A 72,089-nucleotide genomic window follows, 5' to 3' on the forward strand; every position below is an offset into this window, starting at 1 on the left:
AGTGCCTTAATCTTGTTCGGATTGGCTTCTATTCCCTGGGTACTCACTATGAACCCCAGGAACTTCCCGGATGCCACGCCGAATGTGCATTTTTTGGGATTCAGTTTCATCCTATACTTTCGAATGATCGCAAAGGCCTCAGCCAGGTCGTCAAAATGCTTCCCAGAGGTTTTGGACTTGACCAGCATGTCGTCAATATAGACCTCCATGTTCCGCCCCAGCTGGGCCCGGAACATTCGGTTGACGAGCCTCTGATAGGTGGTTCCGGCGTTTTTGAGCCTGAAGGGCATGACGATGTAGCAGTATACCCCCTTGTCGGTTTGGAAACTGGTATGCTCTTAGTCTGCTATATGCATAGAGATCTAATTGTAGCCAGAGTATGCGTCCATGAAACTTAAGATCTCGTACCCGGACGTCGCATCCACCATCTGATCGATCCGGGGAAGTGGGAAGCAATCTTTAGGACAAGCCTTGTTGAGATCCGTGAAATCGATGCATGTCCTCCAAGTCTCGTTCGGCTTTGGTACCAGAACTGGGTTGGACAGCCATACGGGATATATAGCTTCGCGGATGAAGTTGATCGAAGACAGCTTTTCGACTTCTAGCTAGAGGGCCTAAGCCCTTTTCGTTCCCAAGGGCCTTCATTTTTGCCAGACCAGGGTCGCATCTTTGTCGATGTTCAAGGCATGGTAGATGATGTTGCAGTCGATCCCCATCATATCCGAATGAGACCAAGCTAGGATATCCTGGTTCTCCTTTACTTGGGCGATGATGGAGGCCCGGACCTCTATTGTCAGATTTTTCCTGACTTGGATTACCCTAGTCGGGTCGGTGTCATTGATGCATACCTCCTCGATCTCGTCCGTGGGCTCCAGTACGTGTTCATCTCCTATCTGCGGGTCCATCTTGTCCTCCTCCCGAACAATTCTTCCAACTGGAGGAGGCGGAACTGGGCTGACGACTTCGTCATGGGGTTCCTCTCGGACCATGTAGATAGGCTGGGTGGACACGTGGTAGAATTTTCGGGCGCTCTTCTGATCTCCCCGGACTGTTTCCACCCCTCCGTTATCGCAAGGGAATTTCATGCATAGATGACGGATGGAGGTGATAACCCCGAACTCGACCAATGCGGGCCGAACGAAAATGATATTATAAGTAGTGGGGCGTCCATTACTACGACCGTGCAGAACTTGAACGAGCATTGCATCTCGTTCCCCAAAGTTACGGGCAACTGGATTTTTCCCATATGGAGTATTGTTTCCCCATTGAAGCCGTAGATCTGGGTTGGGCATGAGGCCAGATTTGTTTCGGCTAAGCCAATCGCGATGAAGGCAGGCTTGAACAGAATGTTGGCGGAGCTTCCTTCATCCATCAGCACCCAGGACACCAATTTATTGGCAATCTGGGTGTCTATGACCAGAGGGTCATGGTGCGGGAAATGGACGTTACGGGCATTGTCCTCCGTGAAGGTGATAGGGAGGTTCATCAGCTTCGGGCGCTGAGCAGGGGCCTGGACCAGAGCGCATAACTTTTGATCGTGGTCGAGCTCGCTAAGATAGCATTTTTTTATCATTCTGGGATGGCCCTCCTAGATGAGGCCCACTTGAGATGATGGACACATGGCCATCTACTCGGGGGGTGTGGTCCCGGACGGGTAGGGCATTCCAGGCCCAGGTGCTTGCACAACGGGGACCCCCTGAGGGGCCTACGCTGTCAGACCCTTTGCGTACCCTCCCTGAGGCAGATATGCTCCAGGTGCGCCAGGGGCCGTGGACTGTCCGGGGGCTACTGACAGGCCTAGGACTCCCGCGGGCATCCTAATCCACTTGTGGAAATGCCCCAACTTGATCAAATTATCGATCTCATCCTTGAGTTGTTGGCATTCTTCGGTCGTGTGGCCCACCTCCTTATGGTAGGCGCACCTCTTGCTAGTATCTCTCGGATTCCTTCCTCCTTTGAACATCGGGGTCGACTTCCGGTAATGCACTGCCCTTTCCGTGGCAAGGAAGATGTTCTCCTTGGTGTCCACCAAGTTGGTGTACTTCGAATACTGGGGCTTGTAGCCCCTCTTTCCTTTCTTAGCCAGTTCAGACCGGTTCTGGCCCTTGCCGGATCTCTTTCCCCGGGAGGGGTTTACACTTGCCTCAGTTCCCCCTGCCTGGGACGGCTGGGCTCCGGCGGGGGAAACGTTGTACCCGAACGGTGTGGCTCCGTAACCGGAAAAAGGGGTGGACTGGACCGGGGCATACCCCGAAGAGGCAGGACCATACACTATGGGCGTGGTGAAGGTCATCCCAGGCGCGGCTGCCGATCCTGGGGCAAGCGGGGGAGCGACGTATTGCTGTGCCAGAAACTGCACCCCGTATCCCGGAAAAGCTTGGGCATTGGGCTGAGGTGCCAGCTGCCATCTGAAAGCCTTGGGCCCTCCTTATGAACTCCTCCAGGGTAACCACCTTTCTACGCGGCATATCATCCCAGAGGGGGGACCCGGCCCGGATCCCAGATTGCAGCACCACCAAGCGTTGCCCATCGTCCACCTTGGTCTTGGAGGCTTCTTTGGTGAAACGCTGGATGTAGGCTTTCAATGTCTCCGCGGGGAGCTGTTTAATGTTGGCGAGGTCATTGATTTGCATATCCATTCTCATGGCAGCCACAAACTGTTTGCGAAATGCCGACTGTAGTCCTGACTAGGATTGGATGGAACCTGGCTTGAGTCTCTCCCACCATTCTTCTGCGGGCCCACCTAGGGTGATTTAAAAACAGAGGCATTTGCCGTCGTCACTGACATGGGCCACGGTCATTAATCGATTATACCGGGACAGATGATCCCGGGGGTCGGTGCTCCCAATATAGGCAGTTAGACTTGGCATCTTGAATCCTTTAGGGAACACGGTGCTCAGAATGTGCCTCGCACAGGGCTCCTTGTCCTCCTCGTCGGAATCGGTGTCCGCTCCTTCCTGTTTGCGGACCAAGCGGCCTGTGACCTTTTTCAGGGCAGGCAATTGCTCCATGAGTTTCCTGGCCATACCATCTTCTAAGGGAACCCTCTCGTTCCTCCTGTCGTTGGGTTGTTTCTAAGGTCACCATCGCGGGGGCGAATCCTTGCCTTGCGGGCCTGCTCCTTTTGGGCATTCAGCCCATCGGGCAGGTCTACCCAGGATGTATCGTCCCCAGAGCTGAGGGCATGATGCTCGTCATTACGCGGGCATTCCCAGCGGCTTTTGTTCACTGAAGCATTGGGATTTAAAGATCGCTTCCATCTGGCCTGCCCTGGGGCATACTGGGGCCTGGTACCCTGTGGCTGCGTCCCTTACAGATTGGTCTGGTGGCCCTGTCCTGGGACGGGGCGCACCTTCTCTTTCCTAGGGAGCGAACGGGGACGGGTCCCAGCTCTCTAGATGGGAGGGTTTTTCCTCTGGGAGTTTGCCCCGACATTCCTTTGCTCTCGGTCTAGGTTTCTTGGGCCTTGCTCGGGAGCTTGTCCCAGAGGAGGGATCGGCCCTGCATCCTCAGGGACGCCACTTCTGACCTACGAAGGCAGGACAGCTGGGGGATTGGCCGCCGGAGCTTGGGCGGCTATGAGAGCCTGCAAGGCTTGGAGGGATTCTTGCATCCGTCGAGTGGCCTCGGTCTATTCAGCAATCCTAGTTTCTTGGTCCAAGACTTGTTGCCTTAGTTTAGTCACCTCCAGATCCTCCTGGTTGGGGTCCACTCCTTCTGGGATCTCGGGATCCTTAGCCTCGTTGTGCTATTCCCCCTCATTCTCCTCCTCTTCCTCATAGTAATCCTCCTTATACTCCGCCCCACCTTCATAGTTCTGCGACTCGTCAGGCTGGGACACTTGCTGAGGAGTATCCTCAGGTGGACTCTAAGGAAGAGGTTGGTTGGGCAGTGGCTCTCCATTGCCCTGCTCTTGGTTAGTAGGGTCAAAAGTGGTGTGTCTTGTGTTCACCATTGTTGCAGATGTTCGAGATCAACTCTAGATTTCTCAGGCTCCCAATGAAAGCACCAAAATGTTTATCGAGTTTTTCGGAAACTACAATAATAAAAGATATGAGAGATTAAGGAAAAGGGTTTAGAATTTGTATGAACGATTTTTATGTGGTTGGGGCGTTAATGAGCCTTAGTCCATGAGACAGTTGTATTAGAGCTTAAATAATCTTACAACAATGGAGTTTTCTACAAGTTTCAGCAGAGTAACTGTATACATACTAAAGAGATCCTTTCCCCAGTGCCCTACTACATGTATTTATAGGTTTACAGGTGTACTGGGCTTGGGCAGGGCTGATCCAGGCCCAATAAAGATATAAATACAGCTGGCCTCTCTTCTAGAAGCCCAATACAAAGGGTTAAAACATAAAAATACACTAATCTGAGCCCATTGGGCCAGCCCAAACCAAATCTATCATGTTACAAAATGGAGCTTTGTGCTGGGCATTTCGAGTTACGAGGCAGATTCAAGGGACAATATTGGTTAGAGTAATGGTGGCGCAGGTCTGAACCAAAGGCGTACAATCTCGAGGTAGCCTTTTCAGCAGGTGAAGCGTGGGGACAACCCCCACGCTTCATGGGATGAAGTCAGGGTCACGGATGCTTTATCTTGCCAACCTCGGAGAACCAACCCGAGTTCGTTTACCCACGTCCCCCTCCATTTGTCAAGGTCCCGTACCGTTTACCATGGGCCCAAATCATTTACCAGGAGCCCGAACCGTTTACCAGGCTCCGGGATTATTCGCTTCGATCCCGACTGTTATCCGGAAGCCACTCATACTATCTCCTGCATGACCGTCCCGGACGATCCTCCCTGGATGCCCTTTGGGCCTCACCTAGACTTGGGCTGCTGACGTCTATTTTACTCTTTGCCAAACGGGCCCGGGCCAGACCCAAAACTCACTCGGGCGGCCCGAGGTCTCGAAGCGCGGACCCGGGCGCCTGGAAGGAAACGAAGATAACACTACTGATGGAGTAAACCCACATAGATCTCTGAGTAGTCAGCATAGTTTGTGGCCCTTCTTCTTTGTTATGTACAATCTTCCTCCGTGGTTAGTCATGAAAAGGACGTTTATGATGCTTTCGTTAATGATTTCAGGCCCAAAACAACCAAGAAACGATATTAATTTTTATTTGGCACCAAATGCATCTACCCATTAGCAAATGCGAACATGATGGAATGACTCTCACATGTCCCATCAGCATATCCAGAAATCGACCACGAGGACTAGCTACAGTTTGTCCAACAGCGTTTATCTCTAGAGTTTCAGGTACTTTTTTCTTTACAATCTCAGTTTTGATATATGAGTAATAAGTGTTTAGTAACTTAAATTTAAATATTTTTTGTAGGAATTCAGGAAAGCACAAACGGAACAAGCTCTACAAAATACGCCGAGGCATCTCAAATCTCGCAGAGGCATGGTGAATATTAGAGAGGATTTGGTAAGTAATTCACGTTAGTGGTTTAGCATATATTGAGTAGAATACAATGAAGAGGAGAATATGGACACTGAAGTAGAATACAATAATGAAGAATACATTGAAGAATAATTTCAACCTATTATATATCAGCTCCCTCCACAACATAACAATATTGTGAAACTATGTTCAGATAATATTCACAACATAGTGGCTGAGGGTGTCATATTTGATTCAGTGGGCCCTGTCACAATTCATACAATTCAACTAGATGATTCAGTCACGCAAGTTTTGGTCACCAATTTTATACAAGAGGATGCCGAAATCCCAATTGTAGTTGGTGAATTACGATATGTTCGTGATATAGCTGATACATTCCTTCCTTGGCCGAAACATTTAATTATGACTCATGGGGTATAAAACAATTCATCACTTTATTCATTTGTTATATATGTATATAATATTAATGATTTAAATGATATTATACAGGGTCCCCTACAAGAGAACCCTGCAATGTTAAGAAGTGCGTCCAAGGCAAAACAGAAATCCATGTCTAGCCCACATGTGTCATCAGCTGGATCTCACATCAATGTAGGAGAAGCTGAAATAGAACCCCAACTATTCAATGCTCACATAATGAATCGCATCCACATTAGTCTTAGATTTATTGTGAAGGAATACTGTTCAATTAAATGAACAATAGGAGTCGTATTAATTCCCGTTGACCAATCATTTATGAATCGCGAGTCCATCTTCATCACTTCAGAAGATGTAGAGCAAGTAGCATCTTTGGATAATATTGGAGGCTCATCCATACTTTTTGGCATGAGGTATCCCTTCAACTTCAACTTATTCTTTAATTTAAGATAAACATGACATGATTCTGTTTATCTCCTCTGCGAAGTTTGGAATATTTTTGCTGTAAATTGAATGTTAACATATTTGGGTAGTCCTATTTATAGGGGTTCCTCTGCTGAAATTTTTTATAAAAAATTAATACTTGATAAATTTTTACAGATGCATTTGGGAGAGCCTTTACGAAAATACACGTGTCTATTTCAAGTTTTTTGATACTGAGCTTCTTAGTACTAACAATGCACAAGATGTGGAGCGTGCAACTTCCATTATGGCCAATTAGTTGGTGACGATGGATAGACCAGGACAAATGTACTTTATTCCTTGGAACGTGAAGTAAGAACTACCTAAAACTACTTTAACTACTATTTTCATATAATCATTTAATTGATTTAACTTAATTATTATTTTAGTTAACATTGGATGCTAGTGATCGCTATGCCACAAGGAAATGTAGTATTTCTTGACCCATTAAAAGTACATGAACGACCTCCACAAATTGATGCATTGATGATGAGGTAAATTTTATTTTTAAAATTATGTTTCTTAAATTTTCAAGTTTAAATTATTAAATTTTTTACATCTTTAGTTTCTTAATGTAGTGCATACGAAAGGGCTTCTTCAAATTCCATGCTTGGGAAGTTTCTTAATGTAGTGCATACGAAAGAGTCATAAATGTGGTTTCTATTTATTAAAATACATACGGGATCTTGTAAGGGTAGCAAATGCGGTGGGAGTCCTAAAAAATAAAGTAGGTTTGTTTATATTTTTATAATTTATTTTAGCTTATGATAAACTATAAAATAATTAGTATGCTCATTAATTTTTAATTTTACAGTTTGATGGGGAAAATGTGTACAGTGAGATCGATGACCTCCTCCCAATACAACATGAATGGTTAGCAAGATTGACAGCTTTTATTTATTATTAGGTGAATTTAGTTTTATAGCTACTTATAATTATATCAATTAGGTTAGAAAAATATGAATACTATGTCTTTTGTTTTAGACAAAAGAATGAATGTTTTGTATATATGAATGTTCTTATAAGATTACAAACTTGTTGAATTTTATTTATTCAAATGATAAATTAAATCATAATAATGTTAGTAAGGGAAATACAACATTGTTTATATTAAACTAATTTAGATTTTTAAATATTAAATCTAAAATAAACATTTGGTTATATAATATGAAACAAATATATATCGGTTATTACAAAACAAATATATATATATACAATTCGATTATTACAAAATAAAAAAAAAATTAAATAACCCTTTAACTTCGATTATTACGTAAAAACCGAAATCTATTTATACATTTAACTTCGATTTTTATGTAATAACCGAAGTTAGAGGATTCCAGTGTGAATATTTAAACCTTTTAACTTCGGTTATTACATAAAAATCAAAGTTAAAGCTAAGAATAGACTTTGATTTTTATGTAATAACCGAAGTCTATTATTAATTTTTAACTTCGGTTATTGTAAGATTTTAACTTTGCATGGATAGACTTCAGTTTCTATTTTAGCGAGAACCGAAAACTATTAGCCTAAAAAATTGAAGTTAAACACTATTATTGTAGTAGTGAATTGAATATTGAGAATTCGCACATCGATCTTAATTATCAGTAGACAAAATTTAAGATTAAATTGAAAACAGTGAGAACATTAATACAGCCCTACCGATCGATTAGGGCTCAATATTAAATATTCCTCTCCGGGATACTTCATTATTTTTTTATGTAATACATGTGAGGAGATGCATGTATGTTACAAGTAAAAGACAAATTACCCACTTGTTTCTTCTTAAGAATCGAATATGTTCCAACAACATAATTAAGTTATATGCGCTACAAAGTCATAAACGTATTTTATCACTTTCATTAGGATAACAAAAAATTGTACATATATGAACAACTTTAATCTTTAGCTGTGGACTGTTGCTTACATTGACAACCATGGAATTTTCAGATTTAGTTTGGTAAAATATAACATGTTTGGAAAAAAATAATTAGGGGGCTAACTTTATTATTTATTTACATTAATTTGACTATTCAGTTGATATAGACTAGACAAGTGTCACTTTAACCTATTGTCAAATTAGAATGGGTTGAAATTAATATTCACAATGTTTATAAATTTTCAAGTAGGCTAATTATTGTTATTCATGTGATTATCTTTTATGTGAAAAAAAAAGAAGAAACTAGGGCCCAGAATCATATAATTGTATTTTTTTTTTTGGCTCAAATGTGAAAATTTGACTTTTAGATTACATTTCTGCTGCAAAAGTACAAGCATAACATATCAACTTTTTTTTGATAAATTCACTACTACAAAAAATGACTTTAAGGCGCTATTTGCACGCCCTTAAAAATTTTAAGGGTTTTAAGGGCGCCCCCATTCGAGTCCTTAAAGCCAGTGCCCTTAAAGCTCAGAGTTTAAGGAAGCGTGTTGCGCGTCCTTAAAACCTAGACTTTAAGGACACCCAATGCGCGTTCTTAAGCATGTCGCTTAACAAACATTTTTAAGGGCATGCATTGAGCGTCCTTAAAAGCTATATTTATAATTTTATAAAAAAATTAATTTATATTTAGGAGAATTAGCAACAAAAGTATCCAATATTTTGAAAAACTTGTGAATTAGAACCCAATCTTTTTTTGTGGGAAAAGTATCCTATGTCCACTTCCATCCGGTTCTGTTGGTACCCATTCTTTTAAAAGTTGACATTGTACACACGTGTCATCACCTTATTAGTCCATTTAATAATTTTTTTAAAATTAAATCAAAACTCACATCTAACGTGACATTGTACTTTAGACATATGACAATTATGCTTTGGACACGTAGCGTTAGGCCAGGCAGGCTGGTCGGCGTGTAAACACTAAATGTATAATAGTTACTATGTTAGGATTAATGCCATAAAAACATGAAAATACATTTTATTGGTTTTAAATAAAAGTACAATTTTATTATATTTGAATGTTATAGTTATTGTTTGAATTAATTATATATTAATATCAAGAAAATTCCAAATTCATTCATGAGAATATGATCTTGTATTAGTAACAGAGAATTAAGATCATATATAATGAATAAAATAGTGAGTAACATATTAAAGTAAGGAATCTTTAATAAATGATTACTAGTACAGTTTGCTAAGTGTTACACCCAAATTTCGACACAGTCATAAATGAGCCTCGAAATGTAGGCTCATAAAGCGTAAGCTCGAAAATGACAAGCAGTGGCTGGACACTTGTACAAATTTGCATGATTCATGACTTGTTCTTGTTGGCGATCGAGCACAAGTTTAAAAGGCTCGAGCTTAAGCATCAAGCTCGAAACCACAAATCGTCTCTAATGCATATGGGTGTTATTCGAGCCTTAGTTGCAAGCTCGAAGATGTTGGTCTCCAAAGATTGAGCCTGATCAAATCACTGCCTAAGGAGGAGTATGACTAGAATAATGAGCTTGAAGTGTTGGTCGATCTCGAAAGCACGTTAACCTTACGTTCGAGGTCAACAATGCGTTTTGCACACAACAACTGTTAGGAGATCCCTATTCCTTAGGGATTTGTTGTTATCTGGTATTAAATCCCAAATATCATGGGATATTATGCATTTAATGTATTTATTTACATTTTTATTTCAAATACATATAATTGATTGTAACTTCTTTGAATTAGTGGAAGATATTCTCCTAACTAGGTCTATAAATAGTCTGGTATTTTTCATTTGTAGAAAGCACAAATTTGTACGGAGAATACTCTGTTGAATTGCTCTGAGAAAGCTTTGAGAGAGTATTACAAATCAATAATATTGACTCATGGACTAGGCAGATTTTAACTACTGAACCACGTAAGAATCCTACTGTTCTTCTCTTATTTTCTGAATCTTTGTTTAGTGCTCTTCAGATTTAAGTTGACGAAAATGGTGCAACACTAAGCATATGAGATGCAAGTAATCTAGATTCGGATTACTGATGTGGATAAACATCTTAGTAAATGTGTTGTATATAATAGAGATTATATAAGACAGGACCGATGAGAATTAATTGTCTTTATAAACTTGTCATTTGATGTAAAGATTTAACTCTTATCATAATAGATGATTATTTGTACTTCAGTCTAAATCCTGAGTATTCATGAACTCTTGTTTATGTTTATTGGATCTTTTGATTCACTCGTTAAGGTCTCTTAGAATAATGAGGCTAATGACTTTTGTTTTGGAGATTCAATATCATGGATGGCTGGGAACATGAATGACAATAATGGAATCCATGCTTTCTTAACAGATTGAATATCGGTTCCCTTAAGGGTTGATTCTGGAACTGAATAGTTTTTGAGCTCAAATCCATAATTAGACTATAGATTAATTATTCGCTAGTGAATTAATGATACTTAAGGATAAAGAGGTAATTAGAATGTTAAAACACTAATTTTGACCAACTCTAATTAACAAACCAATAATGGAGGACAGAACTACATATATTGATTATATCAATTGACTACTAGAGAAAACTCTGTAAATATAATTCTATAAATACTTAGAGTGCAATTCCATATTTATAGTCGAGTAATCATCGAAGTAATAAATAAGATTGTTATATTAAAGAGTTTAATTAATAATCTGGTTTATTGGAGCTTCGTATTATAGGTCCATGGTCCCTAGATTACATCTGTCCTACACTGTCAAGGGTAAGGATGTCAAAAGAAAGATTTGTAAAGAAAAATGACTAAATTGCAAAGGAATTAATTTTCCAGGGCAAGAAAATAATTATGTGATAATTATGGGTAATTGATTAATTATGAATTAATTAATTATTTAACTATATAGTTTTTATTTTGAAAAAATATAGGTTAAAATTAATATTAATCTAGTTTGGATTAATGTAAAGAGAGAGAATAATAAATATCTTATTTTTAATATGATATTTATTTATTTTTAAATTGATATTTTAAGATAAAGTTAATTTTGAATTAACTGATATTTATGTTGGGATAAATATAATGTCTTAAAGATTGATTAAACAAACGAATGAGAAAATCGGGGAAACTTGATACAGGCTTGGGCGACACACACTGTATTGTATAGTGTGTGGTGCCTAGCATGAGGGACTTAATCCTTGTGATTTGAATTTTGAATTTCAAATAATTTTGTTTAATCAGTTATTCAATTATTCTTTTTAAATATGATTTAAATAAATAATTAAATGAAAATATCTAATCAATTTTAATTTGAATTATATTTTAATTAAATAAAGATTATTTAATTAGATTAAATATCTTTATAAGTCTGATAGTACGTGATTTTTATAAGAAGGCTTTTTTTTTTTTTAAAAAAAAAAAAGATAGACTCTCTCTCTAAAACGATAGTTTTCTCAAAACTTGAAAACTATTTTAAACCTTCTCTCTGTCAACACTCTCTAGATCTCATGTGTTGAGTACATCTAGGGAGACACATAAATCAACATTTTGAATCCTACGTGCCCACACACGTCCTTGTGTGTTTGAGGATTGGTCTGGAAGATCATGGTGTGAAATATCATAACACTGGATAGGAAGATCGTTGATTTATACAAAAAGACTCAAGGACACTTGATATGCTACAAGAGATAATCCCTGATCTATTTGTATGTGATTTAATATTTATAAATGTGTATGATCCTTGCTGGTATTAATATTTATCAAAATGGGTTCATATATTCCGCTGCGTACCTTTGATTTGATCATTTAATACCAACATACTTCTCGACAGGTATACCAGCAAAACCAGCTAGTCTGTGTAATGAACAGACAAACCTAGTCGGCAAGAAGAGGTCACACTCAGCGTTAGCACTCCACAAGAATCGCCCAACCACCCTGCCAGATTTTGCGGAGGAGGTTGGGTTGGTGCGGCATTAGAGGTTTGTCCAGTCTTTCTAGCCGTTTTCGCCATTTGATCTTTTTGAAAGTCTTGAGTTCAACTCTCAACGAAAGCACCAAAATGTTGACCCTCGAATCGGTCAACGACACGAAGTCAAGTAAAACGATAGAAAATGAGATGAAATCAAGACAAAAAGATAAACAACACAAAAGATTTATAGTGGTTCGGCCCTAATAAAATGGTAACAACCTACTTCCACTTAGTGTTCTTATTGATATATAATTCCAAGAACTATGATAAATGAACTAGGGTTCACGAGTTTCACAAGCTTTCAGATGAATACAATTATCGTGGATAAAAATACTATATTTCTCTCTTAGAGTTCTGAAGTTCCAAAAGTCCCCTCTCTTGAGCCCTTTGATTCTTATTTATAGGCTCAACGAGTTCTACATGGGTCAATGGGTCTTAATTACATTTAATACATGCGTATCTAATATAATAATGAATCTTACAATTAATACGTAATTATAAGATTACATATCTAAAGAAAATAAATGAAAATATACGACTAGACTGGTCGCCCATAATTATGATGTCTGATGAGCCAATTCTCTTCAGGTCGATGATCGAACAGACCATACTTACTTAAATTGCCACGTGTATCCCATATGTAAGCTAATTCTGCCACATCATCGGGTAGTCCTTTTTTTAGTAAACAATTTATTTACTATCTTTTATTTTATTTTCTTGACACAAAATCTCATCAATTTTTGGAGTTAGGTTAGAGTTTATTTAATTTTGGTTTAAAATATTTTCTTTTTTATTTTAGTCAATTCCCTTGGGTACGACATCCTTGCTTACATAATCACTATTCCATATGCACGATTCTTGCGCTTGAGATTTACATTTTAAAACATACCAATTTTTGGTCCAACAAGTTTTTGGCATCGTTGTCAGGGAATTGCAAGAAAAGAAACAAACTTTTTCTCAAGGTTATTGAATTCTTCTATAAGTTATTTTAATTTTTGGCACTATAAAAATATAAAAATTTAAAACTAAGAAAAAAGATAAGAAAATTTGGGACGGTTCTACCACCCATAAAAAAAATATTACAAATATATTTATTTATAATTATGCTTTCTATTATTTTTTTTAATTGACGTCATTTGTGCTCCTAAATTTTGTTGTAATTTTCTTTATTTATTTTGTTTTTGTATTTTTGCCTTATATTTACCAGTTGATGGAAATTTTGCCTCCTAGTTTTTGCCTTCTTTTTATAGTTGATGGCACTTGTGCCTCCTAATATTTTTTTTACCTTATTTACTAGTTGATGGCAATTTTGCCTCCTAGTTTTTGCTTTATTTTTGTTAAGATTGATGGCATGATATGCCTCCAAACTCTTGTTCAATTTTAGTTAACATTATTTATTTTTCCTTATTTTATTTTTCTTATCATATTATTTTGTAATTGTGGAAAAAATACTTGAAAATATAAAACCCCAAATCGTGTTCTTTCACCATAAGCTATCTTTGCTTAAAGGAAATTTGAACAAAATTCTCAATTCCCCTCTACTAATTAACCTCGGGGAGTTGTTAGTGGTGTGCGAGTTAGTGGAATCAAATAGGCCTGGGGACAATTAAACCATAAAAATTATATTTTTGTGAAATCTCTAAAAAAATTTAAGTATGCTCTGTGGTTGCAGTTTTAACTGATCTTTCACGTTAGAAAATTGTCTGCTTGAGATTATATTTATTGCATTGTTTGTGAAATTTGTATACATCATTGGGAACATAATTCTAAAAATCATTTGGTAAAAAGACGTTCATCTTTGTTTGAAATTGAAAGTGTTAGTAAAAATTTAGGCATGATGGAAGAAATTCCTCCTTTGAACCCAATCCCTAATGGTGTCCATGAAAATGTTGCGCAAGAAAAAACATTACTTGAATATTTTTCACCTATTTCATCTAATGCTCCATCTTGCATCATTTTACCTACTACTAATGCAACCCATTTTGAACTTAAACATTCAATCATTCAATTGTTGCCATCATTTTATGGGTTAGATAAAGAGGATCCTTACATGCATCTAAAAGAGTTATTTATAAATTTGCTCAACTTTTCGCTTTCAAAGTTTTTCTGATGAGTTCGTCAAGCTTGGGCTATTTCATTTTTTATTAAAAGATAAGTCCAAAGCTTGGTTAAATTCCCTTCCCACTGGAACTATAACTACTTGGGATCAACTTTTCATATTTTCTACACTTTCTCTCTTCCTTGTGGAAGAAAATTTTGTACCAAGTATGTATTTCTTTTGTAATTTGTTTTCTATTCTAGTTATGTTCTTCTAATATTTTTCATAAGGTTATTAAGATCATGATGAAGAAACTTGTAACTAGATAGTATTTATTTTTGTATGTTGATTGTAATGCAACAAAGTTTAGGGAATTTTTGTTCTTCATATATGTCTTTCATCTTTAATGTCTTGTATTTTGAATCGTTAGATAATATTACACTTTGTTCTTCATCTTGCAAAACATAATATTGTTTGATTAAGATGTGCCATTAAATTTTACACATCATGTTTCGAACAAAAATATTATGTTTTTCCTTATAAATGATATTATTTGGCTTCTTTTTTTTTTTCATTAAGTAGATTCTTATTAAATACTTTGAAATTATATTTTTGAAAAGTGAAGAAAAATCCGATCCTTTTTTAGAAGTAATTTGTGCTTAAATTATAAATATATTTTGAAAATGATAATTTGATTTATTTTAACTATCAATAAAACTTGGGAATCAATATACTAGCAAATATTATTAAACTTACATTTTGTGGATTCTAGTATCTTAATAATCTTTCTTTTAAAACTTGTTTGCCTCTCTCTTCAAATAAACTTGAAATTCTACAAATTTCTATAGCCTCTCTTCTCAATCATCTTTAGATCTCATGTGTTGAGTACATTTAGAGAATCTAAATAAACATTTGAATCCTACGTGCCCACACACATCCTTGTGTGTTTGAGGATTGGCTTGGAAGGCTAAGGTGTGAGCTTTCAGAAAGGATAGGAAGATTGGTGATTTACACGAAAAGATTCAAGAACATTTGATAGGCTACAAGAGGTCATCTCTATTCATTTTATGTGTTATTTAATATATTGTAACGACCCAAATTTACTATTAAGGCTTAAGGGCCTTGATTAGTGTGCCGGGAGGGCATAACTGGATTATATGTGATTTATTGATTAAAAACATGTTGTATGATTATTTGAATATCTGTGATACATGGCTATGTGTATTAGTATGCATGTAGGACCCAATTAGGTTAGAAGGACATATTCGTAATTTTAGACCGTTGAGGGCGTAAATGTAAATAATTGTGATAAATTATTGAGACCACATTATTACGTGGATATATTTGTAATCTGTGACTCGAGGCGATCCTAGTGAGCGGTGCAGTGAAAAAGTCATGGCGGGGATTTATACCCGGCTCGGGGCGAGTTTGGGGGTATTTCTAGGAAATTTAGAGAATATATTGGAGTCTATTTTGATATTGAGCAATATAATTGGTGATTAGCTAGGTGTCGGGAAGTAAGCGGTAAATATTAGAGGCATTTGAGGAATTAGCGGGAATTGGGTGTAATGACTAAAATGCCCTTAAGATGTTTAAAAGCTTAGTCATAAGTGGGAGGGAAATATGGTCTTTTGGTGTTTAGAATCAGATAAGTGTTGTTTTGGCTTTATTGCCTTCGTGGATTATGTAGAAAATTGTAGAAGTCTGAAGAAAATAAAGAAAAGGAAAGAAGGAAGAAGGAGATAGAAGTTTTCTCTCTCACGGATTGGGGTTCCCTCTTCAATTCTTGAGGTCTCTTGGAGCTAAAACTCAGAGAGAGTTTGGGTAGGAGCTTGAGGCTAGGATCCCTGGTTTGGTTTGAAGAGTTAGCAAGGGTTGTTCATCATTTGAGGTAAGGTCTTGAGGTTGATATTTAGTTCTTGGTTTGGTATTGAATTGGTTTTTCTAAGCAAAGTTTCTGTGGGAATTCATGGGAATTAAACCTAAGGGTTTGAGGAGGTGAAGGCTAAGCAAGTGTGGAAGATAACCTAGGCTGAGCTCATCCATCAAAGGTAAGAAACTCTGGTTTAAATTCTGTGATTTCAGTTGGTTTCTGTTGAGTTTTGAGCTCTAGGTTCAGTCATCGTGAATTTTGTGTTTTGGAGTGCATGTGGTTGAATTATTGGTGGTTAGGTTGTTTGGGATGAGTTGAGGATGTTGGGAGGCTTGTTTTGAAGTTTAGTTGAGGTTTGATTGAGTTTTGGAAAGGTTTGGCTCGAGGAAATTCGAAGAGGAGAAAATTGGGCAGTATCTGGCTGTGACTAGCGTTGTAGCGCTAGCCTTAGGGCGCTACAGCGCTAGGCTTGGGTGTCTGGGAGCCTGATGGCTCTGTTTGTAGCGCTGTAGCACCCACTTTAGGGCACTGTAGCGCTACCCTGTCCCCAGAATGGGGTTTCTCGGTTATTTCTTAGAGTTTTGGTCCGAGGGCTCGGGGTTTGATTCCACCACCCTGTTTAGTGGAATTAGGGCTTCTCGAGGGCTCGGGATTGGTCCCGAGGCTGGGTTTTGTAATTGAGGTTTAGAGTTGGTTCTAACTTGTGACCATGACTAGGTGTACGCTAGGGCTCAGACAAGATCGTGCTTGAGGATTGAATTGAACAAAACTATCGAAATCCAAAGGTAAGAAAACTGCACCCGGTTATGTGTTTATGATGGGACTAAGAGCTCCCTATATCTGTATGATGTCATAGATGGTATTATGCCATGGGACATGTGATAAACAACCTAAGGGTGTTGTAAATAATACTTATGCATAGGGTGCGGCTCGACCACTAGTAGCTGAGGACAGCTTAATAATCACTAAGCTCGGTTTAAGCGGACCAGAGTCAGTGGGATAAATAGAGGGTGCGGCCTAAGGGCGTTAACCCTGGTTATCATATGTGAATTGATTATTGATATGAAGTGATGTACTTGGCATGCTGAATACTTGAATAAGATGAATGTTTGGACTGTTGAGTACATGTTTATACTGTAGGAGTTATCTGGTTGTTTGCTGGATGATTATGTTCTGTTATTGTGTTTTCTTGTTGGGCCTTGGCTCACGGGTGATACGTGGTGCAGGTAAACGCATGGGAAAGTTGGACCAGTCCTAAGATGGAGAGCTTCGGGGTTGAATGTACATAATCAGCTGATCGGCCGCCACGGTTGAGGAGTGGAGCAGGATGAAAAAAAGCCTAATTTTCTATTTTTCCTTAGAGTGGCTAGTAACTGTATTTTAATCCCAAAATTTTGTAAACTGCCTTATAACTTTACTACTTTTGGGATCCCATGTAAAAGAAAATGTTCGATTATAAGAAATGTAACTTTTGAGACCAAAATCTTTTAACCCTAGTTCAACTGTAGTTTTAGTAACACGTTTCTAATTAAATGACTTGATTAGCAAGTCTTGCACCTTTATAAACACCAAGTGTAACAGTCTTGACTATCCAGGGTGTTACATATATAGTTATATATGTATGATCCTGACTTGTATTAATAAATTTTTAAAAGATCCTATTATGCTGCGTATTCTGATTTTCATATTTAATACCAACATATCTTTCATATCAGCATATCAATCAAAAGGGCCTTTCCCTAAACATACATCATGCTCCCTAATCTAGCATGCAAATAAGACAAATAGTTCAAATAAACAATTAAACATGCATTCAACTCATTATTACCAAATTCTGAGTCGATCTTATCTTTAGCAGGGAGCGTACATGTTCGGTTGGTCTTCATGAACCATAAAATATTGGAATTTGTAATTCCCTACTATTCCAGGATCGTTACAACGTGTGTTTAAAATAGTGCTCAACTCGTTAACTGAGCCATTTGGACTCAAAAGTGTAATTAAAGGTTCAAATGCTAAAAACTTGCTCAAAATATTTTAAACTTTTTCATTGAAACAATAAATATTTACAAGGGATCCCATAAAGAGTTTAAACAAAATATTGCTAAATCATTGTTCTCAAAATGTGTAACGTCCTGGATAACCAAGACTGTTACACTGTGTGTTTAAAATAGTGCAGGACTTGCTAATCAAGTCATTTAAATAAAAATGTGACCCTAAAGTCATAAACAAGTTAGGTTTAAAAGGTTTTGGTCATAAACGAATAATTTTTATTAAAATGAACGTTTAGTACATGGGATCCCAAAACAAGGTTTAAAGAACATATTTACAAAATTTCCAAAAGTTATAAACAATTGAGGCCACTCTAATGGAAAGATACACATTTCTGGTTTCCGTCCCTGTACACTCCCTCGACTGTGGCGGCCGAGCAGCTGACAATGTACACCTCACCCCCAGAGCTCTCCAACCCATGGTTGATCCATCTTACCTTTGCCTTTACTTGCACCACGTAGCACCCGTGAGCCAAGGCCCAGCAAGAAAACCATATAGCAAAGCATAATCAATAATCAATAGCCAAATAATTCACAAACCATCAATCAAATACTCAGCAGACCACATAGTTCACATAATCAGTGATATAAATCTAGAAACTAATAATCAATTATCCAGGTAATAAACATGCCATGATCATCAGATTAATAACAGTAAACACATCATTAACTATCCAGGGTCGACACCCTTAGGCCGCACCCTCTGTTTATTCCACTGACTCCGACTCGCTTAGGCCGAGCTCAATGATTATATAATTAACCTCTACTACCAGTGGCTGAACCGCGTCCTTGTGTGCCAATATTAATTCTGGCACTCTTAGGTTGTTTATCTCATGTCCACATGGCATAAACCATCATATGACATTGCATATAAATATAGGGAACTCTTAGTCCCAACATAACCACATAACCGGGTGCAGTTTTCTTACCTTTGATTCCGAGCAGAGAAGGTGAATTGATTCTGAGCACAGTCCTTAGCCTCGAGCCTCGATGATAAACCTAGTCACAAAGGCCATGGATATCTATCAACCTCCAATTAGAAACATAATACCTAGGGAACAAAACTAGCCTACAGGACCTCAATTTCTACTAAATCGGGTAGAAGAAATTGTCCCGAGCACATAGGATCGAACCCCCGAGACCTAACAACACTTGAAATACTTCCAAGACCAAAACTCCCAGGCGGGTTGCGACTTGCCCCAAGTCAGAGAGCAAGCTCTCTTGCCAAAGGGGAGGCGGGTCGCAACTTGGCCAGGCAAGTCGTGGCACGCCCCAAAATCAGAGAGCACCCCAGGCCAGAAGGCCACACGCGTTGTGGCGCCCTCTATCTAAGTCGCGGCATGCCTCTTCGCCCCAGTGAATACCTGGGTTTCTCTTCTTCTTGCTAGCCAAGAACACCAACCCATCAACCCAAAAATTTTCCCAATTTATCCTCTTAATTCAACCCCAAATCAACTACGAATTTTAGAGTAAATCACACTATTTAATCCCTAAAACCATAGAAATTTCACCAAGGTCACCATCCTAATTATCGGGCAGAACTCATCATCAAAGAATCAAAACCAATTTTTTAATTCACTCAAAGCTAACTACCAAACTCATACACAAGCCAACCAGAATTTCTAGCACAAGCCTAATAAGAAAATCAAAGATGAAAGTTTAGAATTTACTTCAATTGTATCTGAGTTCTACCTTGTTTACTAGCTCCAATTCCCAGCTTGCAACCCCTCTAGATTTCCTTCTAAGACTCCAATTCCATGCCCAAGCTTCAGCCCTTCCTTCACCCTTAGCTTTCAAGCCTTAAACTTCCTTCAACAGCCCCAAAAGTGTCAGTCATCAAGAGAAAAAGAGAGTGATACGTGAAGGTGGTATGAAGAGGCAGAGGAGGTTCTATTCTCTTCTGTTTTCTTCCTAAATAATCAGTGTATATCCCTTCTATGGAAAATACCACTTTGCCCCTCCACATACCCACTAATCCTTTATTTAATCTAAGGGTGAAAATAGTCATTTACCCTCAATTCCCGCTATTTCCTCGAGTGTTCCTAATATTTACCAATTAAATCCCGTCATCCAATTAATCACCAATTATTTACCCAATATCTAATAATCCCCAAAATAATTACTAAGTTCCCAAAAATACCCCCAGGCTCCCCCGAGTTGCATATAAATCCCCGCCGTGACTATTTCGCCCATCCATTCACTAGGACCGTCTCGAGCCATATGCTGCAAATATATCCACATAATAATGTGGTCTCAACAATTTATCACATATAATTACATTTATGCACTCAACGGGCCAAAATTACAAATACGCCCTTACAATCTAAACAGGGCCCACATGCATATTTAATACTCATAAACATGTATTTCACATATCCATATAATCATAGGATCATGCATATCACATAATCATGCATTTAATCATTTATTCACATAAATACCAATTATGCCCTCCCAGCACACTAATCAAGGCCCTTAAGCCTTATTAGTAATTTTGGGTCGTTACAAAATGAGTTGACCTAAGCGACAAAAATGGACTTTTTGTCCTTCAAATAACTCATGTCAATAAGCTGAGCAGGTTGAACATGCATACCCCACTGCCAAGCTCTCCAACTCATGGCTGGTCAACCTTCCCTTTGCCCTTACCTGCACCATAGAGCACTCGTAAGCCAATGTCCAGCAAGAAAACCCAACACAGCATGATAAATAAAAAAATTAGAAACCAACAATAATTAACATGCTTCACAGATTATAAACAAGCTCATTTCAATCATATAAACCATTAAACATGACCTATGCTAAGCAAGGTTCATCACTAGGGCACCGAGCTCATGACTTATGCCAGACGAGTGTGTACAACACTCCCATAATGACCTTGCCAATATGGCCTATATTCCGCATGATTTTAGCCGAATATAGCCCATGCTGATTAATCATAGACAAATGCAATCAAATCAGATGCAACAAACATAGATACACGAAAAAGGGTACATAACCTTAGCTAAGTTTCCAAATATGTAGTCATAATCGTTTTCATGTCAATATCGGGGCCAATGCCCTACTTCCTTAGTTTCAGTACTAGAAGTGAAACGACCTTGAGTGTAATCCTCTTCCAAGCCTCTCATAAACTCTAGTCACAACATTAATTAAGAAACCTAACTCTCGAGACCTCTAATTCCACTCAAAAGGCTAATGGAATCGTCCCCCGAGCCTATAAGCGAGTCCCCAAATTAGATCCTAGGTGTCTCAGACTAAACTCACAAAAATAAGAAAACTGGTGTTTCAGGGCACCTGGAGCGGTCGCACTTGCCCCTGGGCGCGGTCGCGCACTCAGAAAATTTTGGGTTTCTAGGGCACTAGCACGCTCGTGCTAGGGTCCCAGAAATATGAATTGCAGCTGAAAGATTCAAAACTCCCCTGTGATTTCAGATTTCTCAATTCGACCTAAACCACCCAAAATTTAAACCAAACTCAAAATTAATTCATCAAAACCAGTAGACAAGCTAACATATATCCTATAACCTCAATCCCCCATAAATTCTTAGGTCCTAAACATAACTTCCAAGTTTTAGGGTTCTAAAACCTTCATTTTTTCCCCATCCGAAAATTCAATCTCAATTCATTGATTCCAATATGAAATCAAGTTGCAAAGACAGTTCATGGCTAGTATCTAACATCAACAAACACATACAAATAATATTGGAACCTTAATTTTCAAAAATAAAGCCCACCCCCCAATTTACCTCAAGAACAAATGAAGAACACTATGATGAACAAAGAGAAGAAATCCTCATACCTCTTGTTACGATTTTGGGTTCCCTATGGAATGGATGAACTCCTAGCAGCTGCGATTCCCCACATAGAACTTGATTTCCTCCAAATTCTCAAAATTTTGAGCTTGGGCTCTAGCTTTACGACTTTTGGATAGGACTTAATGCTTCAAGAGGAAACCAAAAACAAAGAAGAAGAAGTCTGGAACATGCAACAGAGACCCATCAGACTTTACCCCTCTTTCATTAACCATATGGTCAAATGACCATTTCACCATTTCCTCTCATTTACCCCATTAAGCACCTACAAGGGTATTTTTGTCAATTCACTCAAAACTCAAATTACAACAGTAATCTCCAAATTATCACTAATATCCACCAAACATAACTATCCTATTCGTTAATTTTATTTCATCACTATCCTCAAAATATGAAAAATTATTAAAATACACCTAGGTTTGGCTCGAGCTGAGCATTTATTACAAGTCTCTTCGAGGGGTTCACTTCCATGGAGGATACTCAGAGCTAACTTCTGGCTTCTTTGGTGATCATCAATGCATCTAACACTCCAACTCCATGACGGTTACAGTTTCTCTCCATCTATTTTTATTTGCTTTCAATAAATGTAAAAGAACACTAAATGTGTCTTTGTTTGGGTTCTGGTTTCTTTTCTTTGGAATTTTCTTAGACAATAATGGGGAGAGAAAGTAACTCTTCTTTTTTGGTGCTTTGATTATTTTTTGACCTGCGTTTGTTCCTTGTTTTGGTTATTGTTTTAGTTATGTGCTTTGGTTATATTTGGTAGGGGGAATCATTTTGGGACTCTTTTCATTATTTGTGGATTTAAGCACTAACTTGTTTTTGTAGGATATTTTAAAAAAAATAGATACGTTTTGTCTATAAAATTTCCAAAGGGGGAGATTGTAAATTCTAAAATTGGCAAATGTTATAGAGATATCTTTTTATTTAAAAGAAGATTTTAAATTCCTTTTATTGTGATTTTAAGAATTAATATATTGAATTCATTTGTAAGGTTTGTTAATAATTCCTTATTTAGTTTGTTATTCTTACAATATGTTTATAAACGGAATTTGTATCTTGGTTTTATAAAGAAAATATTTTGTGCTTAGTCGAATTCATTTCTGGAATATTTGTCTTTTGATTTCCGTGCTGCTTAAGATAAAAAAACTTCAGGAAATACAATCTTTGAAGGAATTAATTTTTATTTCTATCTTTAAAAAATTGATCTGATGCAGATATTAGCTGTCCCCGCAAAATCCGTGTCTGTCGGATCAGAACAACTGAAAATGGCAAATCTTCATTAATCAAGAATGTCTTCAAATATTATTGCTTTTATTAGGAGATTCTTTCTCAGCCTTTTTGAGCACGAAATGGTCTCTATAAATAGGCTTCTAGGGCCTTGAGAAAAAGTGAACTTTTTGGTTCATAATTTTGTGAGTGAATTATAATATATGTGAGGGTTCATAGTTTGTATTAAAAAGCATTGCATTCATATGTTCTTGTAGTAAAATGAGTGTTTATTTTTGTGGTGAGTCTGAACCACATTCATGAGTGAATACATGTTGTAATTTGATCATAATTCTTATAGTCTTCAAGAGAAGATTTTTACAAGCCTTGCGTCAGGAGGAAGCAAGCACTCGCTGGCCATTGAAGGGAATTCAAGTGGTTGAGCATTTCAATCAGAATTAGATTAGCGAAGAGAAGTACAACAAAGTTGTCGTAAATCTCAAGAGGGAGTCTTGTTTTGTTTAAGTCAATATTTTGTACTTGTGATTTTTTATTAATTGATTTTATTCTCTGGGCGTGGCCCCAAGGAGTAGGTTATCCGAAAGGGTTTCTAAACCTTGTAAAAATTAATTGTGTTCTTTATTGTTTTTGCACTGTCTTTTTATTGTGTTCAGTTTCTGTCGTGACAAGTTCGTATTCTGTCCTGACAGATCTGAAATATATTTCAACATTTAATTACCATTTCACAACTTAATTAATTTACTTGGTTTAATTAATTTGGTAATTACTAAAAATAGAATTTCAATTGGTATCAGAGAGGGTTACTCATTTCTGAGCGTGATCTGGGTTTATTCCGTTTGTTGTTCTTGTTCTTGCAATGTCTTTTTTCATAGAAGGAGGTTCCATAACTCACTCCCCTTTACTCAATGATTCTAACTATCCATATTGGAAAGTTAGAATGAGAGCCTTCATCAAATCTCAAGATGAAAAGGCTTGGAGAGTAGTTTTAAGTTGTTGAACTCCTCTAGCAGAAAGCAATGACATAACTAAGGTAAAATCTGAACTTGATTGGACTGATGCTGAAGATAAACTGTCCAGTTACAATAATAAAGCTTTACATGCTATTTTTATTAATGTTCATGAAAGTTACATTAAATTGATTTCTTCATGTGTTTCTGCCAAAGATGCTTGGCAAATCCTTCAAACCCAATTTGAAGGAACTGATGATGTCAATCGTTTTGGGCTTGTTATGCTCACAAAAAAAATTGAAAATTTGCAAATGAATGAAAATGAAACCCTCACTGGATTTTATGAAAAATTATCAGATATTGCTAACGAATATTTTCTCTTGGTGAGAAACTTGAAGAGAATGTTTTGGTCCGGAAAATTGTTAGAGTTCTTCCTGATAGGTTTTAGACTATGCTAACTGCAATTCAGGAAGCAAAAGATCTGGACAAAATAAAAGTGGAAGAATTGATGGGTCACTCAAAATTTTGAACTGAATCAACAAATTAGACAAAAAGGTAAAATAAAAGAAATCAAGGAGAAATCTATTGCCTTGAAATCTTCCAAAAATGAGAGGGAAAGTTCATGTGATGAGATGGCCTTGTTAAAAAAATCAAAAGTACATAAGGAAATTGGGAAACAAAAAGGCCATATTCAAAAACCCAAAAGGTAGTTTTTCTAAACCCTTTGAAACTAACAAAATGGGTATTCATTGTAGGGAATGTGAAGGAATTGGACACATTCAATCCGAGTGTGCCAACACCTTAAAGAAGAAGAAAGTCATGGCAGCTACCTAGAGTGAGCAAGACTCTGAACAGAGTGATGAGAAAGACAATAGTGTTGCTATAACCTTTGTTCACAAAGGTATGTTTTTCTCTTCAGTTGATTCCATGGGTTTGGTATGTCTTAATAATTTTGTTAAGAATAATGAAGAATCTAACATTGACTCTGATGAATCCAAGTTAGATGAAGATTCATTGAAAGAATCTTACAAGATAATGTATGATCAATGGCTAAAAGTTTGCTCTGAGAATCGATTAATGACTAGCAATAACAAGAAATCAGTTGAAAAAAATTAAAGAACTTGAATTGATTATAGTTTCCCAAAATAATGAAATTAATTCTTTGAGTAAAGAAATTGATCTTATGCAAAAATGTGTCAAAATGCTTAATCCAAGATCTAAAATTTTGGATGATGTTCTCTCTGCAAGAAAAAGAGCTGGTGATTTCAGTGGATTAGGATCTAATGGATCTGAATCCTCTAAGAAAACAATTTTTGTAAAATATGTTAATTATCCTTCTCTTGTTACAACTAACCGTTTTTCAGGAATAAGTGGCTCTTCAGAGAACACACAGTTGTCATCTGTTTCAACAGATCTAGAACTAAAAAGAATTTCTTTGAAGACAAAACTCAGACAATTTGTACGAGTTTGTCATTTTAATGGTATGAAAGGACACATAAGACCTAAGTGTTTTTCTGTAACGCCCTACTACCAAGGGACCGTTACGTTGTGCATTTTAAACAGTGCTAAACTTGCTAGCCGAGTCATTTGGCCATAATCGTGTAACTAAATGTGATTAACAACTTAGGGTTAAAAATTTTGGTTAAAGACACAACGTTTCACTAAAATGTTTACTATATACATTGGGATCCCAAAATATATTTTAAAGGTTAATTACAATAAAATATTTACAACCAGCCAACCTAAGCGGCAAAATAGGGTCTAACCCTAGTTCCTCTTTAAACCTTCGGTCGTGGTGGTTGAGCAGCCGCATATGTACACATCGTCACCTAAGCTCTCCAACTCAAGGATGGTTGCCTTTACCTGCACCACATAGCACCCGTGAGCCGAGGCTCAGCAAGAAAACTCAATATGCTCATGAACAGGTAATTACATGTCACTAAATCACAATAAGCATGCCTAGCAGTAATAGCCCTATTCATGCATGCAATAAGTCCAAATAAATGATTACAGAGCACCGTGCCCAGTATAAATGACTATTGAGTCCATCTTTGAATAGGTGACTAAAGAGTCACACACTTGAGCTCTACACCCTAATTAGATAAGTGAATAATGAGTCATGCAATTGGGCTTCGCACCCTAATCAGATAAGTGACTAATGAGTCACACATTTGGGCTTCGCACCCTAATCAAATAAGTGACTAATGAGTCAGGCACTTGGGCTCTACACCCTAATCAAATAAGTGACAAATGAGTCACACTCTTGGGCTCCGCACCCTAATCAGATAAGTGACTAATGAGTCATGCACTTGGGCTCCAGACCCTAATCAGATAAGTGACTAATGAGTCACGCACTTGGGCTCCGCACCCTAAGCCACGTGACGTTACAGTCACCTGAGCCTTTTGGCCCTAGCTCTAAGTAACTAGCCTTTAGACTAGACAAGCGCTTTTAGTTTTCATCGAGCTTGGGGTTGGTCAAGAATTTAATGCTTATGTTGATTAGATCTAATCATTTCGGATCTGCGTTCAATACACTTATACCGCTCTTGACTCATAGGTCAATTCCATATGACTCGTACCACTCACAAGTAAGAAATGCAACTAGGCATATATCATATGTCAAATATCAAAATATAGGGCATTCAGCATGCTTACTCAACAATCACTAGCATAATTATGATCATGCACATTTACAGAGACTCATGTTCTGATCAATCTCATATTCAACATCCATGCTATGCCCTAATCACATGTATCTTATGCATCACATACTAGGTCCAAGCATAGGTTACCAATGAACGACCCTGAGCACGATTCTGTCCCGAGCCCTAACGGTAACCTAGTCACAACCATAAAATAATAACCTCATAAGATTTAATCCTTAAAAACAAACTCCAGGACTATTCCCATGCTCTCGGGACTTCCAATCCACCCAATGGGGTGGTGGAACCATCCCCCGAGCCCCCAAAATCCTCCCAAGCCCTAAAAATGGGTCTTGCTGAAGTAGACATAGCGCTGGGGCGCTCATGGTTAGAGCTGGGGCGTTGCCCCAAGTCAAAAAAACACCCATGCTCTCCCCTGCCTAGCGCTGGGGTGCCAGTTCCACAGACCAGAAATTTTTGGTTTTCTCCCCTGTGTTTTCCCCTTAATTCCAAGTTTCAAAACCAACCTAAACACCATCCAAACTTATAATTTAACCCCAAAACTTCATCTATACCTCAACCTCATCAAAACCCAAGTCCAAACACAATTAAAACACCATTAAAACTCCAAATCACCACTTGATTTTTGAGACTCAACATCAGCCCAAGAACACCACCAGAAAACTCAGAAAACCACGAATCAAAGTGGGGTTAAAGCTTACCTCATTGATGGATAACTTGCTCCTACTGAATTCCTTGCTTGAACCTTCAATTCTCCCAACAATCCAAGTCTTTAATCAAACTCTTCAAGAGACATAGAGAGAGTATAAACCGACAGAGAGAAAAGGAGTACTCTATTTTACCATGTTATTCCACAGCCTTCCCTTGGCTGAAGCATATCCCATGGTCAAAAGACTAAAATGCCCCTAGGGCCTTAACACTCTCCCAAAACCCTCCAAGGGTAATTTTGTCATTTTCCACTTACCCCACTATTCATAATTAACGTCTCACAATTCCAGTTAATTCCAATATCCTCAACTAATTACCAAATAATTTTCCCCATTACCCGAACACGGTAATGTACTCAATTACCAAATTACCCCTAGGCTCACCCCGAGCCCGGTATTTGACCCCGTTAAGACTAAACTGCTTCTTTGCTTGCTAGGATCGTCTCATGCCGTATATCTCAAATATAACCAAATAATAATGAAGCACCATACACATACCACATATATGCCAAATATACCCAAACAGACCAAATTATGAAAATTTCCCAATTAAACATAAATGGGTCCACATGCATATTTAATACACTTAAAAATGCATATCAAGTCATATTATGATATAACTCACATAATCACATAATGATACACATAAATATCATATAGTCACATAATTCCAAAATTCGCCATCCTGGCCCCATAATCAAGGCCCTAACCTTATTAGGAAATTTGGGACGTTACAACTATCCCCTCCTTACAGAAATTTGGTCCTTGAAATTTTATCTGAATAGCCCGGAATATCAATCTCGCATAACTGATTTCAGTTTCCAGGTCACTCCCTCGACCTTACTGCATCTGTATAATACCTTAACCCAATGTATCCCAAAACCTTGTTCTTTCCGTCTCATACCTGAGCTGGCTATTCCTCACAAGATAACATAGCCTCTAATTCCAGATTCTCATAACTCAACACATGAGTCTCATCTAACACATGTTTCCTCAACATGGAAATATGAAATACACTGTATACGGCCGATAGTGCCAACGCTAAGGCCAATCTATACGCAACCTAACCGATCCTTTCCAGGATTTCTCACGATCCTACTAATTTAGGGCTCAACTTGCTCTTACCTCCTCACCCCTTTCCCTTGGTGAGACTCTAAGGAAGATACAATCTTCCACTTAGAATTCCATGTTCCTGCATTTTAGATCCACATAACTTCCCCATTTACTTTGAAAAGTGAGCATCCAAGCTATAACATTTTCAATAGCCTCAATGATCCTCTAAACCACCTCTGAATCCAAATATAACATCTCACACATCTCATCCCAATGAGTGGGAAATAAACATTTCCTACCATACAACATCTTATAATGTGCCTTTCTAATAACCGGATAACTCCCTCTGATTCACCATCAATCCGAGGATAATAAACGGTATTAAACTCCAACTATATACTCATCGCCTTCTGCAATCTTCCTCAAGACTTGGAAGTAATAACAGAGTCCTCATCTGATAAGATAGACCTCGAATTCCATGAAGGCGTACTACCTCTCTCACATAAAGGTCTACATACTGATCAACTGTGTCACTTGTCCTTACCGATAGAAGTGAGCTGACTTTGTACACTGTCCATAATGACCCAAACCAAATCAGGCAGGCCCACTATCCTGGGCAGCCCCATTGCAAAATCCATCGCAATGCTTCTTTACTTCCACTATGAAATACATAAAGGCTGTAATGGCCCTATTGGTTCTTAATACTCTGTCTTGACCTGCTAACATGTTAAGAACTTTGTCACGTATTCAATTATGTCTGTCTCCAACCCAGGCCACCAATATAAAGCTTTCAGATCCTAATACATCTTTCATGATGCTTGGATGAAGAGAATAAGGGGTATTATGAGATTCATCCAGAATCTCCCATTTAATCTCAGTGTCCATCGAATCTTAAGTCCAATCCTTATACCTCAATAAACTCATACTTGACACTACATAGTTCTTAGCTAATCCAACTAAGACATTCCCCTCAATTCTTCCCATCTATGGGTTCACTTAACTATTTTTCCTTTGATCCTCTCTAAAAGAGCAAACTCAAATATAATGTTGGCCACCTGGCCCACCAGTAATTCTACTCTAGTTCTGGTCACACCCTTAAAATAACATGTTGCTTGGGCAATCACCATTTCCTGTCAATGAGATATCATAATAACCTAAAATTTGATTATGGTCTCTAAGAAGACTCAGAACTCTTCCGCAAAGCACATGTAATATTCTGCCTGTCCAAAGAAACTCCTAACCTCTAAGGCGTTCTTTGACCTCGGCAAATCTCCAACCGAGAATATACTACAATATCGTCAATCAAGACGATCGCAAATCTAATTCAGATAATATTTGAATACTCTATTCATCTAATCCATCAAAACAACTCAGCATTAATCAAATCCCTAAAACAGAACTCAGCACTTCCAATTCCCATATCTTATATAAAAATAGTCTTTTGCATATCCTTCTCCCTGATCTCCAGCTGGTAATAACCAAATAAAAAATCCACCTTGGAGAATACCATCTTACTCAATACTTGAGCCTTAGTTCTTACAGCTTTGTTGAAGCCGTTCAATATAGTGCCCTAAACCTGACTCTGTCCCTAGTACTAATCTAATCACCATTCTATCTCTTTGGGTAACTGACAAATCTCCTAGAAATACATCCAGAAACTCACAGACTAATCCAGTCTGTCCCGGTCCCACTAGCACGACCTAAGTGGTATCCACCACACTAGCTAAGATAACTATGCATCCTCCTGCAATAGATCTCTAGCTCTAAATACATATGTCAACAGCATAGTGCCAACTACCACAACAAGGGTTTCTCACTCTCAAACCCAAGAGTTACTATCATTTCCTTGAAATTTATCATTGTCCTACACTTGGTTAACAAATCCATATCCAGGATCATATCAAAGTCAGTCATAACCAACCCTATCAAATCAACTGATGAGTCACTTCCACAATAATATAACTCATCTCTTAAGATCACCAAGAAGGTATCACATTCTCATCACAACATAACCATGCAATCTGCATAACAAGTGGACGCCTCTCTCTAAATGCAACAAACAAAGAACAACATGGCACCAAAACCAATCAGCGCAATACAAAAATCAGAACTAGAAAGTTGACCTGCCACCACTGAGGAACCAGCCTCAGTCTCAGTCTCAATCTCAGTCTCTAATTGCATTGGAGCGAGTACTTGAGCTGGAGTCGAGTTGTCCGCCCCCTTTTGCTTATCCTTCCTTTGCCTTGGGCAATCCTTCTTACGATGCCCAACCATCCCACATAAGAAATATGCCTTTGCTCGGCATTCTCCCAGATGACGCCTCTTGCATTGAGTGCATTATGGGTAAACTTTCCAATCCTTGTCCTTGCTTGATCCAATAAACGGAGGTGTCACTGTCTGAGCTCCGCGCTCTTCAACACTCTCCTTCTCAATCTGATTTCATGTGCTCTCAATAGCAAGTGCCTTCCTTACCACCTGAGCATAGGTAGAGATTTCATACACTGGGGAAACTCTAATGCCCTGAGCTATTCCTTGATTCAATCCCTGGATAAACCTTTCCTTCCGAGCTACATCCGCGGGTACCATATCAAAAGAAAACTTGGCCAACCCATCAGATCTGTTAACATATTCTGTTACTGTTGCATTTCCCTGAACTAGGTTCAGAAACTCATTCATCTTAGCAATCTTGATGGTATCATAGTAAATATCTTTCATTAAACAGCTGTCTAAATTCTTTCCATTCCATCACAGTTGTGTCTCGTGTCTAGGATATTACTTCCCACCATGTCTAGGCATCATCCCACAATACAAATGTAGCACAGATCACCCTATCGTGACCTACCATCCCCATACTGTCGAGAATAGAACTGATCATTCCCATCCATTGCTCAGCTCTGAATGGATCTAGGCCTCCCTCAAAAACTGGAGGGTAATATTACTAGAATCTTCCATATAGAAATTCCCTCCTATTCTCAACCCTTGGCTGAGCCAATACTGGTGCCATTCCTGGCATAGCAAAGGAAGAGGTGTTCCCTGACAGAACCTCATGCTATTTCAAACACCTAATCTCTTCCTTTTTCCTCTGCAATCTTAATTGCATATCTGTAAACACCTGCTGGAAATTCTTAGGGGCAGGTGAAGAACTCAAACCCTGGCTGTAATTCCCAGCCTCAGTATAACAACCACCAGGTCTCATTAATTGCCTTGGGTACATACCCTCTGATTGAATCTACAGTCAATAACTTGACCCATTAAACGTGATGAGCATATTCAGTAGCCTTCCCTACGGGAACAATCTTACCACACTACATTCACAAACCACTGCAATGTCATTCATACATCAATTCATATTCCCTGCTCTTCCAACATTCATACCATGCTTCCAACTCCAGCATGCAACTAACACATTTATATATTCACTGAGCAGGTAAGCATATAATCATATCAATAATCAAGAGCTAGGCTCTATCAGAATCTTATGCTCCCTAATCAATAAGCAGGTAAAGCATTTACATTCTATTTAAGCAGTTAAGAACATAACCACATAAATAGTTACCATGCCCTGAGTGAAGCTTGTCTTTAGTGACGAGTGTACGTGCCCAGCTTGTCTACAGCAACCCATAACATTGGCTCGCTCTGATACCAAGTTGTAATGCCCTACTACTCAGGGACCGTTACGTTGTGCATTTTAAACAGTGCTAAACTCGCTAACCGATTCATTTGTCCATAATCATGTAACTAAATGTTATTAACGGTTTAGGGTTAAAAATTTTGGTTAAAGATACAATGTTTCACTAACTTTATTGTATACATTGGGATCCCAAAATATATTTAAAGGTTAATTACAATAAAATATTTACAACCAGCCAACCTAAGTGGCAAAATAGGGTCTAACCCTAGTTCCTCTTTAAACCTTCGGTCGTGGTGGTTGAGCAGCCGCATATGTACACATCGTCACCTAAGCTCTCCAACTCAAGGATGGTTTCCTTTACCTGCACCACATAGCACCCGTGAGCTGAGGCTGAGCAAGAAAACTCAATATGCTCATGAATAGGTAATAACATGTCACTAAATCACAATAAGCATGCCTAGCAGTAATAGCCCTATCCATGCATGCAGCAAGTCCAAATAAATGATTACAGAGCTCCGTGCCTGGTATAGATGACTATTGAGTCCATCTTTGAATAGGTGAATAATGAGTCACACACTTGGGCTCTAAACCCTAATCAGATAAGTGACTAATAAGTCATGCACTTGGGCTCCACACCCTAATCAAACAAGTGACTAATGAGTCACGCACTTGGGCTCCGCACCCTAATCAGATAAGTGACTAATTAGTCACGCACTTAGGCTCCGCACCTTAATCAGATAAGTGACTAATGAGTCACACACTTGGGCTCCGCACCCTAATCAGATAAGTGACTAATGAGTCATGCACTTGGGCTCTGCACCCTAATCAGATAAGTGACTAATGAGTCATGCACTTGGGCTCTGCACCCTAAGCCATGTGACATTAGTCACCGTAGCCTTTTGGCCCTAGCTCTAAGTAACTAGTCTTTAGACTAGACAAACACTTTTAGTTTTCATCAAACTTGGGGTCGGTCAAGCATTTAATGCTTATGTTGATTAGATCTAATCATTTTGGCTCTGTGTTCAACACGCTTATGCCGCTCTTGACTCATAGGTCAATTCCATACGACTCATGCCATTTCTGATTAATGAGTCACTACCACTTACAAGTAAGCAATGCAACCAGGCATATATCATATGTCAAATATCAAAATATAGGGCATTCAACATGCTTACTCAACAATCACTAGCATTATTATGATCATGCACATTTACAGAGACTCAAACTCTGATCAATCTCATATTCAACATCCATGCCATGCCCTAATCACATGTATCTTATGCATCACATGCATAACATATTGGGTGCAGTTTTCTTACCTTTAGTCCAAGCATAGGTTACCAATGAGCAACCCTCGAGCACGATCCTGTCCCGAGCCCTAACGGTAACCTAGTCACAACCAAAAATAATAACCTCATAAGATTCAATCCTTAAAAACAAACTCTGGAACCATTCCCGTGCTCTCGAGACTTCCAATCCACTCAACGAGGTGGTGGAACCTTCTCCCGAGCCCCCAAAATCCTCCCAAGCCCTAAAAATGGGTCTTGTTGAAATAGACATAGCGATGGGCGCTCATGGGTAGCGCTGGGGCGTTGTCCCAAGTGAGAGAGCACCCATGCTCTCCCCTGCCTAGCGTTGGGGCGCCAGTTCGACAGACCAGAAATTTCAGGTTTTCTCCCCTGCATTTTCCCCTGAATTCCAAACTTCAAAACCAACCTAAACACCATCCAAACTTATAATTTAACCCCAAAACTTCATCTATACCTCAACCTCATCAAAACCCAAGTCCAAACACAATCAAAAGACAATTAAAACTCAAAATCACTACTTGAGTTTTGAGACTCAACAACAGCCCAAGAACACCACCAGGAAACTCAGAAAACCATGAATCAATGTGGGGTTAAAGCTTACCTCAGTGATGGATAACTTGCTCTTACTGAATTCCTAGCTTGAACCATCAATTCCCTAGCTTCAATTCTCCCAACAATCCAAGCTTTTAATCAAAGTCTTCAAGAGATAGAAAAAAAATACTCTTTTTTACCATGTTATTCCACAGCCTTCCCTTGGCTGAAGCATATCCCATGGTCAAAAGACCAAAATGCCCCTAGGGCCTTAACAATCTCCCAATATCCTCCAAGGATAATTTCATCATTTCCCACTTGCCTCGTTATTCATAATTAATGTCTCACAATTCTCGTTAATTCCAATATCCTCAACTAATTACAAAATAATTTCCCCCATTACCCGAACCCGGTAATGTACTAAATTACCCCTAGGCTCGCCCCGAGCCCAGTATTTGACCCCGTTAAGACTAAACCACTACTTTGCTCGCTAGGATCGTCTCATGCCGAATATCTCAAATGTAACTAAATAATAATAAAGCATCACACACATACCACATGTATGCCAAATATACCCAAAATTGGCCAAATTATGAAAATTTCCCAATTAAACAGAAATGGGTCCACATGCATACTTATTATACCTAAACATACATATCAAGTCATATTATGATATAACTCACATAATCACATAATGAAACACATAAATATCATATAGTTACATAATTCCAAAATTCGTCATCACGACCCCCTAATCAATGCCCTAAGCCTTATTAGAAAATTTAGGACGTTACATTTTCTTTGTTAAATTTCTTTAAAAAGAATTCTGTTAAATACTTTGGTAGCATGAATCAATTCTTGACCAAAAGAAATTCAAAATAAAAAATAATATCGGTCAAGAAAAATAACTGAGTTTGTTTGGCTACTTTTACATGTCATAAAATTCATGCATCTAGTTCTTGGTACTTTGATAGTGGTTGTTCAAGACATATGACATGTAATGCCAACATACTCACCAACTTCAAATCTTTGAAATATGGAGTAGTAACTTTCGGGGATGGGATGACAGGAAACATTTTAAGAAAAGGTGCCCTAAATATTGAAGGGTTACCAAAATTGAAAAATGTTCTTCTTGTTGATGGACTGAAAGCTAACTTAATTAACATAAGCCAAATTTGTGACCAAGGTTTCTTTGTTAATTTTTGCATGACTAGTGTAATGTTTTAAATCAAAGTGGTGACATTGTTCTTAAAGGTTCTCGCTCTTTGGATAATTGTTACACACTCACACAAAAATTCACATGTCATGCATCATCATCTAGTTTTAATAATATTGATTTGTGGCATGAAAAACTTGGTCATATAAATTTCAAAATTTTGAAAAAGATTTCTAATACAGGTCTCATCCGTGGTATACCCAAGTTAGGTAAAGTGTCACCTGATAAGTGTGAATCATGTCAATTGGGAAAATAATTGAAAGCTTCCCATAAAGCTCTATCTGATATTAATACTTCAAATGTGTTGGAATTATTGCATATGGATCTCATGGGTCCTATACAGGTTGAAAGTATTAATGGTAAGAGAAACATTTTTGTCTGTGTGGATGATTTTTCTAGATTTACTTGGGTAGATTTCTTAAGAGAAAAATCAGACATATTTGAAGCTTTTAAAACTCTCTGTACAAGACTAAGAGTTGAACAAAATTACAACATTGGAAAAATCGTAAGAATACAAAGTGGTCATGTTAAGGAGTTTGAAATTTTCATTTATGATGAATAATGTAAATCTTTTAGAATTTTGCCTGAATTTTCTGCACCCAAAACCCCAGAACAAAATGGGGTAGTGGAACAGAAAAATCATACCTTGCAGAAAATTGCCAGAGTTATGCTAAATAGCAAAAAACTCACAAAGAAATTATGGGCTGGAGCAATTAACATTGCTTGCTACACAATTAATCGTGTTTTTCTGCGTCCAGGTATAAATAAAACTCCATATGAGATCTAGAAAGGAAGGAAACCCAATGTCAATTATTTTCATGTTTTTGGGTACCTTTGTTGTATTCTTAGAGATCGTGAGAATCATGGAAAATTTGATGCCGAAAGCAATCTAGGAGTTTTTCTTGGTTATTCCAATAATAGTAGGGCTTATTGTGTTTATAACATGAGAACCTAAACTGTTATGGAATCTGCTAACGTGGTTGTTGATGATCTGAAAGATTTTTCTAAGTACTCCCAAGAGGAAGAAATTGACAGGTTCATTGTTGTTCAACAACAGAAAGGGATACTAGATCTGATAGAAGATCGTTCAGTGGCGACAACTGCTGGTGATGATTTATCAAACACATATTCTATTGCGACAACAATTGAGCGTACAAAGAAGGAAACCCCAATTAATTCTTCTGACTCTATTAAAAAAGAACCCTCAACCAGAGTAAAAAAGAATCACCATTCTAAACTTATTTTGGGAAATCTTGAAGAAAGTATGGTCACTCGAAAAAGGTATGTAAATTTGGTTCAATTTGTTTGGTTTACTTCTACATTTGAACCAAAAAATGTGAAGGAAGCCTTAAATGATGAATGATGGATTAATGCTATGCAAGAAAAGCTAGATCAATTCACAAGGAATCAGGTATGGATTCTTGTCCCTAGATCGAGTCTTACTAATGTTATAGGTACAAAATGGATATTTAAAAACAAAACTGATGAATTTGACACCATAATAAGGAATAAAGCTTGGTTAGTTGTTGAGGGATACACTCAAGTTGAAGGAATTTATTTTGATGAGACATTTTCCCCTATTACAAGGCTTGAATCCATAAGATTATTGCTAGTTATTTCATGTGGTCTTGGTTTTAAATTATTTCAAATATATGTCAAATCCGCCTTTTTAAATGGGCTCTTGAATGAAGAGGCTTATGTTGAGCAACCCAAAGGGTTTGAGGACCCTCACTTTCCAACACTACTACAAAAACGGGCTTTCCCGACAGTTTTTAACTGTCGTTATTGAGCAACGACGACAGTCGATTAACTGTCGTATTTGCCTATGCCGGAGTAGGGGTAACTACGTCGACAGTTAAAAACTGTTGTTGTTACGGACAACGCCGACAGTTAAAAATTGTCGCTGTTGCAAGCAACGCTGACAGTTATTAGGTGTCGCTGTTATGGGCAACGTCGACAATTATTAGGTGTCGCTCTTGCTGGCAACGCTGACAGTTAAAAATTGTCACTATTGCTAGCAACGCCGACAGTTAAAAACTGTCGCTGTTGTGGGGCAACGCCGATAGTTATTAGGTGTCATCGTTGCTTGCAAAAAAAATTATTTATTTTTATTTTAAATTAAAAATTATGATTTAAATGAAACATTTATATACTAATCTAAACAATTATAGATTAAAATAACAAAACTTATACAAAGTATTTACAAATCTAATCAAATAAAATTTGGAACAAATATAACACTACTACTTACTCAAAAATCATATAGCATTGTTTATAAACATAATCGTCTTGACCTTAAAAAATATATAACTAGATTTACAAAGTAAATAATTAACCACTCAAAAAACTAATCCTTTACTCTAATAAAAATTACAAATAAAACAAAACATTAAATTCATTGTCAAACTACATATTTTTCTTCTTCTTGTCCTTATATTCATCCGCGTCACCAATAAGTTTTCCAAAGTAAGAATTGACTGTCATAAATTTCTTTCTAAAATTATATTTGAAACATAAAAAATCACATTATAATACACCAATTATGATAGCAGCGGGTCTGTTTTTCATCACCAATTAAAATTCAGCTAATTTTTCAAAAAATTATTTTCATTTGAACCAATGAGCTCAAAGCTAAAAATCTCTTCCATAAAATATATTGGCAAAAAAAGAATCCCCGAAGGGCTTCTTTATGTAGAAAATTTTCAAACAAAAAGCCAAATAGAATAAACACACGAATGAACAAATAAAGAGTATCCGAAATCTACAAAGAAAGAAGTTAATCATTCAAGCTAGGTTTTAAAGTGTCATAGAAAGCTTTAACAATAATTTAAAATAGAATAAAAGTAAATAAAGAGCTACTACTACCGCTTTATAAAGTTGCGATATTATTCATTTTTATCTCTGGTCTGACCGCTTCAAGTTCCAATCCAAAGTCACCTCAATAGAACCATTATACACCACTGACCTGTAAGAGTTTGATTAGAGTGGACCTAGCTTGACTAATCCGTCCACTTTTCCGACAGAGTGAAGCAAACTAAAGCCAGTTATCAGTATCTTTAGTAGGTGGCAGCACAAGTGCTCTAACAGCTAAAAGTGCTTGCCAAACCTGAATTCAATAATGAAAAACTATAAGTACTGGAAAGAGGAGATCAAGAATTTAATGCATAAAAGAGAAATCAAATCAAATTCACTGAGCCAAACATGAAAATACATATTTGAATGAATATATTCTTGTATCAGTTTAACCAAGAGGTGCCACCTACTAAACGAGGAACCTAAAACCCAACTAGTTAGAAGAACTTGCTTATCACTTGATAGCTTCCAATAACAAGAAGAAAATTGCCAAGAACAAAGAGCCACTCACATACCCAATGACACATAACAAGTAATTATGATTTTCTTGCTAAGCACAAATGTTAAAAGTCATAGCAGCTAGTTAGAACATATATACTTCATATATATACATACATATATAATTAAAACAATATAATTATATATTTAAATAATTCATTATATCACATATGTGAAAGTAAACATCTTTAGACTTCATAAACTGGTTGACTTCCACAAAAGGAAAATTAGATTATCAAACAATAGGTCCCAAATCCACGCATCAATTAATATATTAAACTAACTACTTTTACTCCCTAATAATTTCAGCTCAAATTAATATATTATCCATAACATTCTTGATTGTTTGGGTGAAGAAAAAAAAAAGTGGAAAGTCATACAGATAACTGAATTTACCTCAACATTTCGTTTTGCTCCCTGTGTTCAACTCAGTCCACATGTTGCGAATAAGGGCTCGACGACCCTCAGCAATAGAATTCCCCAAAGGAAGTGTGCAGTAGTCAATAACCTATAACTTCACATGTTATACTTACAAAAAAAAAGTGAAAAAAATAGACATAAATATTTATATATATATAATTAAAAAAAGAGCAAACCTACTCTAGTTCTGACAACTGCTGAACTCGGACCATATTGACATAAGCCCGTTCATAGCTTTCCAGAACCTACAACATAAATATGTGTAACTATGCAAGGTAAATATGTGTAACTTACTGTTACTCTAATATATCACTCAATTCAATCAATGCATATTTATATGATAGTGTCGAAAGCTGCAGGAAATTGAAGTAAAGTAAATATTAATAAAACAGTCAAGAAAATGAAGGCATATAAAAAATTTAAGTAATATTAAAATCAAATCCAAGCCCAACCCATTATAATAATCAACCATAGGTTTCTCTTTATTAATTAACAGACTGGAAAAAAGAAAATAAAAGATATAAATATATATATACTACCTGCAAGAACACCCATTATATATCAGAATCGAAGTCCAAACAAGAAGAAATTTGATCCAACATACACCATGGCTATAAACTAGAAGAACACCTTATTAAGTGACAGACTAGCTAGAAGTAAAAGATATATATATACACACACATATATACTCCCCTGCAAGAACACCCAAGAAGAACAATGTTCTTCTCTTACAAAACTTTTGCTTGCTCACTCAAGAAAACACTCACTTGTGTAATATGAACCAAATCCAAAAGTATCTTAATTTAATATATCATTTGTGTTCCTTATATAAATATATATATAAACACAAAACTCAGAATACAAATGAATGAGTGCTTTATGATATTTATACCAAGAGAGCATTCGAAACAAAACTTTGAAACAAGGGACTTTCGGCCTCCACCTTAAGTCCTCCACGTCCTGCCACAACTTTCGCGCGAGCCCGGATCTCACCTAGTCATGCTCCTCCATCGAGCAGTCGTCCTCATCGTCGAGCCCAAATTTCATGCTACTGACCCCTTCGCCTTTGCTGAGCCCTGCTACGACCGTCGAAACCTGTAACATCCCAAATTTCCTAATATGGCTTAGTGCCTGGATTAGGGGGCCGGGAGGCAATAATTGAGTTATTATGTGAATTATATTATAATGTAATCATGCTTGTATGTTAGAGATATTAAATATGTGTTTGTGTGATTGAGACCACATTATTATGTGGATATATTTGGGTTACTTGGCGAGAGGCGATCCCGATGAGCAAGTTGGCGGGAAAGTCCCAACGGGGTCTTAATACCCGATTCGGGGTGAGCTTAGGGGTATTCTAGTAATTTAGTACATTACCGGGAATTAGTGGGTAATGGGAATTTATTGGTAACCGTGTGAGAATATTGGAAGTAGTGGGAATTATATGATGCAAATTATGGATAGCGGGATTTAAAGCAAAGGACAAAATTGCCCTTGTGAACACTTGATGAATAAGATAAGGGCAAGGGTCAAAATGGTCATTTTTGGGCTAAGAGTAGTGTTTGGGTGAGTTGGGATTGCTGAGAAGGCTAAGGAAACTAAAGGAAAAAGAATGCAGCAGCTCCCTTTCTCTCTCCCTCGTTTTCTCTAGGTGCTCCATGGAAGCTTGAGTAGTTTTTGGAAAATTGAAGAGGAAAGCTTGGGAAATCAAGGTGTTAGGCTTGGGGAAAACAGAGGTTAGGCTCAAGTGTTTCATCACAGCTGAGGTAAGAATTCTGAACGGAAATTGTATGGTTAGTTTGCTGAATATTTAGAGTAAGGATGTCTATGCATGCTCGATAATTGTGAGGTTGGGTTTGGTAAGTTTGATGAGCTTTACTGTGATAATTAGTTGAGTTTTATTGGTGAGAATGAGTATATATGTTGTGGCAATTGAATTGGAGGTGTGGGACGGATTTGGTTAAGTTTTGGCTGGGTTCGGTTGAAGAAAAACCCAGAAATTTCTGGGTTCGTGGGGGTGCGTCGCGACTCTTTTATGGTGAGTCGCGGCCTGTGAAGGGAATATTGAGCCCTTAGGGCTCGGTGGCAGGGGCGGGCCGCAGCGCGCGCTGGTTTCCAGGGAGGTCGAGCCTCTGGAATTAGAGGCGGGTGGCGGCCCTTAAGGGGAATTTTGGCTTAAATGGGATTTTTAGATTGGGAACTTAACCATTTGGGCTCGGGGTCGATTCTACTTCCTTCTTAAGTGGAATTTGATGTCCCGGAGGCTAAGAGTTGGCCTGGAAGTTGTTATTTACCTGTTATTGATGGGAACTTCCTTATCGCGGTTGTGACTAGGTTTTCGCTAAGGGCTTGAATCGGGGGTCGTACTCAGAGGGTCGTTGCTAATAACCCGCATACGGACCAAAGGTAAGAAAATTGCACCTGTTATGTGAATGCATGATTAGAGCTTAGTCAAGGTGATGAACATGATTATTATTGTGTTTGTGAATATCATATTAGGTACATTGTAACATGCATAATTATGATTATGCTTATGACTGCTATGTGAATGTATTATAATGCATTGTGATTGTTGATAAGTATGCTATATGAAGCATGTGACTGTCTGTTATGATTGTGAAGCTTAGTTTATAAACTAGGGTATTATTAGGATATTAAGTGGGGATCAACTTATTAGTTTAGAATATGATGGGCTCTAGGAGACTCGCCTTATTAGTTGAGAATCCCAAGAATTCAACTTATAAGTTGGAGGCACGTGGTGGCTTGACTTATAAGTCAAGGGCTTAAGGAACTTAGTTTATAAGCTAAGATTGGCATAATGCATGTGAAGTGCAGGCCACCATGGTTGGGCCACCCTGGGAGTGCAACATGCACTTGACTGGCTCAGATGCCAACAACTTGAAAGGAAGTGCAACATGCACTTGTGTGACTCTATGGTCTCCAATTGGGTTTGATGAATGTACTAGTTTCAGTTATTACTGTTTGATAGTTGTTTTTCTCAGTGAACTGTGGATTATGTTTTCTTGCTGAGTCTTCTGGCTCACAGGTGCTTTGTGGTGCAGGTAAAGGTAAGGAGAAGCTCAACCAGACATGAGTCGGAGGGCATTAGCAGTGGTATGTATATATGCAGTCTGCTCGACCACCATAGCCGAGATGCTCAAAGAAACTAGGGTTAAACCCAGCTTTTGCCGCCTAGGTCGGCTTATTGTGTAATCTCAGTATTGTAATTAGTTTTTAAGCTGATGTTTTTGGGATCCCATGTAAAGAACTTGTTTTTAACTTAATGGAAATGTTTATGAGATGATCAAAAGTTTTTAATACCCAAACCTTAGTGACTTAATCACATGTTTAGTCCAAATGACTTATAGTAAGTCCAGCACTGGTTTCAAAACACACCTGGTAATGGACCCTAATTAGCAGGGCGTTACAACTTGGTATCAGAGCAGCCAAGGTTTATGGGTTCCTGACGTTGGATTGGGCATGTACATTCACTGCTAAAGACAAGCTCGACTCAGGGTTGGGTAACTATTAATATAGTTATGTGTATATTTGCTTAAATGAGACATATGTGCTTTATCTGCTAGTTTAAATAAGAAGCATGAGTTTTTCTGATAGGGCCTAGCCCTTGACTACTGTATGTAGGTTGAGAACGTGTTTATTAGCACGATAGATATTTGTAATGCTATAGGACTGCTTATTAACGTCATTGAACTTGATGAATGTTAGAAATGATTATTAGCGTTGTTGTATGTGTACCCTGGATAGAGGATGCTTATTAGCGCCGTAGTATGCCTAAGGAAAATTTTTATTAACATTGTTAAGTGGTTATGCATGCCAAAGAATATGCTTATTAGCATTTTGTTTAGATGATGCCATGAATTTCTCTGCTTATTAGCATGATTATTGAGTGTGAATTATTGGGATGCTTATTAGCATTATCAATGCATGTGGATGCTTATTCGATCGGTTTTGAACCATGGGGTGATGTGAGATATTGTTATTACTGCCTGATAAGCTGAGTCATTGATTGCAGATAGACTTGGAAGTATGATTCCAGGGCAATCCAATGAGCCAGCCAGTGCTGGAAATCAGGCCGAAAGTAATGATCAGGGTCAGAACCCTCCGCCAGCCCCTGAGAACTGGCAACAGGCGCTTGCAGACTTGCAAGCTCAACTACAGAGGCAGAATGAAGAGATACTACGATTGAGGTAATAGCAGGTTCTGGCTGGGAACGCTGCTTCAGGGGCCCCATCTGCTGTTTCAGTACCGGTCGTACAGCAGCAAACAGAGTTGGAGAACCATTGGGAATTGGTGTATGAGCGGTTTAGGAAACAACACCCTCCGGTATTCGAGGGTGTCACAGATCCACTTAAGGCAGAGCATTGGATGGCTATGATTACGTCTATCTTGGACTTCATGAGAGTTGTGGGCAATGAGAGGGTGGCCTGCGCCACGTATATGTTTCGGGAGGATGCCCGAATCTGGTGGGAGGTGGTGTCCCAAACTAGAAATGTAACCATAATGGTTTAGGAAGAGTTTAAAACCCTCTTCAATGAAAAGTATTACAACGAGGCTGTTAATGCCGCAAAGGCTGAGGAGTTCAGTAAACTTTTGCAGGGGAACATGTCAGTAACTGAGTATGCCTTGAAATTCGACAGATTAGCCAAGTTTGCTCCAGACTTGGTGCCCACTGATGGGACAAGGAAGGAAAGATTCCTTCAGGGGCTACAACCTATGATAGCCCGGGATGTCAGAATTACCACTGTACCTGGAGTAACAACATACACTCAGGTAGTGGAGAGAGCCCTTACCGCAGAGGGTGCTGAGAATAAGATCTGGCAGCCAGGAGAGATATGAGGAGGACGGGGACCTCCCTTTTCAGGAGTTGGTAGGGGCGGAGGCCCCAGTGACCAGAAAAGAAAGACCCCGGATACTAGTTTGGCTCCTAGACCTGATAGGAGGCCACAGAGTGCACACATTGGCCGCCAAGGAGGCAATGAGAACTGGAAGACATATCCAGAGTGTGTAAGATGCAGGAGACGTCATCTCGGTGAGTGTCGGGCGAAGGCCTGTTTTGTATGTGGACTTGTGGGGCATCTTAAGAAGGATTGCCCAAGACTAAAGAAAGAAGAACTTAAGAAGCCAGATAGCGCAACTCCGGCTCAAGTATTTGCATTGACACAAGCTGAGGCTGAGGCTGAGGCTAGGCCTTCAGTGGTCACAGGTCAGCTTTCTAGTGCTGGCATATCTTATTTTGTGTTGATTGATTCTGGTGCTACACAATCATATGTATCTTGTAGGATTGTTGATAGTTTGTGTAGGCCCTGTGAGTTTTATGTTGTGGGATTTGGAACATTATTACCCACTGGGGAGTTGGTGGTTTCCAGGAGGTGGGTTAGGTCTTTACCAGTGATGGTAGATGGTAGGGAGCTATCAGTTGACTTGATAGAGTTAGCCATGACTGATTTCGACTTGATTTTGGGGATGGATTTGTTAACTAGATATGGAGCAACCATTGATTGTAAGACACCTCCCCTCTTTTTCTAGCACTTTCTTTTCATCATCGCAAGAGTTTATCCAAGCTAGGGAGCCAAGCTCTTGATTTTTGAGGATTGTAGAAGGGGATTGAACTTTAAGGAAAAGAATTAGGAGCTATCAACACCACAACCACACTTGGAATTTTCAAAATTCAGAGGAAGAGATATGAATTCTCTCTATTGTTCTTCATTGATGTTCTTGGTGGAATTGGGAATTTAGTTTGATTTTAAAAATTGAGACTTCTAGGGTGCTTAGATGTGTGTTTTGGTGATGGGAACAAGGTTATAGACTAAATTTGAGCTTCAATTTCCATTAGTTTTCATGAATTTGAGTTGGATTCTCAGATTGGAAAATTTTTGGGATTTTGGCCCTAGGTTATGAAATTGTTGATTCTAGGATGTAATTGTGAGTTCAAAGTTTTCTTGATGTTGTATATTGATTGTATAGTTAGTTTGGGTCAAATTTTATGCAAAAGTTAGCTGTAAAACTGATTTGTGTGGAAATTGATTAAATTCAAAATTCTGGAAAAATGTAGAAAAAGCTCCCTGACTTGAGTAGGTCAACCAGCCTGCGTTTTGGGCCTGCCCTTATTTTTGGTCAGCTGGTTGACCGGCCTATGCTGACAGCTTGGTTTTGACTTTGATTTCGATGGGTTTTGATGGGTAACCTTAGGAGATCATAAGCTAAGGTTCCTTGAACATAATTGGACATGTTTAAAGAGTATTTGGAGCCTAGTGAGGTCTATAGAAATGTTATGGTGGGTTGTGGTTCCACTACAACAAAATAAGAGTTTGATGGCTATATGGGGAAGACATTGTAGACATTATATTATTGTGAGTAGGGTTTCCGAGAGGCTCGGGAGATGATCGCACCCGAGGTCGCCTTGACACTCGCTCTTGACCTGATTAGGTAAGAAAATTTGCACATGTATATAGAGCAGGGCATTGGCCCCAATATTGACATGCGAACAGTTATAACTGTATATGTTGACGTCGTTTTTCATCAACAGTGAAAGAAGAGTATGTAAACAATAATCAGTAATGGCCAATAAAAATATGATAATACAGACACGATTTTTTACGTGGTTCAGCAGTTAAATCTGCCTAGTCCACGAGTCTTTGTTATTAAACTCAAGATGAACTCTGAAAATTCTTCAAGGATGAATTCTTCAGAGTTTTCTCTCAAGATCACAAAAATTCCCTTCTTTACAATGGTGCATGACCTCTCTATTTATAGAGAAGATTTCATAATACTATCCCACATACTTTGGGAAGTTACTCTTTATATGCAAATAAATTAAATGGCATTAAACGCCTGTAATATGATATAAAAGGAAACGTCCCCTGAAGACCAGGGGGCGTATAACTGATCAAATAATATCCCTTGACTGTAGGGGATTTACAGTAATAAATGTAGACCGCGTCTCTTTTAGATGACTCATTAGGATATTCAAAGTTATTATCCTATATCACCAAGGCCCTATTCTCCCAGGTTCCCTATTGACTTTCGAGCTATAACATCTCCCGAGGCCACATGACTTCGAGCTCGTACGCGTGTCAGGCTCGGAGCCCCTGATCCAAGGTCATCCCTGAGAACAGATGCACCTCGAGGCCTACCTTTTGAACTCGTGAGGATTTCGAGGCTACCATCTTCGAAGTCGTCTCTGCTTCGCAGGCTCGATGTTTAGATTTCGAACATATTCCAGACTTTACAAGTTCATTCACTATGAATCCAGCTTTCGAGGTCACAATTCTCATGGCTCGAAATCTGGGTATAACAGTATACTTGAATGTTTAGCTAGGGTTTGTTGGGGGAGAGTAAAATAACACCACCACAAAAAGTAGAATCTACACAAAATTTGGATTGACAGAGACTTAAAAAAGATTGAGAAAGAACTTGCAAACCCAAGTAGATCAATGGAGTTATTCAATATTTAATGAAGCTTCAAAACCCTAGGCAAGACCACCACTTTCTTTGAGAAAATCCTTCAAGCAAATCAAATTTACAAAACCAAGGCTTATACACGTTGAGAAACGCTGTCCTAATACTCTATTTTCCAGCCACTATTGATGCTTGAGGCCTTCTCTTTGAGAAAATGAGGATTGAGATTGAACAAGCCTTCAACTCTCTAAGTCAAGTACTTTCTTGGAGACTTTTTGGAGAAAACTAGAGATTATTGGAGCTAGAGAGAGAGATGGTAGAGAGTGATCAAGTCTCCCAAATCACTGTTTTTGACCCATATATAGAGTAGGCACCATCATTAGGTCTAACCAATAGTATTAGACTTGCAAAACATGTAATTTAGGGCATTTACGTAAATCCACGTAATATAGCAGGAGACACGTCGCCTGCTAGGGTTTCTGGAAACACTAGCCAAGAGGCGACAGAAACCCTAGCCAACAGGCGATGTGTCGCCTCTTGGCTGGCGCCATATCACCACTCCCTCTGAGTTTGGACACTTCCAAAGGTCCAAAAAATGCTCCTAATGCCACCAAAATTTTGAGAACCCTTGGATACTTTTATGTATCACTTTGGACTCAAATTTGTATTTTATAAGTGCCTACAATTTGAAACTCAAATTCACATCTTCACTATGTGAATTCTACTAAGTTTTTATACCTTGCTTGTATTTTAACACTTTATCATTTGTATTTAACCAATCATAAATATCCACCACTTGGTTAAATACAAGCCGCATTCTCTAGCTTAAACAATTTTGGTGCATAAAATAAAGTGTTTTTCGTTTTGAACTTTATCTTAGTGAAAAAACCACAAAGTATTATTGAAATCATTAGTAGCTTAGAGCTTGAACCAAGTATTCCATATGATAACATCGGTGATACCTCACACACCTCCACCACATCTTTTGTTTTCCCACTTTCTCGCTTAGCGCTATCATGGCCATATGCTCATTTCTTCATTGACTTTCCGGGGAAAAACTCAAACTCCCATGAGAGGTGGCACCACCTCTAAGTTTACATAGGTGAAGTTCTTACAGCACCTTTGCTACCTTTATAGATGCTTCTTACACTCAACTGAACTTCATTAAAAGCCCTAGGCTTAACCCTAACTCGGTAGTAACCAACACTAACCATCTCGGATGGAACTCATCATAAATTTTTAGTGTTTAAACTATTCACTTATCAATGACTTATTCTTACCCGTTCAACTCTTTCCCTTGATTTGTACAAGTTGAGAGTTGGGTTTCCATCATTGGTGAATCTATTCTTCTAGGAGTTTCAATCTCATCCCTTTTGAAGTAGAACTTACTAATCTTCTCACAAGAGGTTTTGTAAATGTATCTGCTAAGGTCTCACTTGTTTTAACATATGAGATCGATATGATTCCACCTTCAATCAACTGTCTCACATATTCATGTCTTAGACTAATGTGTCTAGACTTTCCATTATACGCACTATTATATGCTCTAGCAAGTGCGAATTGGCTATCACAATGTATTGAAATTGTTGATACCATATCTGAGGTTAAAGGAATATCCATCATGAGATTCCTAAGCCACTTGACCTATTTTCCGGTAGCCGCTAAAGCTATGAACTCTGCTTCCATGGTTGTGTGTGATATACACATTTGCTTCTTGGAGCCTCATGATATTGCATCACCTCCAAGAGCAAACACTCAACCGGTGGTGGAGAGATTATCTCCAATTCCCAATATCCAATTAGCATCGAAATATCCGTCAAGTATCTTTGGAGAGTTTGTATAGTGAAGACTATACTCTTTGGTACCCTTAAGATTACAATCATTCTCTCAATAGCCTTCCAATGCTTGATAGTTGGATTGATAGTAAACCTACTAAGTTTACTGACCGCATATGCAATATCCGCTCTTGTTCAATGAGCCGCATACATTAGACTACCTATTGCACTTGCATATTCCAATTGAGTCACCACTCTTTCTTCATTCTTTTCAAACTTCATGTTTGAATCAAATGGTGTATGTGCCTCTTTGATTTTGAGATGACTGAATTTGTCGAGCACTTTCTCAACATAGTGGGTTTGGCTCAACACAAAACCCTCACTATTCCTTCTAACTTTGATACCTAGAATGATATCCACCTCTCCAAGGTCTTTCATTTTGAAGTTAGAAGATAGAAACATCTTCGTTTCCATTATTCCTTTCAAGTCATTACTCAAAATCAACTTATCATCTACATATAGACACACAAGTATGACATAGTCACCACAAGTCTTAGAGTATAAGCACTTGTCCGCATTGTTGTGTCTAAATCCATTAAAAAGAATGACTTTATCAAACTTTTAATGCCATTGTTTTGGAGCTTGTTTCAAACCATATAATGATTTGACAAGTCTACACACTTTATGTTCATTTTCTTGGAGAACAAAACCCTTTGGTTGTTCCATATAGACCTCCTCTTCGAGATCCCCATTTAAGAATGTCGTTTTGATGCCCATTTACTGAACATAAACAACAGTCTTATAGAAGTAGTACTTACTACTGGTGCATATGTGTCAAAGTAATCTATTCCCTCTCTTTGTTTGAAACCTTTGGCTACTAGCCTAGCCTTGAAAGTTTGTATGGTGCCATTGGTATGGTATTTCTTTCTAAATACCCATTTTCACCCAATTGGTTTGGATCCCTTTGGAAGGTCAACTAATTCCCAAGTGTGGTTTGACATAATTGAATCCATTTCATCATTAACTGCCTCCTTCCAAAAAGCAAAGTCCCTTGAGGACATTGCTTCCTTGAAGGATTCAGGATCATCTTCTATTTGAAGTACTATTGGATGTTTCCAAATAACTTCCTCATTATCACCTTCAACAAGGTATAGTGCCTCTATTGGAGAACACTTCTCATTTGATCACAAATCTTTGAGCCTTTGGCTCCTTCTAGGTAATTGAGGTTGCTCACCAACTATTCTAGGAATCTCATCTTAAGGTTCTCTGGTTTGAGTTGGTTCCAACTTGTTGTCATTGCATGACATGTTCTCAAAGAACTCAACCTATCTAGATTCAATTATTACATTAGACTCCAATTCTGATAATCTATAAGCTTTACTATTTTTGGCATAACCCACAAATGCACATCTTATAGCTCTTGGACCCAACTTGGTCCTTTTTAGATCGGTGCTCTTGCAATAAGCAAGACACTCCCACACTTTAAGATAACCAATGTTTGGTTTCTTTCCTTTCCATAACTCATATGGAGATATATTATTTTTCTTCATGGGAATACGATTCAAAATATGACAAACAGATAGCAAGGCTTCACCCCACAAACTAAAATTCAATTTGGAATGTAATAGCATGCATTAATCATCTCAATAAATGTTCTATTCTTTCTTTCTGCTATACCATTTTGTTGTGGAGTATAAGTGTAACGACCCGAATTTTCAAGACTTGATAATGCGGAAATATAAATGTTTTCATTTAACAAAATGTCTCAAAAACCCGTATTACAGAAAACTTTTTAAAAAGTCGTATGGCCATACTTAACATTTAATTACAAACATATTTTATAAAGAGTAGAGTGAGCCTTGTTTAGGAAAATTACACAACATTTCCAAAAATAAAATGACTTCCCAAAAGGTCGGTCCACATGTACATTCACAAGGTAGACTCCTGCACTCACTACTTTGCCTTGCCCTTGTTCTTACCTACAACAGGAAACAACTAGGTAAGCGAAAACGCTTAGTAAGTTCAACCTTAAAACAAAAGCATGCAGAGAATTAGGATTTCGGATCCATCCGGACCCGACACAATCAATTTCAAGAACGCAAAAGTGTCCTGGCAAACTTATGGTCATGTCTGATAACCAATGACAAATTATTTCATATAAACAGATAAAATCCTGCACTCAGAAAATCCCAAAGCAAGCAGATATAACATATCACAATATAATTCGAGACCAACGCTCGACAACTTCCAACAATTCGGGCATAACACGCCCTCCAGCATAAATGCTAATCTGTAAGAGAGAATCGAGTCTCAACACTAAGATCTAGCAAATAAATATCCCCATCAAGGGTAACTATCGTGTTACCTAGGGCATCTCTAGCTATCCAAGAGTGTAATCGAATTTACACGGTTTTACAGAGACTTCTATGTTAATCAGTGGTGCTGGTGAGCAGTTGCCTCTAGGGTGTTCAGCCTCACTTAAACTTGGCAACCCCTAGTATCTTTAGGCACTCTCACTGAATGACCAATATTCACGGCTGCTATTCGAGAATAACTTATCAGAGCACTTGCTCGGGTTCTAACTGTTCATTGGTTAAGTAAGCATGAGGGCCCCTAGGTCCTACTCATCTTGGTGCCCCTAGGTTTAAACAACAATCCTCACCTCTTGTCCACTCGTCGCGATAATGAACTGGACATAATAAAATCAAGTAGTGTGATGGGGATCAGCCGTCTAGGATATGATGGATATCTACCGATCATATTTTCCAAATTAGCACTCACTAGACTAACGTCTCTAAGCAACTTTCTACGACAATGTATATATTATGTGCATGTGTCCCTATACTAACATACAATACAATAGTCGTTTCATGTTGCAGCCACACAATATAAGTTGACTTACTTGGAGTCCTTAGCTCTCAGTAGGATTTCATCCTCCAACATTCAATCCAGTTACGCTAGCCAATACTTTAGTTATTCATACAGTATACTCAGATTAATTATGGCACTCATAATTTATTATTATTATTATTTTGGGCAATTTGGTCATTTTAATAAAAATCATTTGTAAGGATAAATGATCCTTATTTGGTTTTAAACCCATTAAGGAAATTCATACAAAAATATTTGAGACTAAACCCTAAGTCTTGGGGAGACCTACCCTATGGTCTCAATACCTAGGTATCACAATAGTATTTTCCCACAATCCGCTAAAAATCTTGTTCTTTAAACGCAACGCTATTAACCCGTACTTTCAACAAGTTGGTTAAATATATGGAAGATTTTAGCCGGTATTATATCCAGGAAATACTAATTAAATTCTTTAATTATTTTTAAAGAAAATAAACTCTTAATTTTCCTTTTATTTTTCTTAAGGTTTTAATCTCTAAAAATCGTTTTAAGAAAATTGCATAATTTGTCTTAATTAGGAAAACCGTTAAAAATTTCCCATCTTGACTAGTTAATCTTTCTGAAGTCAATTAATCAAGTTTACTTACTAGAAAAATAATTCACTCAATTAATTTCTCAAAATATAAGGTTTTAAGCCCTCTTTTAATTTATTAACTTATTAATAAATAAATTCTTTTATTTTTAGAAAGAATAAAAATAATTCCCACTAAACTCAAAGTGGTATTTTAGGTCAAAATATGTTTTCAAGACTTGCCAAGTTTTTATCTTGCAATAAGCAAAATTTTACTTTTTACCTTAAGTTCCAAAATCTCATTTTTACACTATGTAAAAACCCTACTTTTCACATTTTTAACTAGATACTTTGTTAGGTGATAACTTGAAATTTACTTACCTAATTGTTACCAAAATTTCCCAATTCTATTTTTGGTATGCCCTTTAGGTCTTTGTAAAATCTTAGGTCAAACGGAACATTTTTTATTGGTGAAATTATTTTCCAACAATGAGGTAAAAATAACTTTATTTTCAAGTCCTTATTTTTTCAAAACTTTGACACTTAATAACTTTCAAACTGTTCAATATTTTCTTACCAAATTTTACAGTGGAATACTAGGTTATGCAAATTATATGTCCACCAAAGTTTAGAAAAAACTGGGTTCATTTTCCCTATACAGTGGCTGTCCAAACTTGGCCCCGAAATTAAGAATACGAAAAAACAGTTTTTTTACCTAAACTTTGAAATAGCATAACTCACTCATTTTTAAATATTTTTTAGTGTTTCACAAGCTCAATTTTATGTACTCAATATCAAAAACATCACAGTACAATTAAATTTTACAAAATCAATATATAGTAGATGTTTGACCCCTTGGAAGTTACATCTCAAAACATGCATTTTGTTTTAAGGTTTCTAACAAAACTCATATTTTCAAAAATCAACACACAAGCATCATAAAAATTATAAAACAACTACCATAAACTTATTACATCACCAACAAGAAACTTTAAGCATTAACTATACAAAATAATGCTTAAAACTAAAAACCATACAATTTCAACCATAAAAAGTAAATTTATTACCTCTTTGTTGTTCTTGCTTGAGGTTTGGATCTTCCTATTAGCTTTGGCTCCTTCAGAAACCTTTCAAAACCTTAACCAAATCCCTTCAACAACATAGATAATTAGCTATTTGAAAAAATATGGTTAAAACTTTACAAAAGTCTAGTTTATTGAAACTTTACCTTAGGGAAAACCCTTCCTAGACCAAGGCTTAAATGCTTCAAAGCATCCTTAGTGTTCTTGAGATTGAAGATGGAGAGAAAACTTGAGAGAGTTTTCAAAATGATGATAGTGAAAGTGAGAGAGAGTGGGGTCGGTTGGGGAAGGTTAGAAGAGCATATCAACTAAAGAAAATATCTAAACACTTGAGTGTTTTTTTTTTACCATCCACTTGATGCCTTAACCCTTATATTTAAATTGGGATTAAACATTTGGTCAACCCCATTAAATCCTTCACATGGCCGGCCACCACATATATTATATATGTGATCATTTTTTTTTTTATATAAAGGATAATAAATATTTCCCAAGAAGAAAAATCCAATTTGACTTCCTATAACATTTTTTTCACTCTTATTAGGTTTTAAACACAAAACTTAACACATAATAATTAAATTAAATGTCTCTCACATTTAATTTAATTAATCACACAATAAAATTTAACTAAGGTCCATTCATGGAATAAAATTCCATGTTTTGATAAAATTAAGTATTTAACACAAAATACCCTAAAATTTCAATTTTCCCTTAAGTTTATTATTTTTGACCAAACTTTAATTTTTATGAAAGTATTTTATGCCCAAAATATATTTGTAACGACCCAAATTCACTAATAAGGCTTAAGGGCCTTGATTAGTGTGCCAGGAGGGCATTACTGGAATAATTGTGATTTAATGAGTAATTATATGTTTAATGATGCTTACATGATAATTGATTATATTATATGATGATGTGATATAAATGTTTGAGATATATGCGAGAACCACATTATGATGTGGATAAATCTGCAGCCGGCGACTCGAGGCGACCCTAGGGCTAGATAGCGGGAAAAGTCACAACGGGGTATTATAATTGATTTTGGGCAAGTTAGAGGTATTTTAGGTATCAGGTAGTGATTTAGACTATCGGGTGATGGAAATAAATAATTGGAGATATATTTGAGGTTAGGATGTCTAGGCGGGAATATTGGGGGATTTTACCGTTTTGGCCTCGGGGACGTTTCCGGCACCCCGAGCCTTGGGATTAACTTAAAGGATAAGTTAGACTTAAGGAAGCCTTTAGAAGAAAACACAAACCGACTAAGTATATTTCTCTCAGCTCACTTACACGCTCAAAGGAAACCAAGTTGAGAAAAACACAGAAAATCAAAGGGAAAACTACTGAGTTGAGAGGGAACTGCTGGGATTTGGGCTGTGTCTTTGGGAGTTGAAGGGAGTAATCTGGAGGATTGGCTCAGGAACTGATCAAGGTCTGAGATAGAGCTAAGGTAAGTTTTGAATTTTCGTTTTTGGGGTTAGGAACTTAAAGAAATGACTGAGTTTAAATGGTTATGGTTTTGACATTCAAGGTGGAAATTGAGGCTAGGGACTTTGAAGATAGGTCAGGGGACTCTTGAAGAATCGATTCGACAGCTGAGGTAAGGTTTAAATTATAGTTTGATGGTTGAATTTGGGGGTTATCAAAGCTGGTTTTAAGTTCTTTGAGTTTGGATTTCAGAAGTTGGAAGGGAGAGATTGAAGTGTGTTGGGCTGTGTTTTTGGGGAATTATGTTGCTTAGATCATGTTAAAAAGGTTGGGAGTTAATTGGTTTTGGTTTGGGGACTTTGGGATAGCTTTAGGTGAGGTTTGGAGGTTAAAAATGGTGGTTTTTTCTGGGTTCGAAGGGTCGGGCCGCGGCATGGTTCTTGGAGAGCCGCGGCCCTTCAAGGGGTGTTGCATGCTGAGGAAGAAGGGCGGGCCGCGGCATGGTCCAAGCAATGCCGCGGCCCTTACCTGTTTTTGTGTCTTGGATGGCTCTGTTTGGGGGCCATGCCGCGGCATGGGTGGCCTATGCCGCGGCTCTTAAGGGATTTTGGGATTTTGAGAGTTTAGGCTTGGGAATTTAACCTAGGGTGCTCGGGGTTGAGTCTTTTACTATATTTGGTGAAGTTCAATGTTCCGAGTACTAGAACTTGGCTTGGGGGCTCATTTAAGGTTGTTAATGGTGTCTTTCTTCATGGTTGTGACTAAGTGTTAAGCTAGGGCTCGAGGATCGGATCGCGCTCAAGGAGTATCGCCCGTAACTAACTTATTTGAAAGCTAAAGGTAAGAAAACTGCACCCGGTTGATTATATGTGACAGGACTAAGGGCTCCCTATTGTGAAAGCTTGAAAAGATGGTATTATGCCATGCAAGCTATTTAGTGAACCAACGGCCTAAGGGTGCCAAGGGTCTCACTAGCGCACAGGGCGCGGCTCGGCCACTGGTAGCCGAGGACAGCTTATTATGCACTGAGCTTGGTTTAAGCGGGCCAGAGTCAGTGGGCTAAACAGAGGGTGCGGCCTAAGTCGTCGGCCCTGATTATTATGTGATATGAGCAGTATATGTGATAGAATGTAACTTGTATTGGATTGTATATGCTGATTATCTATTGTGGACTATCTAATGAGTATACGTGTTTATTGAGCTATTTGTCTGTTATTATTGTTTGAGTTATCTGTGATGTTTTCTTGCTGGGCCTTGGCTCACGGGTGCTACGTGGTGCAGGTAAAGGCAAGGGCAAGTTAGATCAGCCCTGACTGGAGAGCTCAGCGAGCGGAATGTACATAGCCAGGTGCTCGGCCGCCACGGTTGAGGTCTAGGCAAGGACATGGAACCTAAAGACTGTTTGTTTTGCCTTAGTATGGCTAGTGGATGTTCACATACTTTTGGGAGTCTGTAAACTTATTTTAACTTTGTGTTTATGGGATCCCTTGTTTACTACAGTTTAAATATATGAAATGAGTCTTTTGAGACCAAAACCTTTTTAACCATAGATCTTGCATGTTTAGAGACACGTTTTCAAATTAATGACTTGATTAGCGAGTCCTGCACCTTTACAAGTACACAGTGTAACGGTCTTGGCTATCCAGGGCGTTACAATATTTGTCATAGTTTTTCATTTTATTTTCTTAGATTTTTACCCAATCAGCGTTTTCGTGTCGATCCAAGACCGAAAGTCTTATCTTGACTTTTAAATCACAAAATTCATAATTTGGCTAACAATAACTCATGGAATAATTTTCAATCAAATATAATATTATTTAAAATAATATTCGTAACTCGGGGAAAAAATCCCGACCCGATAAGGGGCTGTACATTCATGAATTATTTCATGTTCTTCACAAAACAAGTTAAATTAATTTGAAAAGTATTCACCACACCTATCACTTCTAAGTATTTTAATTTTCCCTTCAAGTTGATTTTCAACTTCCACTTTATACACTTTAAACACATCAAATGCTTCATCTTTATTTTTAAGCAAATATACATATATGAACCGAGAGCAATCATTGATTAAAGTAATGAAATATCTACTTCTTCCTATAGTCAACATTCCATTAAGTTCACATAAATCACTATGTATCAAATCTAACAACTTAGAGTTTCTTTCAACACTAGGAAAATGTTTCTTTACCATTTTAGATTTAACACATAATTCATATTTTCATGCTCAACATTATCACAATCAATTAATCAACATTTGACAGCCCTTTTAATTGTGCTAAATCCTATATGTGCAAGTCTAACATGCCACAAAGTAATAGAATTTGAGTCAAGCATATAACAAGAAGAATAAGCTTTATTGTTCATATTGTCAATGGAAGTACAAAGTTTGAACATGCCATCACAAGCATATCCCTTTCCCACAAAAAACATTGTCTTTGGATAAAATAAGCTTGTCAGAATCTATCACAATCTTGATTCCCAGTTTACCAAGTAAATTTCCACTCACAAGGTTTCTACTCATTTCTGGTACATACAAAATATTGGTGAGTTGAACCTTCTTATCAGATGTGAAAAACATGTCAATAATTCCATTTCCTTCAATCTTGGACCTTTTCTCATTGCCCATTTGGATTTCATGCCCATCCTTTGAAGATTCAAAGGTCTTGAATAGAGATCTATCATAGGTTACATGAACGGTGACACAAGTATCATACAACCACCCACTCACCTTTCCATGAATGACATTGACCTCACTTAGTGTAGCCACTAGCTCCTCTTGAGCTGAGTTGACCTTTGCTTCAATGTTATGACTCCTCTTGAACCTACAATCTCTAGAAAAGTGGCAATTCTTGCCACACACAAAGCAAGGTCTCTTGGAACTTTTGAATTGATCCTCATTCTTCTTAGGCCCCAAGGGTTTTTGGCCCTTGCCCTTGTTCTTGCCATTTCCTTTGCATTTTTAGGTGGATTTTCCACAACATTGGCCTTAGAAGTCTCTCCATTGGACTTCTCATTATTCAAATATCTAGAACGAGATTCCTCTTCAATTTTCAAGTGTTTGAGAATTTCCTCCAAAGAAATCTCTTCATTCCTATGGAGCATCTTTTTCCTATAGCCTCTCCATGAAGGAGGTAACTTGGCTATAATGGCACCAACAAGAAATTGTTCCGACAATACAATTTTAAAAGTAGACAATTTATTCACAATAATTTGCAGCTCATGAATTTGAGGGAGAATGGATTTATCATCATAAAATTTAAATTCAATATATTGAGTAATAAAGAATTTCTTTGTACCTTCCTCTTCCGCTTTGTACTTCTTTTCTAAGGCCTCCCAAATCTCCTTGGCTGTCTTTTTGTTGGTGTAGAGATCATATAGCTTATCCGAGAGGGCATTGAGGATGGACCCCTACATATCAACTTATCTTCTTCACGCTTCTTCCTTTCCTTGACGATTTCTTGAGTATCATCTTCCTTGGGTTCTTCCAAGGCTTTTAGGTCTTTGTCCAAGACATAGAACACTTTCAAAGTAGTGAGCAAGAACCCAATCTTGTCTTGCCAATGCACAAAGTTAGTCTCATCAAATCTATCTAGTCTAACAAAGTCTTGTGTCATGAATCTCAAAGCCGAAAGAGAGTTAGATTCTTCCATGATATGTTATCTCGGATTATAGAGTATTAGAATGTTGGGGGAGAGTGAGATATCACCACCACAAAAAATAGAATCTACACAAAATTTGGATTGACAGAGACTTAAAAAAGATTGAGAAAGAACTTGCAACCCCAAGTAGATCAATGGAGTTCTTCATAATTTGATGAAGCTTCAAAACCCTAAGCAAGACCACCACTTTCTTTGAGAAAAATCTTCAAGCAAATCATATCTACAAAACCAAGGCTTATACATGTTGAGAAACACTATCCTAATACTCTATTTCCTAGCCACCATTGATGCTTGAGGCCTTCTCTTTGAGGAAATGAGGATTGAGATTGAACAAGCCTTCAACTCTCTAAGTCAAGCACATTCTTGGAGAGTTCTTAGAAAAAACTAGAGATTCTTGGAGCTAGAGAGAGAGAGAAAGGGTAGAGAGAGATTGGAGAGAGTGATCAAGTCTCCCAAATCACTGTTTTTGACCCATATATAGAGTAGGCACCATCATTAGACCTAACCAATAGGATTAGACTTGCAAGACACATAATTTAGAGAATTTATGTAAATCCACATAAAACAGCAGGCGATGCCTCACCTGCTAGGGTTTCTGGAAACCCTAGCCAACAGGCGACATGTTGCCTCTTAGGTGGCGACTTATCGCCACCCCCTCTGACTTTCGACACTTCCAAAGGTCCAAAAAAATGCTCCAATGCTACCAAACTTTTTGGGAACCCTTAGATACTTTTATGTATCACTTTGGACCCAAATTTGCATTTTATAAGTTCCTACAATTTGAAACTCAAATTCACATCTTCACTATGTGAATTCTACTAAGTGTTTATACCTTTCTTGTATTTTAATACTTTATCATTTGTATTTAACCAATCATAATAGGGTTATGCACCCTTATATTATATTTGTATCTATTACATCTAGTTGCATTATATCTATCTGTGGTTGATCAGCATGGATCGTATTCAGCAATAATCATGCAGAATGTAGGTTGTGATGACAAGACCACTATGGGGGTTCTGTACACATTATGAAATGAATTCATTTATTATCTGTGAAGCATGTTGTTCGTTGTTTATATTTAATTGGATATTGATTATGCTTTGTTGAGTTTTTTTGTTGGGCCTTCGCTCACAGATGCTCTATGGTGCAAGTAAGGGCAAGGGAAAAGTGGACCAGCCATGAGTTAGAGGGCTTTGGAGCAGCGCTTACATGTTCGGCCTGCTCGGCCGTCAGGGTTGGGGTATCCAAGGGACTTAGGAGGAAAAGTCCAATTTTGTCGCTTAGGTCGACTATTTTGTAAACCCTAGTTGAAATTATGTATTTTGTTAAATGTTTTGGGATCCCATGTATACCTTTTATATAACCTCAATGAAAAGTTTAAACATTTTGACCAAATATTTTAGCCCTTAAACTTCTATACCAAGAACTCCGGTGATATATTGTGACAATATTGGAGCCGCCCATTTGTGTTCTAATCCTGTCTTCCATTCACGAATGAAACATGTTGCCATTCATTTTCACTTCATTTGCGATTAAGTTCAAAATGACTCTCTTCAAGTTGCACACGTTTCATCTACCGATGAACTTGCTGATGCACTCACAAAACTTCTTCCTCGAACACGATTTCTTCACCTCAAGAACAAGATTGGACTCGCCTCTCGCATATTGGCAATATTTTTCATTATTCAATTTTGAATTTAGAATTCTTTTGACTATGTTTATAATTCAACGTGTGTATCAGTCAATAATTGTTGTAACCACATTTCTATATTTTAGCTTAATTTATATATTAGCTTTATTTAGTTTAGTGGTTTATGACTGGACTATTAGAACTTCTATGTTGCTGTATATATATGGGTTAACATTATTCAATAAAGAGTATTAAAAGAGTTTCAATTCTCTTATTCCTTTAAAATCTACTAATGAGTCATGGCAAACTTAGATTTCCACGCCAAGTAAAATGACTTTGTCAATCTTTGAGAGAATCAGAATTTCACTTGTTTTATTTTGCAGCTCCAGCATTTTGTAGACACAGATATCATAGCCAACATCATAACGTGCTTAATTTGGTAACAGCATACATGAAACAGTGATCCTTATTTTGAATTACTGAAACCACAACAAGTGCAGGAAAAAACATCATCACGTATATATATATATATAGTAGTTTTCTAAAAGAAAAGGGGAAAATAAATAAATACATAGTAACTCACTGGGAAATTTTGTCCTGCTTAAGGAAACCTCCTAGGCCTCTACCATTTGTGAACTTGTAGACCGCTCCGGAAACTAATAAAGACAGAAATATTGGATGATATCAAGTTTACACACATAGCAAATATGGCTACAGAGATCATATATGACTTTCTTTAGCACAGGTTGCTCGAACTGAGAATTTATATACCTTCATATCCACCGAAAACTGGATCGTCTGACAACATTAAAGGCCCATCCAGATTTACGTATCTGCAAAATGAAAAATGACAATGAAAACTCTGTTATGCCTTTGCTCTGTGACTTGTAAGCACCAAAAAATTGTTGAAACACAGCCTAATAAAGGAGGAAGGAATGATAACACAACTAAAGCATTCACTGAGTATTAATTAAGACACAAAGACAAAGTAAAATTACTTGAAACAGCCAAGTCCACAAGCCAAATGACCAGCAAAGCCTGTAGCAAGTCTGGTCGCAACCATGCTATCAATTACAAGATTCAAGCCTGATTTTCTTGCAACCTCAATAACTTGGAGGGTGTCCAGTACCCCAAATTTGGCTAGTTTAATGTTGATGAAATCTACTACATTCTCTTTCACTACTCTCTGTACATCATTCATGGTCTGGCAGCTCTCATCTGCACCAACATGTATGCCATATTTGTCTCTTGCAACATTTCCAACATAAGCAAGACCATTCCAGTCATCTTTGTGAACTGGTTGCTCAAAGAGAACTGGACTTATCCCCATCTCTGTAAAGAACAGCAATCTATATTATGTACATATTTCAGTAATGACCTCTGATCATAAACTAGTATTATTAAATGTTGAGAATGTGAAATACCATGCAACTTCTCAAGAACCATTATAGCTTCCTCCGAAGTGTACTTCCCGTTTGCATCCAAGATAAATAAGCAATGGGGTTGAGCTATTTGTACAGCTTTCATAACTTCCAATTCTGCATGTAAGTTCAATCCCATTTCAAACCTTATAGTATTGAATCCTTTGCCATAGTACTTTGAAGCCAACTCTGAAGATTTAGCTGGGGATACCATTGGGATCTGTGGATTATGAGACCAACTTTGAGAACCCAATAATTGTATTCGTCGTAATTCTATTAGTTAACTCAATAAAACCAGATATATAATGGCATATTCAAAATTAGTATGGATGATGGATACGTACTGTTCTAGAAGTTGTTAGACTGTTTGAAACACCACCAAATAATCTCCACAGAGGCACATCAATGCTATTAGCAACGGCATCAATCAACGCCATTTCCACTCCTGCCCTGAACTTCACAAAACATTTAACTCAACAGTCTTACATACTATAATGGTTGAATATAAAAGTAATCAAAACGAAAAAGATTTATATTACATCTCAAAAAAAATTATATTATAAATCCTTACATGAATGCATAATTTTGTCAAGAATACGAACATTGTAAATGAAGAGATTAGAAAGAAAAATGACAATAAAACCAAGGTTAAAATGAAAATAGTAGAAATAAATAATATTATTAAGTAATAAAATTACTGGAAATAACTTTGAAAAAAACAACAAAGCATGTGTTCAAAATAAAAATAAAACAACAAAGCACAAAATTTGCCAAATATTGTAATTTGGATTTAGTTAGTTACAACTAAAGATACTCATAATTTAATCCAAATCGATTTATTCGAATGAATTGGGTGAATTTGATGTCGAAAATTTAATCAGTTGACAGATGATGTTATTAGAAATTAAATACACACTACTACAAATATAGGCTTTCTCTGTGTTTTTTTTCTAGAATTAAATTAAAAACACAGAGAAAATGTTCAAATGAGTCTGAAACACGAAATATGAAAAAAAAATAGACTGTTCTCCGCGGTTTTCTTTATGGAACCGCAGTGAAAGCGTTTACCCTATATAAAACCCTCGACTCACAACCCTTACTCATTCTTATAATTTCTTCCACTTTAGCAGACTCGAGAGGAACGGCGCAACCCTTCTTCCCCAGCCACGGCTAGTGCTCTTTTCACCTTTTTTTTTAGTTTTTTTTTTCATTTTCTTCCATATTTAGGCTACAACTCATGTAAATATACATATATATTGATTTGTTTTGAAGTTTTAGGGAAAAAATGAAGATATATTGATTGAGTATAATGTGTTTTAAATGTATGTTTATAGGGTGATTTTCAAGCTTTTTTTTCAATGTTTTTGAACGTTTGTGAAGGATTAAAATACATTTTTATTGTTCAAATCAGGTATTGATCGCTAAAACTTCACTTTTTTTTGTTTTTTTTAATTATTTCGGATTTTTGTTATTTTTATATTATTTATCTAGTTTTTATGTATTTTGATAATGTTAATATTAATTATGTTTACTCCTTAAAATGTATTGTATTTGACATAATTTTTTATATTTTTTATGAAATATATATATAATCGGAATTGAAAATAATTATATATAATCAAAATTAAAAAATAATTTGTTTTTATTAAAATAGCTTTCTCTGCAATTGTATTAACAAAACCGCAGAGAAATGTACCATTTTCTCTGCGGTTGTGTTGAATAAACCGCAGAGAAAATGGTACCTTTCTCCGCGGTTTTTTCAACACAATCGCAGAGAAAAGTGTGGCTTTTCTCCGCGGTTTTCATACCATTTTTCTCTGCGGTCGAATACACTGCGATTTTCAATACTCTCGAAAACCGCAATGTATTAAGTAAAAAAACCGCAGAGAACGACTTTTTTTGTAGTAGTGACAATTCAATTAAATTGACATTATATAAATATCAAGTATCTAAATAAAAGAAATTCTTAGTTTTAATGGTTTTTTATTTTTTTTCACTAACTTTAATTTAATATTCTTATATTTAACATAATATTCTTATATTTAACGGTAGATTGTAAACATGACTTAAACTTAAATAAATGAATAATAAAACAAATTAAAATATTATATTTTTGAGATATTTTACAATAATAATTATTTAAAAATAATAAAACCATATATTTTATAACTTAAATAAAATTTAATTAAATTTAAACTTAATATTATATTAAACATATAATATATAATCTTTTATTGTCACTGTCAAATTAAAAAACTAGAACAAACATAAACTTAAACAAAAAAAATTAAAATAGGATATTTTAAAGATATTTCATGATAATTTAAATAATTAAATCATATTTATTTAAAAATAATAAAAATATTCATATCATTTTTTTATCTTATAAATTTGTGTGATAATTTGTTTTTTATGAAGTGATTGAAGCTATTTTTTTTTTCATCAAATTCACTAAAGGACATTGTGAGATACATTAAAAATTAAAAATAGTTTATGCATGTATAATATTGTCTTCCCTATGACTTTTTCTATTAATAATTTTTTTAAAATATTATTGTATTTTATATATATGTCATGTAGCCATGTAAATATATATATGTCAATATTGTGTTTAGATGTCATATATGTAGAGATTACTCATATATACTATAGAACTATAATTCATTCTATTATATATATATTAAAAACAGTGAACAAATTTTTATTAAAATTATAGACAATATTTACAACTTTAAAACTAAGCAAACGTACATTACATGTTGCTTCTACCTAGTATATAAATATATATATAAATATTAGCTATTGAAAAAATACCTAAACATATAAATCATAATGTACATATACACCGATGGATTAACATTTAATATTGTGTGAAAATTTAGTATTTTAATTTTATCATTTTTTTAGGGAAATTTAATTTTATCATTATGTTTTCTTTTTTTAGTTGATATGAAGTATTTTAAATCAATTAAAAAAACTGATCTAATAATCCAATATTTAGAGGTAAATTTGATAGTATCGTATTAATTATAATCTGATTGGATTTGATCCAATTGAATATTAATGTTAAAGGTAAATTAGATTGAATTTGATTTAATATTCAACTGATAAACTTTACTAGGAAATATAGTTGTGTTTCGAGTAGTTTTATAATAACAAAAACATACATATAAGTGAAGGGAGTGTACTTAAATAATATAAAAATATATACTTTAAAAATTCAATATATAAATGTAAAAATATTGATATAAATTTGATGAACTCATTGTATTAATTAATCACCCATATAAGAAAAAAAAAATACTAATTGCTGAAAAAAATCAAAGTGAACGAAAGAATACTTTATTTATAAGCTACAAGTATAACACTCATAGTTATTTGTAAACCATATAGGAATATTTTAAAAGAAAAAAATCATTACTCAACATATACAAATAAAATTCAAATTCTAATAAAATGACACATTACCTCTCCAAATAAAACTCATATTCACCAAAAAATTATAACTAAATAGATAAAAGATATGCACATAGATTTTCTTTAATGCTATGTTTGTATTATTATTCACCTTAAATTATATATATACATATACACATGTATTAAATTACCATTTATAATTGTCTCATAAATAAATTATTTTGTGTTTTTTAATCTACTAATATTTTTTCTAATTCTTATATGAGAATATGAGAAACTATTTAAACTATTTAATCTACTACATTTTTTTTTCTTTTATCTCATGTAACTAGCACATAAATAATTATACAATAAAAATAAATTAATATTATATGGTCTTAATTTTATTTATTATCTTCAACTTATTGACGTTAGATTGTCTATATATTTTTTTCAAATGAATTCACCACCACCACAACATATAAACTTGTACATGTCTCTTCAAAATTTGTGAACATGTGAAAAAAAAAATAAGTCATATAATATATATGTCTTTTTGTTACACTACATATTATATTTACAAATTTAAATAATATAAAAATATATAATACAAAAATTAAATATATAAATATAAATATATATCACCTATATAAAAAAAAAATACTAATTTTAATATTGATATTAATTTGATCAACTAAAAAATTATAACTAATTGGGCAAAATTTTATTGATCAATACCCATAAAAAAAACTAATTGTTGGATAAATCAAATTGAATGAAAAAAAAATACATTATTTATAGGCTACAAGTATAACACCCATAATAGTTTGTAAATCAGTGGGATTTTGACAAAAAAAATCATTACTTAACATATACAAATAAAACTTAAATTCACCTAAATTCTAATAAAATTGATAAAATATAGGTCTAAAAAATTATAGAATGATAAGTCATTTCTCCAAAGCTTTCCTTTATAGATATAACAATAGATAGATTTTTCAAACAAACTCAATATCACCACTACATACAATCTTTTATATGTCTTTTCAAAAATTATATAAACATATAATTTTTTTAAAACAAATAAGTGATACAATATACATGTCTTTGTTACACTATATATTATATATACAAATTTAAATATATAAATATATATTAAACAAATTAAATGTATAGATATAAATATAAAAATCTAATTTTAATATTGATAATCTAAAATATGATAACTAATTGGGGAGGATTTTATTAATCAATCCCCTATAAAAAAATTTACTAATGGTTGGACAAATCAAATTAAATGAAAAAAATTCTTATTTATAGCCTACAACTATAACAATGATAATGATTTGTAAACTAAAAAAAATTATTATTCAACACATACAAATAAAAGTGAAATTCACTTAAATTCTAATAAAATAAAGAAAATAGTTACATCTCAAAGCTTATACATTGGATTGGATATGCAAAAACTCAAAGCAGTAGTACATCTCTCTCATATAAGCGACAAATCAGAACTAATATTAAAAAATCATATTCAATTCGTAAATACCACTTATTTGCTTTCATTTAATGACTCTTGATATCAAATTTAAAAGTAAAATAGATTTCCAATTTTTTCCATGATCAACTAAAAATTGCAAATTAACAAAAAAAAATATAAACTATCGAACATATATTAAAAATGGTAATTAAGTCTTGAAAAAAGGTTAATTTGATTATTGTTATTATTATTTTGGAAAAGAATAAACAAAAGAAAGAAAGAATAAAAAAGGTCAACTATAAATTTTAAAATATGAGTAATTTATAATTATTTATACTCACAGAAGCATATTCCTGTCCGTGAAGAATATAACCAATCTCTTCGAGCACCAAATTCAAAGTCAACGGCGAACTCCGCCGCAGAAATTCACACGCCTCCTTCGCCTTGGCCAGAGCCGCCTCTGCCGATGTGGCAGGCGTGGCAGCCGCCTCGCCCCAGCCGACGCAGCCATTCCTCAATTCAACTCGAATCGCCACATTTTGAAGCCGAGACGAAGCAGTACTCAAAGGCTCACTGATGAGTTTGAGCTTCAATGGTCTCTCTTCAGCTTCCTGAACGTCAACCCAGAAAGTCTCCATCAAATTCTTGAACCCAAAGCTGGTCGTTTCGTCTTTACAAACGGCATCAGAAACCGCGAACATGTCGCTACTACCGGCCCCTGAAAAAGTTGCGTTGATGGGAATAATATTGAGAATGGGCTTTCTAGGCATCCAGCTTTGGAAAGGTCTTTTCTGGTTTCGAGAGAAGAAGAAGAAGAAGGAAGAAGTTGATGGAGAAATCACAGTACGACAACTAAATGGTGCCATTTTTGGAGCTTCAATTAAAGTTTACTATTTCTCAGATATTGTTAATTCCTGATGATTTTTTCTCAGAGACTGTTTTTGCCGTGGGGTAGCATCAGGTGAAAGAGATTAATGGGGTATGTATGCATGATAGTGGATCTGTGACTTGGAATTAGTTGAATTATATAATGTCCGAGAAAATCTAATATTTGTAATAATCCATATTGCATAAAAAAAATATAGATTCATATAAAATATAAATACGCATAATTGTTGCAGTACTTGACAACTCTCATATAGTATCATGATAAAGCTTTTTGACTGAGCAAAACGATTATATAATGGGTTATAACTTATATTTCCTATTGTCATTTATTTTTCGAGTTTTAGTTGTCCCGTTATGTTGATTAAAAACGAATCTTTAGAGTATTTTGCATCGATTATGAAATCGATTATGAAATCAAGTTGGTCGATCCGAATTATTTAAGTGTATATAAGTTAATAAGGAATAGTATTTTACGGAATCATAAGGCTTATGTTGTCGATTACTTTTATTTGTGACCTTTCCGGTAATGTAGGGGCAGCTTCTTTGAAGTGACCCAAAATTTACAGTACTCATAAAAAAACAAAATAATTATAATAACTCAGCAAATTTAGCCACCATTCATTAATTAATATAAAGAGGTGACTCTTTTATTATAATGCAAACTTCTTCTGAAGCATAGACAAGAATTTGGAGTGGGAAATTTTACCCTTTATGCACCATAACATATTTAATTTTTTTAAATTTCAACTTAAAAATTCTCTTCATAATATACCCCCTCTTATATTTTGGACAAAAATACTTTCCTCACTCAAATTTAACACTTCACACATTTTTTCTCTCTATCTCTTTCTCTCATCTCTCATTTACAGCCATTTTTTCACAGGTCGGAGGTGGAACGGATTGGAAGTTTCTTGGCGTTTTTAAGAGAAAAAATCATGGGTAAGTATCATTTCATTAATTTACTTATGAGTATGAAATGTCATGGTTAGATATTAGATTCGAACTGTTCCGCAGTTGAGTTTGTATTTTTTTCTGCAATTTTTGAACTGTTCTTCGGATCTGGGATTTCCAAAATCGATGGTACATCGATGCTCCATCGATTCCATGTCGATGCTAATGCGAACATCTAAATTAGATGATATTTTCGATGTAATATCGATGGTGTATCGATGTTGAATCGATATCATATATGTTGATTTGGTTCAGCGTCGATATGGCATCGATATTACATCGAAATTGAATCGCATACATAGGGCAACCATCAGCATCGAGTCCACATCGATTCCATATCGATACTGAGGCGAATTTCGACGTTAGTATCGATGTAATATCGATGGTGTATCGAAATGCCATCGATGCCATATATGTTTATTTGGTTCAGCATCGATGTGGCATCGACGCTGAACCAAATAAACATATATGGCATCGATGCCATTTCGATATTGAGGCAAATATCTAATATCGATGTTGGTATCGATGATGTATCGATGTTGAATCGATGCCATATATGTTTATTTGGTTCAGCGTCAATAAGGCATCGATGTGGCATCGAAATGGTATCGCATCGAAATGGCAACCATCAGCATTGATGATGCATCGAAATGTCATCGATGTGGCATCGATTTTGAACTACAATACATATTTTCATAGGCATCGATACATCATCGATTTACCATCGATTCTTCATAGATTACACTTTATTTTTATAATTTTCTTATGTTTTTTTTTTGTTGTAAATTTGCAAGTTCCAGAGTTAATATAATTGTTTCTTACAACGGTGTTTGGGAACAGAAAGGAGAAAAATGGAATTTCAAAGCTGGTTCGAACACTATAATACATGTACCAATTGATGTTGGTTACATAGAATTATTGTAGAAGTTGTATTCAAAGTTGAAAGTGGATAGGTCATTGTTTGACTTAAAGTTGGAAGTGCCGTTTACATGCAATGATTTTAGCATAGATCCCATTGAAATCACAGATGATGAAGGAGTTAGTGCTCTTATTCTTGAAAATTCAAAGTCCTTAAAACATCGGGTTCCTTTATGCGTTAGTTCGATTGCAAAGAACATTGCTCTTATTGATCCATCTCCTAGAGCGAGTGTTAATATGGAAAATCATAATCAATCATGCACGGCTATTCCACAAACAGCTCCTGGGCCAAGTCAAGAAAGCCAAGGACGAAGAACTGCTGGATCAGAGAGCAGTCGTCCAACTACACAAGATGATGGAAATAGATGGAGTTCTCCAGCATATACTGCTGAAGACCCATGCCCCTCTTATGTTAGCCCCACGTTATCTGGGGTGAGTTGTGGAGTAATAGAAGTTGGGAAAGTTTTTGAGAACAAGTTAGAGTTGAAGACGAAGGAACACTTGTATGCAATGAAGCAGAACTTCGAGTTTGTGGTGAAGAAGTCAGGTACTGAAGTTTGGTATATTACTTGCAAGGATCCTAATTGTGGGTGGAGATTGAGGGGGAAGAGAATTCCTAAATCTGATATGTTCGAGATAACTCGTTTCACCAACAAACACACTTGCTCACTTAACCTCTGACATAAAGGCCATCGCCAAGCTGCACCTTGGGTTATTGGTCATTGCATAAAGAAAAAATATCAGACTGGATCGAATGCGTACATGGCAAACAACATAAGAGAGGACATTAAGAATGATTATGGCATTGAGTTGTCATATGGAAAAGCTTGGAAATGCCGAGAGAAGGCTCTTTCTTATGTCAGAGGGACACTAGAAGCATCGTACCTGTTCATGCTTCAATAGAAAAATCCCGGGACATTGACAGATTTTTTCACTGAGGAAGATCGATTCAAAAATTGATTTTTCTCACTCAGAGTTAGTAGAAGAGGGTTTCGTACATGTCGTCCTGTGTTATGTGTGGACGGTACCTTTTTAAAGACAAAATACGGTGGGCAGATGTTATGTGCAGTCGCGCTGGATGCAAATAACCATCTATATCCAGTTGCATTTGGTATTGTGGATAGTGAGAATCATGATTCTTGGAAGTATTTCATGTTAAAGCTAAAGGAAGCGATTGGGGAAGTCGAGGACCTGGCGTTTGTAACTGACAGGCATGCAAGTATTACACATGCCTTGGAAACTATTTTCCCCGATGCCTATCACGGTGCTTGCTACCACCACATTAGTATGAATGTGGTTGCTAAATTTAAGACTGATCATTGTCATGTGTTGATGTATAATGCGACATATGCTTTTAGGAAATTCGAGTTCCACGCTAACTTCGAAAAAATCAAATCAAAAGACCCAGCCATTGCTCAATATCTAGAAGGCATGGGTTTTGATAAGTGGTTCTATGCTTACTTTCCTGGAAATAGGTATGTCATTTTCAATTGTATTTTAATTTATGAAATCTTCTAAATGTATGTTACTATTAAATTTTAGTTTTCCTGGATACTATGTATAATATAATGACAAGCAATTACGCTGAAAGTTTCAACAATAAGACCCGGGACGCTAGGAGCTTTCCGATAACTACATTCGTTGAATTTATTCGCTTCACACTACAGTCCTGGTTCTGTGATAGGAGAGAAACTAGCGAGAAGACAACTACAACTCTTGCACCGACCTATGAGAAAAATTTGGTGGATATGGCTAAGAAAGCTCGATTCTTGATTCCTTATGCAATAGGGAGGCATGAGTTCCATGTGTTAGATGGTGAGCTGAATGGTGAAGTCGACCTCTTGAATAAGACATGCACATGCGGCATGTTTCAGATTATTGATATCCCATGTGCTCATGCACTATCTGGATCCCTTAATCGAGGGGTGAACTTTTATTCGTTATGTTCAGATTACTATAAAATTGAGACATGGAGGTCCTCTTACACAGAATCTATATATCCTACTGGTAACGAGGAAGAGTGGATTGTTCCACATGACATTATGACAATAACAGTGAGAACACCTGCGCAGAAAAACCCGGTTGGTCATCCAAAGAAGAAACAAGGTAGGCCTAAGACGAAACGCCATCTTTCCAATGGAGATAAATTGGTTGTTCCACGCAAGTACAGCACTTGTGGAGGTCTAGGCCATAATAGGGCAACTTGTAAAGTTCGTGTTTGAAATTTATGGCATCAATGTTAAACTTTTTATTTTGGTACTAATGGTCTTTGTTACTCTTTTTATTTGTGTATTGATGGACTTTGCTACTCTTTTTATTTGAGTATTAATGGACTTTGTTACTCTTTATATTTGTCTATTAATGGACTTTGTTAATCGAAACGACATTTTTTATATACAATACTAAGGAGAAATATACTATTGTGTGTCATCGAAATTAAAATAAATGTTCTAACATCAAGGGTACACATTCTCATAAAAAATGTCGATGCATAATTTATCCCTGAAGTACTGAATGCTGTCCTCGATGGCATATGATAAGGGAATGTCTCTAAGAATGAACTCCAAGTGTTTGATGGAGAATACGCCGCAATCTCCACTGAAACAAAGAAATCTTTATTGTGAGTGTATTGAAAATTAAAGGAGAACATTATTGAAAATCTAAATTTAGTACGTCTACCTGGTTCTAGACTGTGGGATAATATCAGTGGACATGCGCCGCCAATCAAAGTTTGGAACGGTGATCTTTGGTCTAGCTATTTTCAACTTGGGGTGTCCGTTAAACATACCAGAAGCATTGAGTAAAGATGGAAGCATCCTAGTCCAAGGCTCGATCAACTCAGACAACTTATTATGGCTATAGTTAGAATGATCTGAGTCAAATACAGTGATCATCCAATCAGCAAAATTTATTTCGCAAAGGACCCAGTGCCGATTTTCCATGCACCAGTGGAAGTAGACCTCGTTGCAATCACCCCAAGGCTTCTTGTGCTTTTTGACATCTCCTTTCAGGAAATCAAGAATGTCCAAGTCCCATTAGTAAGTCCTGCCATTTTTCTTGAATTCCTCGAATCTGGCAGGAATATATTGTGCAAATGATGAATCAAGTACGGTGGCTTTCACGGGGTACGTCTTCGGCAACTCAAAAAGACGTCTCCGTATAAGATAATTCGCAGCGTCGAGATGCTGCAAATAAATAGAGTAACGTTAAGGAAGAGTGGGTTGTTAAAATGAGATAAATGTTCTAACAAACATAAGAGACTTACAGTTTCTGCCAACCATTCTTTTGCCACCTTCAACTTCAAGAACCAAACAGGGGTCCCATCCCAACATTCTAACTTCCTCGGTCTGCTGTTGTCAATCTCACCGAGTACCCATCGGTTAAAAGTTGTCGACATATCTTTATCCAACACCTTTAAAGGAAGGATCGTAACTGGGTCCTTGAACTTTGGTTTCTTGGCTGCTGGAGTATAGTCCTCGTACCTTACTGGTCTCTGTCTAGTGCGCTTACCTGTAAAGGAGCAATTAGTATCTAATCTCTTTAAAACAAAAACAAAAAACTCATGGATTAGTCGTACCTAAGACCGTCTGCACTGGCTGAGAAAGTGTGGCTTCTCCAACAGAAGGCTCG

At 36.6% G+C, this 72,089-nt stretch overlaps 2 protein-coding genes and 2 long non-coding RNA genes across 8 annotated transcripts in view; 1 reads left to right on the forward strand and 3 right to left on the reverse strand.

Annotated features, from left to right (window-relative positions):
• Window positions 1-20,448: 20,448 nt before the first annotated feature.
• LOC133816313 (uncharacterized) lies at window positions 20,449-39,993 on the reverse strand. 5 transcript variants are annotated; one of them, XR_009885156.1, is made up of 5 exons: window positions 39,878-39,993; window positions 39,162-39,230; window positions 38,962-39,073; window positions 38,080-38,320; window positions 20,449-20,763 (listed from the first exon to the last, which is right to left on the reverse strand). It is a non-coding gene; the product is annotated as an uncharacterized LOC133816313 (long non-coding RNA). The 5 variants fall into 5 exon arrangements; XR_009885153.1 differs by lacking the exon at window positions 20,449-20,763 and having other exon boundaries at window positions 37,977-38,320; XR_009885157.1 differs by lacking the exons at window positions 20,449-20,763; window positions 39,878-39,993 and adding an exon at window positions 39,525-39,691 and having other exon boundaries at window positions 37,977-38,320; window positions 39,166-39,230.
• Window positions 39,994-59,652: 19,659 nt separating this feature from the next.
• On the reverse strand, window positions 59,653-66,851 carry LOC133818529 (L-Ala-D/L-amino acid epimerase-like). The gene is made up of 7 exons (XM_062251443.1): window positions 66,044-66,851; window positions 61,171-61,281; window positions 60,830-61,046; window positions 60,404-60,737; window positions 60,177-60,238; window positions 59,989-60,061; window positions 59,653-59,884 (listed from the first exon to the last, which is right to left on the reverse strand). Exons 1-7 carry the CDS (start codon window positions 66,566-66,568, stop codon window positions 59,872-59,874), a joined length of 1,335 nt encoding a protein of 444 aa, XP_062107427.1. The 5' UTR covers window positions 66,569-66,851; the 3' UTR covers window positions 59,653-59,871.
• A 2,370-nt stretch (window positions 66,852-69,221) lies between these two features.
• Window positions 69,222-70,681, forward strand: LOC133814753 (uncharacterized). Its single transcript, XM_062247674.1, has 3 exons — window positions 69,222-69,340; window positions 69,434-69,934; window positions 70,036-70,681. The coding sequence occupies exons 1-3, from the start codon at window positions 69,222-69,224 to the stop codon at window positions 70,679-70,681; spliced, it is 1,266 nt and encodes a 421-aa protein (XP_062103658.1).
• Window positions 70,682-71,423: 742 nt separating this feature from the next.
• The window catches only part of LOC133816314 (uncharacterized), a 1,408-nt gene continuing 742 nt past the window's right edge, over window positions 71,424-72,089 (reverse strand). Inside the window, exons 2-3 of the long non-coding RNA XR_009885158.1 lie at window positions 71,725-72,089; window positions 71,424-71,644 (exon numbers count right to left, since the gene is read on the reverse strand). The exon at window positions 71,725-72,089 is cut by the window's right edge and continues 482 nt beyond it. This is a non-coding gene — a long non-coding RNA (uncharacterized LOC133816314). The remainder of the gene's footprint in view (window positions 71,645-71,724) is intronic.

The sequence above is a fragment of the Humulus lupulus genome, chromosome 2 (genome assembly GCF_963169125.1).
Source record: "Humulus lupulus chromosome 2, drHumLupu1.1, whole genome shotgun sequence".
NCBI lineage: Eukaryota > Viridiplantae > Streptophyta > Magnoliopsida > Rosales > Cannabaceae > Humulus > Humulus lupulus.

Excerpts from the sequence above, each read along its gene's own strand:
- LOC133818529 (XM_062251443.1), bottom strand. The coding sequence starts at position 66,568 with ATGGCACCATTTAGTTGTCGTACTGTGATTTCTCCATCAACTTCTTCC. Across the intron at positions 61,047-61,170 it reads GTCTAACAACTTCTAGAACA|ATCCCAATGGTATCCCCAGC; the intron begins GTACGTATCCAT and ends CATAATCCACAG. Across the intron at positions 60,062-60,176 it reads AGTTTTCGGTGGATATGAAG|TTTCCGGAGCGGTCTACAAG; the intron begins GTATATAAATTC and ends TGTCTTTATTAG.
- LOC133814753 (XM_062247674.1), top strand. The coding sequence starts at position 69,222 with ATGGCAAACAACATAAGAGAGGACATTAAGAATGATTATGGCATTGAG. Across the intron at positions 69,341-69,433 it reads AGAGGGACACTAGAAGCATC|AGTTAGTAGAAGAGGGTTTC; the intron begins GTACCTGTTCAT and ends TTTCTCACTCAG. Across the intron at positions 69,935-70,035 it reads GCTTACTTTCCTGGAAATAG|CAATTACGCTGAAAGTTTCA; the intron begins GTATGTCATTTT and ends TATAATGACAAG.